The sequence below is a fragment of the Pleurodeles waltl genome, chromosome 9, assembly GCF_031143425.1.
Source record: "Pleurodeles waltl isolate 20211129_DDA chromosome 9, aPleWal1.hap1.20221129, whole genome shotgun sequence".
NCBI lineage: Eukaryota > Metazoa > Chordata > Amphibia > Caudata > Salamandridae > Pleurodeles > Pleurodeles waltl.
Genome location: NC_090448.1, coordinates 940,088,632 through 940,160,720, shown reverse-complemented (window position 1 = coordinate 940,160,720; position 72,089 = coordinate 940,088,632).

Below are 72,089 nucleotides of genomic sequence, written 5' to 3'. Positions count from 1 at the left end.
GTCTCAATCAAACCCAGGCAATTAAGGAGACGCAGTAAAGTTTTCAATAGGTTTTATTTAACAAAACTGCAATCTATGATAAGTTTCATGGGCTGCAATGATCAGGATAATGAATGGTAAAGACGAGTCATTGATACAAAGACCCCCACCATCTTGCAATGACATGAAGTGTCATGAGATATGAAATATGTCCTAATACCCTAATAATGTGAACCTAATCCCAAACCTAAAAGAGAGCTAGTTGTATTAAACCTAATCTGCCAATGCCATGTGCATAAGAAGAGCCCCCCGGCCCTCGTTACCCTGGAATGAGGTCTGTAGCTCAGACTCCGTAGGGACACGAAGACTGGGTCAGCGTCAAGGCAATGTGCAGCATCGATAGCAGCAATGGCATCTGGTCGGAATCCCTCTGACTATCTGTCTAAGTGAGGTGCATTTATACAGATCTGCTCAGACCCCTGATGTAGGTCTGTTCCCAAACAATAGATAACAAGACATGCTTGGGACGGCAATTTTTTGTAAACAATTCCCTCGAAGGCGTGAAGATGGAAAGTACATAATGTGAACACCTACAGTTTGTTTATCTTTGTTGCTTGATATTGACGCCCTAGCACAATGGCACTGATAATGTGAAACTAAAACATCGGCCTAACTAGAAACAAGGCAGCTATCGTAAAATATATAATTAAATAAATGCGCTAAAAGAGAGCAAGCTAACTAGGGTAAAAGTCTCTAGGTGACGGGCATGAGTCTGCAAGCCAAAGGCTAAGCCAACTCATGTTTCCCATTAAAACAAACTACGATTCACTAACAGTTCCATTAGTACCTTCAGCTGAGACATGCCCTGTAAACACCCATTTCCACAACAGTCCTTGAATTCAGTCCTCTAGCAGTGAAAATCCTGATTGGTGCACTCTTAAAAGGAGGCGTTTCCCACGTTTACTGTACATTGGTCGTTAATGCATCTGACACACTGACACACCTGCGGACTTGATAAGAAGAGTGGGACAACTGGAAGATGCTGATTGGTGAGACGCCATGATGGCCCCCGTAATATCATAGTCTTCTCTAAATTAAGACTGGTGCAGACATATTATCTATATACAGGGAGTGCAGAATTATTAGGCAAGTTGTATTTTTGAGGATTAATTTTATTATTGAACAACAACCATGTTCTCAATGAACCCAAAAAACTCATTAATATCAAAGCTGAATATTTTTGGAAGTAGTTTTTAGTTTGTTTTTAGTTTTAGCTATGTTAGGGGGATATCTGTGTGTGCAGGTGACTATTACTGTGCATAATTATTAGGCAACTTAACAAAAAAAAATATATACCCATTTCAATTATTAATTATTACCAGTGAAACCAATATAACATCTCAACATTCACAAATATACATTTCTGACATTCAAAAACAAAACAAAAACAAATCAGTGACCAATATAGCCACCTTTCTTTGCAAGGACACTCAAAAGCCTGCCATCCATGGATTCTGTCAGTGTTTTGATCTGTTCACCATCAACATTGCGTGCAGCAGCAACCACAGCCTCCCAGACACTGTTCAGAGAGGTGTACTGTTTTCCCTCCTTGTAAATCTCACATTTGATGATGGACCACAGGTTCTCAATGGGGTTCAGATCAGGTGAACAAGGAGGCCATGTCATTAGATTTCCTTCTTTTATACCCTTTCTTGCCAGCCACGCTGTGGAGTACTTGGACGCGTGTGATGGAGCATTGTCCTGCATGAAAATCATGTTTTTCTTGAAGGATGCAGACTTCTTCCTGTACCACTGCTTGAAGAAGGTGTCTTCTAGGAACTGGCAGTAGGACTGGGAGTTGAGCTTGACTCCATCCTCAACCCGAAAAGGCCCCACAAGCTCATCTTTGATGATACCAGCCCAAACCAGTACTCCACCTCCACCTTGCTGGCGTCTGAGTCTGACTGGAGCTCTCTGCCCTTTACCAATCCAGCCACGGGCCCATCCATCTGGCCCATCAAGACTCACTCTCATTTCATCAGTCCATAAAACCTTAGAAAAATCAGTCTTGAGATATTTCTTGGCCCAGTCTTGACGTTTCAGCTTGTGTGTCTTGTTCAGTGGTGGTCGTCTTTCAGCCTTTCTTACCTTGGCCATGTCTCTGAGTATTGCACACCTTGTGCTTTTGGGCACTCCAGTGATGTTGCAGCTCTGAAATATGGCCAAACTGGTGGCAAGTGGCATCGTGGCAGCTGCACGCTTGACTTTTCTCAGTTCATGGGCAGTTATTTTGCGCCTTGGTTTTTCCACACGCTTCTTGCGACCCTGTTGACTATTTTGAATGAAACGCTTGATTGTTCGATGATCACGCTTCAGAAGCTTTGCAATTTTAAGAGTGCTGCATCCCTCTGCAAGATATCTCACTATTTTTGACTTTTCTGAGCCTGTCAAGTCCTTCTTTTGACCCATTTTGCCAAAGGAAAGGAAGTTGCCTAATAATTATGCACACCTGATATAGGGTGTTGATGTCATTAGACCACACCCCTTCTCATTACAGAGATGCACATCACCTAATATGCTTAATTGGTAGTAGGCTTTCGAGCCTATACAGCTTGGAGTAAGACAACATGCATAAAGAGGATGATGTGGTCAAAATACTCATTTGCCTAATAATTCTGCACTCCCTGTAGTGCCTATCTCACTGGCATCCAACTCCACGAGGCACATCTTCTTCCATGCCCAACGTGTTTCAGATGCCCATATGCTCCTGCAGATTTCTATCATATGGTTTGGACTTGTCCAGCTATTGTGAACTACTGGACTGCAGTGCCTGAGGAGCTGTCAGAGGTGCTGGCATGGGAGGTGAACAATCACAGAAGATGCTCCTTTTGGGTATCTTTGAGGGGACGGAGGGCACAAGGGCTGATCAGGAATTGCTTGGGGTAGCCACCTTGGTGGACACACAAGACATAGGAAGTAGATGGGAGTCTCGTGGGGCACTCTTGATATCTCATTGGTGTTAGGGTGTGGACTGGTGTGCCCAGCAGGACAAAATGCTCTACAAGGCCAGGGGCTGCCCTCAAAAACATACCAGGATCTGGGGTAAATGGTGAAACAACTTTGGACTGGGCTCTTCATTATAAATGTAAGAGAGGTGTTTCCCCCCGACATTCACATTGTAGACTTGCTGCTAATATCTGTAGAAACAATGTTATGACTTTATTGATGACTAATGACAGCGGGAAATGGTGTGGATAACTTTGTTTTCAAAAACAGTAAAGCTGTTTATAAAAAACAAATTGGTGGGCGGTAATCCATCAGGGTGGTGGACATAATGTTATTTGATACCCTGACAGGCGGCAGCACCCTACCAAATTCTCAATTGGACACTAAGGGCCTGATTTAGACCTTGGTGGATGGTTTACTACATCACGGGGTGACAGATGACTCATTCGCTGAAATCTAAATCCTATTATATCCAATGGGATTTAAATTTCGGCGGACGGGACATGAGTCACCATTGTGACGGAGTAACCCGTCTGTCAAGTTCTAAATCAGGCCCTAAGTTTGTACCTGGTCGTGTGTACATTGTTTGGAAGCCACATAACTGCAAACATTTATGTTAGAAGGGTTGTTGCAGCTAAAACTTCAGAGAGTTCTTCTACCACCTCTTAACAGAAAGTCTCACTAGTCCTGAATAGTCTTGCACTTCCGCACAGTGATAAGGATTTTTTTTAATAAGAATAAATGCATCATATATTATAACCTGCATGAAGAATTATAGACCTACCAAAACTGCATTTTAAATGAAAATGTTCTATTCTGAGGCTGCACAACACTTCATAGGAAACATTAACGTTAGCAAATTCCTAGCTGCTATACTTTATTCAGATTGTTTATTTTGACCCCAGTGGTGGTCACTCTCATATCATTTTATGACACAAATACCCTATGCTAGCAAAAGAATAATATTGATGCCTTTTGTTTTTAACCGCTTCACCTGTAAAATAATTGCTGCCATTTCAGATTAATCTTAAATTTGTTTCTTTACGAATAGGCTTTTGCTGAAGAGATGTGTGAGAGCGGAGATGATCTAATATGTTTTAACCAACTATTTTCATGACTGTTGCTTCTCCCATAGATTTACAAGACTGGGAGAAAAGCTTAATTTGCACTGCTGTTAAAGATTTAGTTAAATGCATTGTGTATGTAGCATGTTCTTTGTTAAAACTTGCCATCTCAACAGAAGCTGTCCTGTCCACATGAAGATCCATTTTCATTGGATGGGAGAAGAATTTTATCTGTGTAAATGTTAACTTTTGTGTCAATGTTAAAAATGTATAAAAGTGTCCACAGGCAAAGAGACAGAGCAATGGAGCAGAGTTATTTGACAGCATTAGCTGCCAGATGGACTCTCAGACACATGTTCCCTTTTGCTATTACAGACGAAAACTTCTTGAGAGCTCTCTGACTTTGATACTTTGATATTCTATTTTGCCCAAGCTCACAGAATTGCTGTATTAGAAACTTTACTAGATTTTATGTTTTCACACCTAGACAAGAACTCTTTATGGGTTTTTTACTGAATATTATTTTTCTGAACTAGGACTAGGTTAGGGAATCAGATGTAGATGGGACATGCTATATGCTTTATTCTGTAAATTGCATTGACTTTGATCATAAAGAGACATATGAACTAAGGGCCTGATTTAGAACTCGGTGGGCAGGTTACTCCGTCACAATGGTGACAGATCTCCCGTCTCCCACAGGATAGAATGGGATTTGGATTTTGGCAGATGGGATATTCGTCGCCGTTGTGATGGAGTAACCCATCTGCTGTGTTCTAAATCAAGCCCTAAATGATTAATAAACTCTTAAACCGAGAATTAAGCATTCAGTATTGATACCCAAACAATAAATGCCTTTAAGAATTGTGACTATTTAAATGTTTAGATTTGCAGCATTGTGCCTTCTTACTTGTCTCTAAGGTTCATTGCCTCGAGGTCCAGTAATAAACGGAGCTTGTTAAATATATTTTTTTCTAGGTCTCTGCTCCCCAAACTTTTATGTCAGAAGAACTGTTGCACCCACAATTTCAAAGAGTTCTTCTACCACCTCTTTACAGAAAGCATCAATAGTCATGAATGGTCTTACACTTCTGCACAATGTGCATCAAAGTACCCTCACAATCCCCACACTCTGCACACATCAGACATTCAGCATTCTCCATGAATCCCATCTTGTACAACTTACTCCTATGCAGTGGTAATAGGCACCATGCAATATTTTTAATTGAATTAATCTCAAATCAGCCTGGTTTGCTGCCTTCCTAAAATACATCAGTGCAGCCGTCCAGTCAATTTCCTCAAAGGGCCTCACAAACCTCCCCCATGAGCTTGGACATTGTTGTCAGCAGTCAGGCATGTTACCAAGTATAGGATTATCAATAGCTGGGATAGCTCCATTAATGTGTTCTGATATCCAAAGAAGTAGCAGCAGCATATTGGACCAGTCTAGTGAGTAGGCTGCTATGACATGACGCAGTTGTTTGAATTGGTGAGAGGCAGCTAATTTACAATATGTTTATAATATGTTTATAATATGTTTGCATTTGAACAAACAAAAGTTTTAATTTTACCCTCCCCACTCATGTCTCCCTCTTTGGCGATTTCAATGAAGTCAGCAAAACATACTGTGTTTCTGTAAAGCAATTTTTTTATGTTGGGTTGCTTGGTACTGAAATAAAACTTCTTGATCTCCTTCAACGTTGCCACGCCCCTGATCAAGTAACCCACCCACAGAGGGGCGTCCTCCACAGTCTTATCTTTCCAGACCTGTAACCCTGTGGCCTTCTACCAAGCCTAAGGTGTCATCAACATCGCTACTGATAATGGGATTTTGCCCTTTCCTGTCCCTACTATCCCGTGCTGGGAGCAGCGTCTCTTTGATTACTACTGTTAATTGTATTTGGGTTAAACCATTATTTAGTCAACTTGTTGATCAATTATGCAACTTAAATTAACGTCAGACAAATATTCCGCTGAATATCAATGAGACTCATGGATTGATGTTGAAGATATCGATCTTTAGGAACCTTTCAACATTTCATTTTCATATCGTGGGCTGCGTGCCCTTCATCAGGGGAGATTGTTTCTATAAAAAACATAATAACCCAAATCAAATGCAGGATCAATACATCAATGTGTAAACAAAAGAGCTAACCATCCATCATCATAAACATAATACAAAATGAATTAAATTGCATGAGTCTCTTATATTCATGTCGTTATTCATCGGCAAAAATAAACACTTACACAAAGAAACGCCTCAACACCGTTAAGAAAGTTGAGTTCAATGTGTCATGAAGATATGAGTCATAGCGTGTAGGAAAGTACGTAGGTCATCAGCGACCAAACACTCCCTTTATCTTACTGAATAGAGCCCATCTGTTGAAGCGCCGGTCTGAACCCCTGAGTGAATCAAGCGCTTGCCTTGGGACTATTAAAGACCATTTGTGAGTCTGAGCCGCTAAGTAAAGTGTGTTGAGTGTCCTGGTGTCTGTAAGCCATGAGCCGTCGGAGTGCAATGGTGCATACTTTGAACAATCTGTCGGGGCTCCTTAAGTGGCATTTTGATCCCCTAGTGTTTCTTATTATGCGAATCATGAGGATTGTGATTCTAATACCCAAAAGTGAAATGTGCAACACCCTTACTCTAAAACCAAAAATTGCACACTGAAAATGCAAAGAAGATAAAAAAAAGAAAAATACTTGCTTTATAGGCCCCCCCATGTGGCTTCTCAGCTATACTCTCCTTTCACGGGGCAGGGTATATTGCTGGGAAAATCACAACGACCAGACTCACCAGAACAAAATGGGCTGTCATGCGTGGTTTCCCTCCACCAGCGTTAATAATAAGCACCATCTTGTTTCCCTTAAGTGCCCTTCCTGTGGAAGCCATTGAGAGTGGACTGTTGTTTAATTCAGTGTGGCTCAAACCCCTCCCATACAGGCTAGAGACCATCTACACCTTTTGGCCGCTCCTGGTTTGCCCCCATGCTCCCCCCTCCTGTCCCTCCAACAAAGCAAAGGGAGGCATTGCTGGGATTCAAACAGCTGCAGTTTATTATTTGTACATCATAAACAGAAACATCTCACACTGGGTTGTAAGATCAGTTCACACATAATGCTAATGCATTCTTGTGTCTTCTCAGTTTTCTATGTGGCTCCTTGTTATGTTGCTAGTCGCCAGTGTTCCAGCACAGCCTTTCCTATAGAGGGCCCTTAGTCAGTGCTTCTGCGGCTAGGCTTCCCTTGCTACCAATCGCAGTGGTTGGCCCCTTGGCTTTGCTGAGCCGCAAGTGCCATGTCTGCCCACTGCTAACCCTTGTAGGCCTCAATCTGCAGCCGTATGTCCCTGTCGTGAGGAATTCCCAAGGACACTACCTTAGCAGCTCTAGTTCCATGCCAAGCCAAAATCTTGAGGCTGCGACACCCACTCTGACGGTGTGGGTGGGTGGTTCGATGTCACCCGTCGCGATATTCCTGGGTGCTGTCCTGGAGCCCATTTATGTGCCGCAAAGCCTGTTGTCCGCATGCATGATTGGTCTGTTTAAAGCACGCCGGCCAATCAGGAAGCCTTGATTTCGTGAGCTTAGGCCTCCCATGTCAGTTGGTCACACCCTCAGGAGGAGTTTGTTGCAGTCCCCTATCTCGTCTGCTGCGTGGACCAGCCCCCAAACCAATCCTGAAATCTCCTATCAGTGAAAACCTAGAACAGGGCTGTAGCTTGGTCAGTAAAATTCGGGGTGATGTGAGCTTCAGATATGTCCGACCATCAGGCGGGCATATAATGTTAAAATACATTATACCACAAGCAGGGTGCATGAGAGGGGCTTAAAGGTCAGTGGAAAGGTAGAGGAATGTGGATTGGTAGGAAAGAAAACACAGAATTTTGCTTAATAACTAATATTTTGAGGACTTTCAAAACAGAGAGGAAGAGAGTATGGGGGTCATTCTGACCCTGGCGGCCGGTGGCCGCCAGGGCCACCGACCACGGGAGCACCGCCAACAGGCTGGCGGTGCTCCCACGAGCATTCTGACCGCGGCGGTTCAGCCGCGGTCAGAAGCCGCAAGTCGGCGGGCTCCCGCCGACTTACCGCTGCTCGGGGGAATCCTTCATGGCGGCGGAGGATTCTGACAGCCCCTACCGCCATCCTGTTCATGGCGGGAAACCCGCCATTAACAGGATGGCGGTAGGGGGTGCCGCGGGGCCCCTGGGGGCCCCTGCCGTGCCCATGCCAATGGCATGGGCACGGCAGGGGCCCCCGTAAGAGGGCCCCGCAAAGTATTTCAGTGTCTGCCATGCAGACACTGAAATACGCGACGGGTGCAAACTGCACCCGTCGCACCCCTGCAACTACGCCGGCTCAATTCTGAGCCGGCGTCCTCGTTGCAGGGGCATTTCCTCTGGGCCGGCGGGCGCTCTTTCGGAGAGCGCCCGCCGGCCCAGAGGAAATGTTAGAATGGCCGCCGCGGTGCGGTCATTTGGCGGCGGAACCTTGGCGGACGGCCTCCGCCGTCCGCCAAGGTTAAAATCAGGGCCTATGTGTCTGTTTTTGTTTGTGTTTATGTAAAAACAGACATCTCACCATACCTGACTGAAAGCATCTGTACCCAACTATTTATCAGTAAATCCATATATTGGGGGTGTAACACCGCAAACATCCACCCGAAGCTATGCCCCTGTACGAGAATCAAAATTACTCCATGACATGTTCCCAAACTGTGAACAACCCAAACAATGACATAAAAATGACGAAAAAAATTAAAAAGTACTGCAAAAAAATATTTCGGTCTGTCACGTGACAGAGTACCTATCTTCATTCATGATCATCGCCATATTGGCCTGGAATGTCTATAAAAAGAGGACTAAGCTTTACACTGCTGTAACAGCCATTAACATGGGTATGCCCATGAAAATCTATATTAGGAACTCAAAATAGATAGAGAAAAATGAAAAGTAAAAAACCCCACCCTCCTGTTGGTTAACATCTGAAAAACTATGAATGCGTAACCCCCCGACTGGGAACTTCGTAGTGTGTCTAAGAAAACCATTCCTCTGCCTGTTGTAAGTCTTAAATGCCAAAAATGTTAAGGAGTTCATGCCTTTTCTGATGTTGTTTAAAGTTGCAGTATGCCAGGTCATACATAACCCATCTGAGGTAATCCGGCTGTTAAAATGCAAAATTATTATAAATTTAAGCATGGGAGATACATTATCACAAACAGTCCTCCTTGTCAATTACAAAAAACAACTTTCTTCTTTTTTCTTTCCTCTATCTTCTTTGTTCTTCTTTTTTCTTTTTGCCCTTTTCCACAATAAAGATGATATAAATATGCCACTTCTCCCTATTTGCGGGTAGCCGTTCCATGCTTTAGGCATTTATCTTTAGGACAATAGATTTAGTCCAATGAATCCAGTAGCAGTAAATTTGTGAAAATGGGGGCTAATTCTGGGATCATCCATGCTTCCTATAAAAGGAAGTTGTCCTTGTATGGCAATATTCTACCCTTTGTTCCATTATCCAATCCAAAAACCCAAATGTTGGCTGCTGCACTCACACTGCATGCTAAGGGTTCAACTGACAATGCAAACAGGATTCAGGAAAGAGGGGTCCCTGCCTCGTCCACCTCCGAGCCTAACAGCTAAAAAGGCTGCTCCAATCACTATTACCATAGCAGTAGGTTCTGAATAAAGTACTCTGACCCATTCTGAAATTTGGGATTAAACTCAAGTTATGACATGCTATATTTAAAGACTATCTGCTTCATGCAAAGCAGTGTTTCTAAGGTCCCACTAAAGGTACATCCACCCTGATGAGATGTGATGATACTGTCTTGCAAAAAGTCTAGTAACTCTGGTAAGTAATGCGGATGCTGTCCTGCTACAAGTATAACAGCTCAGCTGAGAGGTTTGGTACAGCCCATTACTAGAACAGAGGCGTTAGGAGACGTTTTAATATGGGACATTAAAAGTATTGCCTGTAGGGAACTGGATTATTTGTTGCAGTATTCCCCCACTTTTTGCCTGGTATTTGATACAACTTTGACTGAAGTGCACTAGGACCCTGCCAACCAGGTCCTCAGTGCCAGTGTTCTTTCCCCAAAATGATCCAATTAGCAAATCCTTTAGCACCCTCTGTAAGTCCCTCATAAATGGTACCCCTGGTACCTAGGGTCTGAGATGCTAAAGATGGTCCCTAAGGGCTGCAGCATGAATTGTACCACCCTAGGGACCCCTCACCAAGCACATGACAGGCTGCGTGTCTTGGTGCAGACAAAAGGAAAAACAAGACTTGGCACACAGCCTGCGTGTCAGGTCCCCTGAGACGGCATGCAATATATGCAAGTCACCCGTCAAGCAGGTGTTACAGCCCTAAGGGAGGGTGCATTATATTACATGTGAGGGCATTTCTGCATGAGCCGATATGGCCCTGCTATGTCTTTGTTAATTCTCAGACATAGTAAGTGGCCATTTTAAATGCATGTGCTGGGCACTGGTCCATACGAGTTCTCCAGCTACATGATGGCTTCACTGAAGATAGGGAAGGTCTCAAACCATGGGAGAGGAGGCCACTCTCTTGTCCAGAACCCACCTGGCACCCGGACAGGGGGGAAAATTAGCTAGTCAAGGTAGGCGTGCAAACTCCAGGCTAGTACCACCCCTAAGGTGGGCTAAGCAGAGGTGAACATGACTTTTCAGAGGTAGCCATCTTTGAGATGGCCTACCTAGGAATTCTGGGAGAGGGTTATGCCCACTTCCCACAGGAACTGGTCATTTAAAGGGCATAGTGACCCCAAAGCTTACACACCCCTAATGTCCCTAAAGTCAGTATTTAGGGGAGCCCCTGGCACCAGAGAAGGAGATCCTAACAACCTAAGAAGACCAAGGACACAGGAGAGCCATGAAAGCAGAAGAGGAGAAAAGAAGCAGCTGACCTGGTACAAACCCCACCGGCCTGTCCGCATCCCTCAACAAAATCTGCACCAAAGTCGACACGTCCTGCAGCTGTGACTCCAGAAACCTGGGAGGACTACCTGCCTTTAATGAAGACTCAAGATCTACCGTGAACAGCTGACCTGTTCTCCAGCAAACTTTACAAGAAGGGACTCTGGAACCACCAAAACCTGACACGTGAAGTCAAAACTGCACCCGCTATCTCTGACACAAGTTGAAGTGGACCACCAGTGCCAACAAAGATCTCCAGCCCTCCAAAATCAGAGTCCATTGTGGTTTCACCCCTCTGGGACTCTCCGACGACGCCTGAAGCCGTCCTCTACCGCGACCAGTTCAGTAAAGAAAATCTTATACCTAAGGACATCTCTGCACCCATCACCCCTGAGCCGTGAAGAAGAGGTCCATAGGTACCTACCTGTGACCGAGCATGTGGAGGCCTGAGCGCTGCTGTTGGTTCAGCCTGACTAGCCTCTTAGCCAGAGCCTGTAGCCTCTTTCCGCAGTGACCGATCCCCTTTGAAAAGAATTGGCCACCCGATGTTGTTTTGCACTCTGCACCTGGCTGCCCCATGCAGCTTGTGGCGTACTACTGGTACTGCCTTGGACCTTGCCCAATATTCACCTTAACTCAGGGAGACTGGTCTTGTAAGTCACTGTGCTGTACCTGTTTGCAGAACTTGTTTTTCCTCCCATAGGATAACATTGTAGAACTCAGAAATTGCACTGTGTCCACTTTTTAAAGTGAAAAGAATTCCTATTTTAAAAACGGACTTACCAGAACGATTTTTCTCTGATGCCTAAAGATATATAAAGATACTTGCTATTTTCAAAAGTTGGCGTGGATCTCCTTTTTGAGTCGTATGTCTCATACTGACTATTGTGTGTATTTATAGATGTCTTACCCTCCTCTGTGTTAAGCCTAAGGCTGCTCGACCACACTACCCCTAAATAGAGCATTTTGGGATTGCATAGCAAGCACTGTCCACACACTGGGGAACCCCTGGACCCTTTACACGGTATTCACATACCAACTTCCGACATTGCCACAACATTGAAATGTGCCATTATTAACGCAGTGATGATGAAATCACTGGCTGCTATCAATAGATGTTAAACCTTTCCTGTGCTAATGTGATAGTGAGTACTCAGAATAGTTTTTCCCATTTACAGGACTGTAAAATTAAGGTCACTCCTTGTATAGTTCTATGCAGATAGGCATTAAAGAACTAGAAAGGAGTATTTCTTCCTTTCCAGTTTTATTCACCAATTATTATTATCTCATCATTCCATTAATGGGTATGCCTTGCATGTTTAGGTTATTTGCTGGTAGTGATTATTTTCTGTCCAGTTTGTCGAAAACTTTATAGGGAACTCCACAGAAGCTGGAGCCTTCAAATAAGATTGATAATAATGCTAGAAAAATAAATATACCCGTTGCACTAGGAACCTCATTGAAATGATGGTTGCCCTATACATATGACACAAATTAGTGAATATCCCACCTCTCTTACTTGTTACCCTCCTCCTTTAGAACGGTGGGAAATGTGGATTTTCATGTAGCAGATGTGCTTCTGGCTTGGGGAAATCTTTTATACTATAGATGGGAATGCATTCATAAATATATTTGTATTTCTATTCAAAGCCCGTCCGTGAGGGGTTCTATAAACATTCAAATCCTTCAAGTCTTAGATCCAATATCAGTAAGTTAAACAAACTACAATGTAAGGGTTCACCCTGAAATCTTTTCACAAATTGATTCTTTATTTTCATATCCTTTTCATTAAATTCCACAACTCAGCATCTGCCAACACATTTTGTTTCACTGCATCAGGAACCTCTTCAGGGCTGTTAGTCATTTATACATAATAACATCAATATAAAATGTAAAACCATGAATACATACAATCATCCTAAAATACAAAATGTAATCCAATTGAAAATGTAATTAATCATATGCATGCTCAGCTTTATTTTGCCTATGCTAATGAAACACCATACAAGCATATGACAACACCCCTCTGCTATTACGAGCGGCCCTGACGTACTGGAGGATAGCAACGAAATACATTGTACCGATGACACCATGGGCCAGATGTAGCAAAGGGTTTTACCCATTCTGTGCCTATGGGAAAATGTGTTCGTACATATGGCCCCATATGCTCAGTTGGTACACTAACACAACAATGCTTACATACTTGGTAGCAGGGTGGAGTCACCACAGTCGAAGCATTATTTAATGACGGCTACCTTTTGCAACGTGCCGACTTTACTAATGTGCAGGGCTTGCCTGATTCCCTATTCCTAACACATGCTAGTATCCAGAGATATTTATTAAAAAAATTAGGCCCAGAGGAGGAGGAGCCACAGACACACAAACTAGTACAGGCCATGCACACAAAGGGCCTTGGTAGACACCTGATCAAATGGTTATACTGGGGATTCCAGGCACACCTTTCGACCTAGCTGACCTTCAGAATGGATAGGGGGAGGACCTAGGCTGAGAGCTCGGGAACAAAGAATAGTCCCCACTTCCTGGATACCCCAGGAGAATTTCCCGTAATTCCATGTTCAAATGCATCACATTCTCTATATTACAAGCATACCTCATGCCACATAGGCTTCATACAATATTTCCTGCTATTTCATCTGCATGTCCCAGATGTTTCGACCCAGATGCTGACTTGCTCCACCTGCTCTAGTCTTGTCCTGTGTTATCCTTATATTGGGCACAGATCCTAGCTGCCCTCACGGAACTCACTGATTGGTATTGTTGGCAACTGTTTGAGAACTGTATATTGGGGCTGTACCCTCGTCCTAAGAGGGCCAAGGTGAAGGCGCAGTTTGCTGATCTGGCGATATTACTAGCTAAACGGCTCCTGACTAGGAGATGGAAATCCTCCATAGCACCTACTGTGGCCCAATGGAGGGAGGAGGTGGAGAAATGGGGCCTGGCAGAGAGTGATGCACTGCGCCATGAAGAGTGCAGGGGATTACGAAAGCGCTTGATAACACTAGAATGGGACGCACTTTTGGAGTCATTTAAAACCCAAGGTACAGAGGATAATTAAATATGCACCCCTAGCTTAGTCTTCTGACATGTTCACCCTAATGCTCCTGTTAGGGCGCCTCTGTCCAGCCTCCAAACACGACGAGAAGGCAACACTAGCCTGTTGCCCTCCAAATAAGTTATCATACACTATAACCACGACTACACAATAATGTACAAAATGCTATCTAGGCTGCAAGGGGATACATTTACTTAGGTTGATGTCTAGTTTAATAGGGGGTGGGGGGAACAGTTTTTGTGTGAAATTGGGTGTTTTCCATAGCAATTTTAGTGATCCAGATGTCGAAACCTAGTCCTAATTTTCATACTGCCAATATTGTATTTTATATATGTAAAACGAACAGTATGTGATATGATCAAGGATCCGACGACTACACTGAATATAAGAGCCTTCCCTTCGTGAGAGGGATAGACATCACCCATTCTTGTTCTATAGAAAAAAACTACATGCACATTACAAATCTCAGTATATACTCATTGTATCATATATTGTAAGTTGACACGCCACAAAGATATTGCTACACATGTTGCTTTAATGTATAATCAAGTATTTTATATTCTAACACTGCAGAGTATCCACCTACATTTTGTATGATAATATAGTTTAGAAAGGATATAGACATGACCTAAATAGTGAATAATTTCCCACATAGATATTCTAGTTCTTATCCTTAGGTCCACAGACTTCAGGGAGTCTGTAATGACTACTCATTGGGTCTGCAGCTGTTTAAAATTTTAAATAATATTAGCAGATTAGTAAAGTAGATAAATGTCTAAAAAATAAAAATTTGAAATGTTTGGTAAATTTAAAGAATTTTTTAATTGGAGGCTAAAAATTAAGTGGGTATCTTGAGCTTGATTTATACGGGCAGTACAAGCTGCTTTAGAAGCACTGGCATCCAACAACCAAAAGACAGCAATCATTATGCACAAAAAACAAAAACTGATCTGCTAGGGTTCAGCATAACACTTCGGGCCCACAGTCGACTTTTCAACTGGAAACTCACCCACCTCCACAATGGTCCACCCAGCGTATTCAAATGTTGGTGGTCCCATAGACAAAAGACTACATTCGAACAGCCATCTCTGCCAGAAACACCGCCTGTGACGATGGCGGGAAAGGGAAAAGCCGATGATGGTGGGACCGCTGCCAGCCTTCCTGCCCTGCAGATTTAGATGTGCCTTACCACCAAGGAAAAAGTGGCGGCCTGACCTCCACTTCTTAGTTGGTGGATTGGGGAGCCAAGGGGGTGAAAAGGCCCCTTTTTCCCACTTTCCCCTCACGTCTTTGACTGGTCATGACTGGACAACATCTGTTATCTATGCTGCCACTGACCCATGGAGAAAACACAACCCCAGCCCACCCCTTTCGACAGAGTCCAAGGTAGGGATGTCGCATTGCCAGTGTACGTTGGGTGGGCACTGCATGGGAGGTGGTGACCACAGGAGACATATACATGTCACAGTAATTTTTGTATTACTGTGACATGCATAACTTGGGGACACAAGTGGGACAGACCCATATGGGGACACACTGGTACACAACACATATTGCATTCATACACAACTTTCATTATGTTGCCAAAATTTATGGGAAAATGAATGCTGGCACCACAATGATGGTACATTCACAGATGCCAACTGTATCCATGTGTGCACATTGCCAAGGGACCTGTACCTGTCATGTTGTGATGCAAGTTGTGTGTGTGAGACAGTACGTGTATGTGTGTATGCAATGTGATTGGCTAGTTGAGGTGGGGGAGCGGATGTGTGTGAGTGTGTTTGTTTAGCTGAGTGTGTAGCTGTGTGGTTTGTTGTGGTTGTGTCGTATGTGGGTGTAGTGTCAATGGCATGTGTATGTTGTGTCATGGATGTATGCCAATGTGTGTTTTCAGCATGTACGGGTTGGGGTGTGTAGGAATGGCAAAGGGTAATTGTGAGGCTGTGTTGTGTGCAGTGTGTGGTGTGTGGGTACACGTAGGGCTAAGGGACAGTGTGTGTGTGTCACTTACCTCTCTTCCACAGCCCCTGCCATTGAACGAAGTCCATAGAGTCCCTCCCCCATCTCCCATCAGCGAACCCCTACCATTCAGACTGCCAACAGAACTGTAATATCTAAAAATATGGGGGGCGAAAGACCGTCACCGTAATGGTATTTTCTGGTCCGTGCCTGACGCAGCTTGGTGGTGCGACCGCCAATATCTTAATCAGGCCCTTTGTCTTTTAGAAACAAAACTACACTTTGAAAGGTGCCAACCTTCCAATTAAGATTATAATTTTTGTATTACTTTTGTTTGTGAAGTAAACAAAATATTTCATAATTTGTCCTGTTACTGTTTCTTGTGAATAGTTTTCTGAGTCAAATCACAGAAAGTGTGGGCCCCGACTTCCTCTAGTGGTTCAGTGGGGGTCCACAGAAGCTAAAAAGTTAAGAATCACTGTTCTAGATTAGAAAAAACTTGGGGAAGGTTAAATGTGAGAAAAAAGCACATATCAAATCTATAATTGCATCCAGTTGTTATGAGTGAGCAGTAGTTTTAGTTGATCATCATTCTGTGATCAGGGAGATCAAAGTCAGTTTGGTATTTAGTGTCAATCATAATGTACGGTTTTAGGTATTTAACAAATAAATTATTATAATTATCATCAACTTGAACTTCTATACATCCCTCAGAAATAAATAGCCTGCAGTCAAACTGGGATTTATTGTGGGCCACGCAGTCCCTGGGGTTCAGGTAAGCTGTACATAAAAATATATGTTTGTTGCATTTTTCAAATATCCATTGATAAAATTACATTAGGGAACAGTAAAACGTAACGCTTACTAACATATTCAATTGAAGATTCATACCTAGTATAACCTAAAAAAGATTGTAGTCTTGTTTACATTTTAAAAAAGTAAAGAAAAAGCGCTTGTACATTGATCAGCACACTCGAAGGTAAATGGCAATACATTTACGCTCGCAATTCTTTCTCTTTTGTTCCAACTATGCTTAGGTTAGAGATAAGTTAATTATAGATTTGCTCAAAGTTTGAAATTTGATTATCCAAATAATTGTGTCAGGTTTATGTATTACTAAAAACACGATTTTTGTGATAATTTTATGTTCGTGATTTTTTCCTATTTGCATAATTGCATTTTATTGGAATTGCCCATAATAATACATTTGCGTCACTGTTCATAGACGCCAGAGGTACACATACAAAGTGGCATTTCACTCCAGCGCCATTTTATCATTTCCTTTGAACTTATCGTTTCAGAACATATTAACATAACGCATCCACAAAATTTGTTTTGCTCAAAGGACCTATATCATAGAGCAGAAAGATTAATGCATCAGACTTGTTTAGATACCCCCGAAAGCTGTTTTGCATTGGAGTTAACTACTTATATGAATTTAAATAGGGTAATAATAAACAACATTAAAAATACCACTAAATAGTCAAATGTGTGTGTGCGTTTGTGCTTTAATAAAGAATAAGTTATACAATTCCTTGTAAATACATGAATGTTTTCTCGCTTTGAATTCCATTGCAACCCAACACAGCAAAAGATTCCTGGCTGATCGCCATGGCTATTCATTATTCATAGCACACAAACTCTTCACGATTTCCTGTTGTAGGAGGCCCAACCAGTTTCAGCTGTGACCTTGTGTGCCCCCTAAAATCATGTGTAGAGAGACGCCATTGAATTTAAAAGTTGTTTAATGGATTATCTGACAAATCGACTCTTGAAATACATTTCGCTTAATTAAGACAGGAAAAAATAGGACCTCAAAATCCAGGACAATCAGATGCTCATGTTTGTCTCTTTAGAGCAGAAAATGAGCCTTAACAAGACTAAACATACACATGAGCATTAAAAACAAGCCACACAGCACGGAGCACGAGGCATTTCCCACCGATTATCTGGAGACTAAAAAATCAATGTTTTTAATGAAATAAAGTCAATAGGAACAGTACTGAAGGCCACAGCAAAGAATGCAAGTCGGAAGGGGAGAGGGACAGCCAGTGAACGGGATATAGCTGTGTTTTAGAGTAGTCCAGTACGCTGCTTATATCTTATCCACGTTTGTACAATAATAAACGAGAGGAAACATACTATCTTGAAACTGCCAAGTGGTGCAGCAAGTAAAAAACTCCCAAAGCACTCATGCAATTACAGTGCAATTGTACACTATAAAAAAGAGGCATACTTGTGCTGTAACCATGCCAAATTAGACATGAATAATAAAAGGTCTTTCTCCCTAGTTCTTTGTAAAATAATTTTTTTTAGCACCACATAGCAGAAGTAACCAACGAAGGGCCTGATTACGAGTACGACGGTCCTGGGACCGCCATATCTGCGGTGGAGGTCCGGCCTCCACATCCTTGGAGGTCAGACCGCCATATTATGATGCTGGCAGTTGGACTGCCACAAGACCGCCACAACCACCAGGATCATGGATCCCGACTTGCCTTTACTCTGGCCTTTTCATGGCGGGGACACTGCCATGAAAAGGCCAAAAGAAAGGTGGATGAGGGGCCACATGGGGGCCCCTGCACCACCAATGCCCATGTCATGGGCAGTGCAGAAGCACCCTTGTCAGCACAGTCAAAAAGCGCACTGCCTACAATGGCAACAGCGTGCATTCCGACTCTGCAGACAGTGTAGCGGCATTGGCCTCGGCTCTCCCTTAGAGCTGAACCCAATGCCGCTGCACTGTCTCCACTGTCTGGCCTGGCAGGGACTTCGTAACACAGCGGTGGGGAGGCCACCAGCTTGGAAGCATCCTCCCCACTGCCGTGTTGGCGGTCCAGAGGTCGCACTGCCAAACTCGTAATCAGGCCCTAAGTCAAGGAAGGGCGACTCCATGACAGATATACTTGAAATGCACATAAGATAAATTTGCAAATAGTGATCCAGAACTTAACTTATTTTCATAGTCATTGGTTATTCTGAAAATCTGGCATGGATCCAACCCTTCTGGTTCTACACCAGGCGCCCCAGTTATAAATTCTGAAAACACCCAAAGTGGCATTTCCCTAATGCATCAATTGGCTGCTTAGCCATAGGAGAAGCCCACGGATCATACTAAATATGTATTTACTTCTGGAACTCTACAAAACGTACTAACACCTCCAATAGAAAACAGGAACAACCTAAACATATACAAAATAAAGAAAGAAGCAAACACCACCCACCCTATGGTTCTCTATATTACTGTCATCGTGTACTCTACAAATTCCAACCATAATTCTGTCCACAAAACACAGATGGGTCGGCAAAGTGGACAATCTCCGTTTGACCAAGGACAAATGACCATGGCCAGCTTTGGGACTTTTTCTCTCTACTTTTAACGATGTGTGGAAGGATATGAGCTTGCCCGCACTAACACAGAACCCAAGGTTGCAGCAACCTCCAGCACACACTGTCGGACCAGCCCATTATCAAAGACAGATTGGCAATGAGGCATCCTGGGCAGACAGCAAACAGCATGTGCCATATTCTCCTTGTAATCTCAAAGGAGGTTACGTTTGGACCATAAAAGGTGTCCTGCTTTTGTACCAAAGAGAAGGCGGCAGAAACTGACAGCAAGAAGGAGTTCAATGGACTTGGAGCTTGCAGAATGTTTGAGGACCCAGTAGCATGTGAGCTCCAGACCTATCAAGAGGACGAATCATCCACGCTGTTGCATTTTGACTAGGGGTGTTCTTCCCAACAGTGTGGGCGATGTGGGAGACAAAACCCATTGTAACGCCTCCCTCCTGCAAACCACTTATACAACATTTCTTTACAAGTTCAAAGCTGCCTCAGTTTGCAGACCTAGGACAAGTTTTTAGCTTTGTAATTCACTAATGGGGGGCACTTTTATTTTGGTGCCTATTTTCTTTCTCACAACGATCCCGACCCCTTTCATTCATCAGTTCACCCCTCTTTTCTGCTTAAAAGCACAGAAAATAACATATTCAAAGCTTGTGGTGTGTTTGATACAGTGTTAATTCCCACCACAAAACGATACGCCTTTTCATGTATAAATAATGAGTTTTATTATTATTATTATCCTACTCAGGGATAACTCTTTGGACATTGTTGAAAGGATGAAAGACTGCGTTGCCTCTGCCAGAGTACAAATCACTTAAAGCAATAAGTGAGTTTGTAGCCAGTTCAATGACTTGATTTACCATTGACAAACCACCATAAGTGCTACTCATGGTTTAGTCACTCACTCTAAACCAAAATGTCTGCCAGATGTAGAGGGTATTTGAACAGCATGCAAATTGACCCCTCACACTTGCCTCAGATTTAAAAGGGTTAAAGAAGATCTGAAAAAGAAGATCCAATGGCTCGAGCCTCAGCGTGGGGAACCAACCTGCTGCAGGCAGAAGGGAGAGGGCAGATTACCGAAGATAGCTGATCTTATAACCAACAGAAAGGGGGCAGAGAGAGTTCGGTCCCCAGCACCTGGGGATGAAGAGAAGATATTTTCATTTCATGAGGTGAAATTTCAGTCAAGGCCTCGGAATGAAAATGTCTATAGTATTGAGTGAAAAAGGGGTAAAACTAAAAGCCACATAGGGTTCGTAGGTACACAACAGTGTGGAAGGGTAAGAAGTACTTATATCCTTAATGTAAATGTATCCTTGTGTTTTCTTGTGATCTATGAAATTATTTCAGGATACTTTGATATATTTTTTATTGGTCCCTAACCAATTTGTGCTTACTCAACACCCAAACGTAGCCCTCTAATATTAACAAACAATGCTTCATGAAGGTTGCGCCCCTTCAACGTGGGTCATTTTTTACTCCCAATCTGAGTCTGCCATGAAGTACATCACCAGCACCCTAGACCACTGCCCATTCTAGCTGGGCAGAACATGGCTACTTCAAATTTCCACGCAGGGCATGAGTCAAGTGGTGCTAACCTTTGTGGTCAAAAGACCCTCTGTTGGTTCTTCTGATCTGAGTAATTTACTCACCATGTTTGATCTTTCATTGCCCCAATACAACAACCGCATCATCCCATCAACAATCTTAATAGCACAGAAACTATGGGAGACGGTAAGTTGGGAATTCACTGCGGCATTACGACCGGAAAAATTGGTCCCACTTGATAATTCTCCATTCCATATACTTTTAATCGTTATTGCACAGTACACTGAACAGTACGTGTTCAGATTTAACACGCAGTAATAGTAATGCTATTTTACCGTTACCCCAGTACTGTGCAACTTAATCAACCCCTTATATTTTAAGTGAGCATTTTATTTACATACACGGGTATGTTTGTAGGATAGCATCTAGTCAATTCAGACCTAAAATCATACACAATAAAGAAATGAAAATGCATTACGTACACTTGAATCTCTGTGCCCACGCTGAATAATCCCTCAATGAGGAGAAAGGGTTCTCAAGGGCGCTAATGTGTATTAAGGCTATTTTGGTCGCTGGTCAAGCAGAAATCCTAATACACTGAACTAAGCCTGTCAAGCCAGGCAATAAATAATTGAAAGTAAAAGCAAGGACAAGAAGCCACGTGTGCTCGACTAGTGAGTGATTGTGATTGTCACAGAAGTCACCTTTCACTCTCATTCTAAAACAGATCATAGCAGCACACTGCTCACAAACTATGTGGTGTATGGGCCAGGGCTGATGACCTTGGAGCTGGGGAACGAGATTCGAGACGCGGCATCGGCTTAACATCCTAAGATTATGTGCATATCACCTAATCTCCCCAGTGCCTACAAAAACACGAATGTATTCTTGTGTAATGTAACTAGTGCTTCTATAAAGCGCTCCGACACCTTCAGGTCGAGTTTGTGCTCTATGAAAAAAAGTGTACTGAAGTTCCAACAACAATGTCCTCAGCACTGCTTAATTTGTAAATAAAAAGGTGCCAGTGCGCAAAGCCCTCCATTTAAACACGCGGCTGCTGCAATTAAATGTGTGAACATGGAACACTGAGGCGGCGTAATTCTGAAGTCATCTCTGGCCTCTTCAATCCACATAAAGCCACTCCCTGCCCCTTCAGCTCACTCTTGCAGCTTTCTACTTTCTCCCTTTGTGATGCTTTTTCGTTTTTCCCTTCCTCCGTCTTTCCCATTTGTGTCTTTTGATCGTAGCAAATGCTGGAGGCAGAAGAATAAGCGCGGGCCCTCAAAAACAAGTGCCAGTGCTCAGCACCGGAAACAACAAGCACAAATTAAGCACTGGTCCTCAGAGGAACGCTACCATGAACATTTATGCTCTTTTATACCTTTAAGCAAATCCAGAGCATAGCATTACTGCCTTGCTGATATGCAAATTCATACTCACCTTCCTGAGTAGCGGAAAACTATATTCTGTATAGTAGCCTGGCAAACACTGGACTCCAGGGATCAGCTTTGAACCTCCTATGCTCTTTTCTTGACGATAGAGTACAATCAGTTGACATGGGAGAGTTCACTTCCAAACCTTTTACTCTTCCATGCAGAGTTCCTCAAGGGTCCTCCTTTAGGCCTGCTTTATTTAACATTTATATAACTCCTCTTTTGAAATTGATAAGGGATTTCAGCTTTACTTCAATCTCATGCACAGATGATACCCAAATCGTGGTCCCTATTTCTGACAACATCAACGACACAGCCCTACGTTTCAAAAACTGTATGTCAGCGATTGTGAACTGGATTAGCTCCCACTGCTTAAAGCTAAACTCGGATAAGACTGATGTTCTTCAGCTCGGTCTTAATGCCACACTACGGAACTCCAACTGGTGGCCTCATATTTTGGGACCACGGTCTATCCTAGTATATAAAGCCAGAAATGTTGATGAGGTTATGGACTCCAGACTTGTTTTCTTAGACCACATGAACCAGTTAACATCATCATGCTCCTTTAACCTGAAAGTAGTAAAAAATATTCTTCCCTTTTTACCACACGAGCTTCAGAAGTCTGTGGTCACATCACCAGTCCATGCCAAACTAGATTATTGCAAATGCCCTTTATGCTTGAGCCCAAATAGGGGTCCTAAATACATTTAAAAAAATTCAGAATGCAGCTGTACGTCTACTAAAAAACCTGAAAAAACACCATTCAGTCTCAAAGGCCAGAGAAGAACTTCACTGGCTCTCCACCAGCAAAAGAGTCGCCTTCAAATCACTCTGTATTGCTCATAAATCTCTTTATCAATTTCTGCCCCTCTAAAAAACAGAATTCCATGGCATATTCCTCCACGCCCCTCTAAAAAACAGAATTGCATGGCATATTTCTCCATGCAACTTCAGATCCTCCACTGCTAAGAAATTAACCACACCAATAATTTGTAAAGCATCCTGAGATGGCAGAAGCTTCTCACACTACACCTCCCAGCTCTGGAACTCGCTACCGGCTCACCTAAGAAACCAGCCCAACCTTCTATCTTTTAAAAAACGTCTTAAAACATGGCTGTTTAGTCATCCTTAGCTTTTTAAGCTCTTCGCAGCACTCAGATGCAGATTTGTACTAGCTTGACCAGTTTTTTGATTTCCCCACAGGATGCCACTCTTTTTCTGACTTTCTTTACACTCTTTTAAGTGACAGCATCTTTTAGATACTTGAGGCAGCGCTGAGACGCCCTTGGGCATTTGTTCACGCCTCATAAATTGATAAACTCAAACTATATGAGGAGAGGCATTTAGGGCCTCATTATCAGTTTGGCGGTCCCACCACGGTAACCGCCAAACTCACAGGTGAGGACACTACCACCATGGCAGTGACGATCCCCCCGAGCATATTACAGTGTTCCAGTTGGGCTGACCGCTGGGAACATTGTAATACGTGTTCCTGCCAAGCTTCCTGGTAGGTAGTGTTTGGCTATTGGCCTCAGCTCCTTTAAAGGGCCAGCTCCAGTATGGCGCAACTGGTGCCACTGCACTTGGCATGCCTAGAGTAAAGAATGTGTACCATGCAGATCACATAATTGCATCTTGTGTTGATAGCTCACTGGCTTCTGCTTTTGTCACAGATGCTTATGTTACCTGCATTTATACACAACATTTTTAATATAGCACAATGAGCTATGAATTGGCATGCAAACTGCAAAGTATAGGTTCTGTTTTTCCCCAGTCTTTCTTTATTCTCAGTTTGCTCAAAATTGTTTGTTTGGTCAGAAATACATTGTTATTAGTAAAGTTGATCCCAACCAACAGGGCTATTTCCAAATCCAGAATTTGTGCTTCTCCAGACCAAGGATTCTTAAAATATACAGGCTACCAGTATGAATGAAATGTGACTCCTACACCTTGTAGTCCCCTTTGTCTTATGTTACATCTTGTACACTGATACATGCACTTATGATTCTTTGTCTCTGTATAATGTGTGCGTGATGTAAAATGGTCTGACACGTACCGTATGAGTAGCACGGTAAAACAAATGAAATATAGGTGAGAGAGGCGCTTTGAAGAGATGAGGGGGACCGTTGGAAGACGCCAATGAGGAAATCCGTGAAGAAAGAGGTCAAGGGGGGGGGCACCATCACAGATTGTCGAGCCAGGTGCCAACAACCCTGGTACCAGCCTTGCATTTAACTACTCTTTCTCAGTCTTTTGGAAACAGTGGTGAATGAACAGGCGAGAAGTGGCAGAGCTGTCTTTAGCCAGCCCCGGGAGTATGAAATAAGGGCCTTATTTATTTTGACGGACAAAGTATTTCATCAAAATGTGGCGCGTGACCTGTGTGCCATGTTTAGAACGCCACTGACTATAATGCCTTGGTAATACAGTGGATAGGACATCCTCCTCTTTTTGATGGAGTATCCTGTATACAGAACTTTAATGCGGAAATTGAAATGTGATATTGGATTGCGGAGTAGATAGACACCGGGGGCGTGTGAAATTTGCCATTCTTTTTATGAAATACACCTAATTCTTACTAAAGTATAGTACATTGATAAAGCGGATTGAGGGTATGAGGATATTACTCGCACAAAACCGTCAGACGAGCTAATAAAAAGCAGACTGGTTGTTGGTGAAAATGTCTCGTTCATGGAGAGGACATCTCTCGACGTGATACTTTCTATCCAAATAAAACTCTTACAAGCATAAATATACCAAATTTTTCAATATGGAAAATGGTAAACATGTTGCTCATTTTGGGGAATGTGAAAATCTGGAATTATGCAAGAGTATACTGGCATGCGGAAAAATTTTGCACAGTCCTATTTACAATAGTTAGAACAAAATATTTAAAACAGAAGGTGAATATTTTCTTACAAAGTTGGCAAAGTCAAGCTGTCAAACATTAAGTAAACATACAATGGCCAAAGAGACTAAAGGTTGGGAATATTTTATGACATTCCCTTAAAATCAGAGGCCAACCTTTGTTTCAAAATAGAAAGAAAAATGTCCTAATCAATTTGAGGGAAACATGATTTTTTAATGACACTGGAAAGACCTAAGCTTCTTTATTTCTAGTTTCTCAAAACAACAGCAACAGAAAGCAAGCACTGACATAGCAAATACGTTTGTTTTTGTGTATAGTGCTTATTTGCACACGCAAAAATCACAATAAGTAAGCCCACTGACTGACACACCCGGAAATACCCATTTTCACACATTCTAACACGGACAAGAACCAGTGCACACAGATCAACGAACATGCAGGCACTACTGCACAAAGAGCAATCGTCAAATAACTGACAATAATATCTGACTATACCACACCACAATCCGATTAATGAGGACATCATTTGAAATGACACCACATAAAGGGCGTAAGTAATAGTTTGGCAGACGGGAAAGCTCATCTGCCAAACTCCCAACAGGATGGCAGCCGTCTTCGTGGCAACCATCCTGCCAGAGTTATTAAGAGTTTCCCGCTGGGTCGACAGGCGGAAACCTCAGTTTCTGCCCGCCGACCTAGCTGGAAAGAGGCTACAGCATTGTCTCCAGCTCGTAATCGAGCCGGCAGCAATGCTGTAGCCTGCAGGCAAAGCAGACAGTGAACATTGCGACGGTGCTGGGCAGGGGACCCCCTGCATCTGTTCTCCGCCAGCCTTTTCATGGCGGTGTTACCGCCATGAAAAGGCTGGCAGAGAACAAGGTCGTAATCCGCAGAGCAGCGCTGCATGCAGTGCTGCCTTGGCGGATTACGATCTCTGCCTCCTCCAGGATCATGGATTCTGGCAGTGCTGGCAGAACTCTGTCGGTCTAACCACCAGGGTTTTAATGTGGCAGTCGGACTGCGGTCCTGATTGCCACCGTCAGTGTGGCAGTCTGAAGACCGTCACATTCGCAATGAGGCCTTAAGTGTGGCCCGAAGATTACATCATAGGAAGTCACACTGCACTGGCCCATAATACAGGAAATGTCAGTGTGGCTTTAAACCTAGATGACATTCTGATAAATCAGTGACACCACGCGTACAGGTAGTTTTTGAACACTGAAGCCAGCCTTAAACGTACACACACGTCTTGTCCAGCAATATACGAATGCTTCACAGTGGTGTCAGTCAGACACTTCCGTATCTGCTACAAGGTGTGAATTTTAAGGTTCTATGCAGCGTACAGGGCATCGTTGGTAATTCTGTTTGTGCTCAGCAAGCTGGCTTTACCCCTTAGGGGTTGCAAGCTGCTGCTTCCCCCAAAACAGTAAAATGACTCAAATGCATATGTAGGTAGTGGTTCTGCCATAAATTCAGTACTTTAACATCAAATCAGTAGAGCTAGCCAGTGTGAGTCATCATACATACCCATGTGCAGAAGGGCACACAGGATAAAGTGCATTAGCGCAGTCCAGAATGATGTGCATCAAGGGGCACAAGAGGAAGATCAGCAGGGGATCATAGGGTGGTTTTCAAAAGTAAAACACAAAATAATTTACACCGAAGGAAAACCAGTGCAGTAAGTAACAGGAACATTGTGTGGCATGCATCGGGAAGACGAGGATGATGTACAATTTCATTATCAAAACACATTTCATTTACATTCAATAAACTTTAATGGCTAATAGCTCAACAATCTACTCTTTTCCGCAAATACAGAAATTTTAAAATCACTTTTAATTTTCATAATTCCATATTGCCCTTTTTCACTTGACCATGTTTCACAGATGAGTTTCACAACAAAAGAATTAAAAGCCAACAATGATTTTTGATGAGTCAACGATCTCCCACCTACCATATTACAATGTTACAGCAAGCCCAGTGGCAGTGTTCCTGATGGCAGTGGATCAGCGGGGGATGTGGTCAGCAATATAAGGTATATTTTAACATCTGTGTCGATGTAGGTATGTATATTTTGACCAAAATGTACACATATACATGACATGTGTAAAAATACTTTGTACATGTACCATTCCATTGCTGTAATCTGGGCCGTAAATGCCCAGTCCAGTCAATGGCAGAATAATGCAAGAGGTACTTACCTGTATTTCTTGGGGTGAAGTCACTGCTGTGAAGAGGGCATGGACGAAGGGTTCCACAGTAGAGAGTGAAGGGAAAAGAAGGAAATAGGGGAGCTAGCATCCCATTTCTTTCGATTCCGCCATCTCAAAGCTGGTGGTCTCCCAGCCACAGTCAGCTCAACAGAAAAGCACATTGTAATGTGGATGGCGGTACCCTTGTCTATACTGCCCTCTGACAGCTGCTTGTCCCAAGCTGGCATCAAGGTGGTAGGTCAATGGCTGGCAGTGTCAGCAGGACTGCGGCAGTCTCTAGTTCAGCAAACAACCAACATTTTAATATGGCTGGCGGGCTGCCTTGTGGGCAGTTGGGGTTTCCAACTACACCATGACAGCGGTGACAAGACCACCAAACGTATATTTAGGCCCTTAGACTTCCGCTTCTTAAGGACTGGCCAGGAAATCAAATTCAGATTAAGCAAACAACAATGACAGATAAAGAGAAAAAGATAAAGACGAATAATCCAGTTTAAAACAACTCATAAAACATCAATTTCACTAAACAGTCATCCAACAGCATATTTTCACAGAATAGCTACTCTAAGTGACATTAGTGGTGCCCAACCTGGGGCTGCCTTCTCTTATTCTCCTGAGATCATAGCGGCTGCTCCTTGCTCCTCCTACTAAGCAATGGTAATCATCTGTCTGAGGTTTTCCAGCTCCCATTTAATGCTGCTCTACTGCTAGTCTACTTCAGGTATTTGGTCTCTTATCTTTCCCTTTTTCATCATGACAGTGTCTTCCTTGGCTCATTACCTATTTTTTTAATCCGTTATGTTCCTTGTTATATTGTGATGTAATTTCCTTTTCCTGTTTCTATCCTAAATAAAGGCTTATGTGAGGTTGAAGGGTGCATTGCAACAAAGCTGTGTTCCTTCGCTTGCTCCCTTGCTCCCTCCACTTGCTAATCCTGACTCCTTGCTTTAAAAGAATTCCACTACTTTATTGCATATTCTTCGAGCCTTCCAGTAAAGAGTTTTTTTTTATGCCTCTGGCATTCTGTTCCTGAGAAAGGGACACCTTCTTGAGGGCAGTTGCCTATCATATTCTAAAATGTGGTGACACTGTGGCTTCTGGAGACAGTTGCCCAAACATCAGACAGCAGAAGACCCAGACTTGGATTATGCGTATGAGTCCAGAACAGGCTCCCACACACAATTTGTGAGCCTTCACAGGCCTCCAATCTGCTACCCAAGAGCCTCTGTGGGCCTCCCTGATGCTAAATATGAACCTCTGCAGGCCTCCCAGATGCTGCCTGTGAGCCTCAGTAGAAGGAGCCACAAAGGTGCCATAACATAACATAAGTCTGCCACTTGGAGACTTATCTAAGTCCCTAACATTGACTTGGAGAAGACTTCCCACAGAAGAATAAGGTTGCAAATGTTCAAGTTTTATCCTTTGCAATGTTTTTGACAAAACGTTGAAAGCTTTTTGAAGGTTAAATTGTGAAAGTCAACTGCTTAGGGAGCACTATCCAACTCAGAGCAGATGGAGGTGACAATGGATAATACCCCATTCATGCTGCCACCTGTCTAAACCATGGGACTAGTCGGGCAGCTTTATCAAAAGGCCTTTTCAACATGCATATATTAAGGGGAGAGGGTATTGTCATCAGTTCACACCATGGAGTGGGTATGTCAGTAGTCTAGTACAGCTCTGGGCTGAGGGTCCTACCAGTCACCTGCCATATTAGCTACAAGGTTGCATGAGATATCTATTTGGTGAATGCCACAAATATAGAAGAAACAATATTATGAGACACGAATGTTGTGTCAAAATATTGTGGAACAAAGTATCTATGGCAACAATATTGTTTTTTGGTATATAATATCATACTTAATAATATTGTTGTATTTCATCTTGTTTACTTTAATATAGATGTAATAAATATCGTTTGTCCTTAATTAAATATTTATCAGTTCATATATTAACTCTAGGTGTTAGTATTGCTAGTATAAGTGTTATTAACTTTTTTTTAACTATAGATAATAATTTTAAATGTGTAATTTTTTTTATGTAATTAGTAACTTACAAGGTATTAGCATGTTGCTGTCTCTGAAGGGGAATGGAGGTGTTTTAAATTGTAATTAATTAATTCTATTTTATTTTGTATTGTTCCCTGGATATCTATAAATCACTGCTTATATAGATTGTTTAATTGTCATTTTCTGTAGGTGCATTTTTAAAAGTTTTAATGTATATCAAGTTGCATTGCTTAGACGAATCATAAAATGGCTGCTCAGATAATTAAACTGTAATTTTCCATTGCACTGACCAAATATTAGTAGCTAAAATCCTTTCCCATGTAAACTGCTTGCCAGAATATGTTGTACTAGCTAAGGGTACTCTGTAATGTGTGTGTAAAGGCAATGTTCCCAGGAGCTAACAATGAATGCACTGTCTGGAGTATAAGCTGATACAAATTTGTTACCTGACTAGCCCAACAGCGGAAACAGGAGAAGAGGAGCCAATCATCGACATGTGAACAACTGTTTAGTAAATTCTTAGATGTGAGGTTCTACTTTTATTGAACTAAACGTAAACATACAATTCTTTGACCAACAGTAACGTGGGAAGTAGTTTTAGGGAATCTAACGTAGCCAGACTGCACCGAGAGGAGAGAGGTAATCTGCCCCATTCTTTCCTAACCGTCACAAGAGGAAATAGTAATTATTTTTTCCGAACTACATGGAGAGACATTCCTATCTTGAACTTTATTGCTGAATTCCGATGCTTTGCTGACCGAACAGATGTCCAATTGACAAAGACAGTTGCAGCTTGCTGAACCACTCTGAGGCAAGGTATAAGACGATGTTACTGATTGCTATGTCTATTTGCTTTTGTCCTTAGGTACCAACTGCTAATTTTGATAGAGCCATAGTTAGATGTTTTCTAAATTTGCGTTGACTAAATTGTGGTGCATGAAGCCAAAACATGCTATTCTAATCAGAAGGATAGTTAGGAAACTCACTAATTAATGCCTTCTAAAGATTAACAACAGTTGATGTAGTTTCTTTTCTGTATTCTAAATATTGTCATTTCTACTGCGCAGTTATTCTTGCTATTGATTTGCACTGTAACTTCAGAATGTATAGTGATCCAAGCTGTGATTAAATTGAGATTCTTTAGAAGATTCGGTCAACCAGTATTGTTTCTGTATGCTTATCATTTAATTTTTAGATTAAGTTACGTGATATTAGCATTGTTAACATAGGGAAATATACATTCTAATTTTTACATATTGGTGTGGTTATTCATGGCCAAGGGATCATGGTGAGTGGAAATGACTGACTCCCAAGATTATTGATGTTATTTAATGGCGTTGCTATTGATTGGTATCGGAATTTAATCTTATGGTGGGAACTTCTCTAAGCGCAGTCAAAAGGTTAACACGTCCCCTTATAACTAATGATGAATTACCAAATAAGGTCAGACCCGCTAACACTCCTATGTAAGGCTGGAGACTTACCTCGTGCTGCTCACCGGAAGCCCATAGTGTGCCTTGGAAGGGTAGGACGCCCTGGATTCCCAGGTAAAAAGCCCAGAGTCTTTCTGCTGCTGCACACTCCCCAACAACCCTGCACTATAAACAGATGACCATCCTGCCTCTCTGGGCTCGAATCTCAAAGCTGTTTGTGCACCTAACTCAAGCTTACACTAGTAAACAGCCTTAAGTACGTCTGCAAAATCACTTTTATAATTTAGAAAAGTTGATTTAACATTCGAACGTAGATTTAATCGCAAATGTTTTCATAAGAGGTGAACTGAAAAGCACGGGGTTTAGTATGTGGGAAGTTGATATATTACCGAGCCAGAGTGGCCTGGACCTTTGGGAATTCCCACAAACCTATCTCCGACTGTAAAAGCGTGGCGATTTTCGCCTGGCAGGGTCAAATGTAATTCCCTTTCCATAGTAAGAAGGGAACACTCCCAAACTGGTGGGATTTAGCTTGACAGAGGTTAATGGGTTCCGCCACACGAAAAGGGGCTATCAGGTACATTTGCACTGTTATTCCTTATATTCTCGGCAACTGTAGAAGTATACATTTTTGCATGAGAAACCGAAATTCACAAAAGGTTTCAAGATATACCCTCGAAAGCTTCTACTGCCACAACTTTCTTGGTCTAACCAGGACGATATCTGTGAATTTCAAACAATTTGAAACCTGCACCCATGCGAGGTCAGAAACCTGAAAGTGGCCTTATTTGTGAATTGCACCCTCTGTGTTTTATCTTTCTGAAGTGTCGGGTAGGGCCTAGAGGGCACTCCTATTCCCCCTTTTCTCGATGTGGACAGGTCAAAAGACTGCGACTTAATGAAAGCAAAGAGCAGAGTTTGGAATCATCCAGTTCAAACAACGAGACCTTCAGTAAATCGGGCCATCTACGAACATGTTTATTTATTTAGTTTCTTCTCTGGATGCCTATTTGGGTAAGTCGTTCCTCTAAATGAGCTGAACTAAAAGCCGAACTATTTCTGCTTCATTTTCCTAATTAGGTCACCATCTAGTTATCTCCAGCTTCCTGCTTTTGAATAATGAATACATGTACACTGGAATAGTAACCTGGATGTGATCATAAAGATAGGATTGCTGGATCAGTTTCTTAGTATTTGTAAAGAGGAACATCTATTCAATAATAATAATAACTTTTTATGTAACGCTTGTGCTGTTTTCTAAGTGCTGTAAATAACAGTGTTTTATGCCTCATTTGTGTTTTATTCTTCTCGTTGTTAGTGTTGTATGCCTCTCTCTTTTGATTTATGCCTTTCTTTCTTGGTGTTGCTTCTGTATGTTTCGTGTGTGTATGTGCACCCTAACACATTCTCTTCTTTAAAAAGTAGCCAATTGATATGTGCTTTTGATTGGTGGCTGGAAGAGACCTTTGAAAAAGGCAAAGCCTACAGACTAAGAATAACAGAGTTATTTTAAGGGGAACTTTATCCTGCTTTTATTAAGGATAACTCCTCACGAACCATGCTCCAAGGTTGAACAATGGTGGGGTGGAGTTCAGTCTTGTCCCTCCCTTAACGGAAAAGGGGGAGTGCCCTACTGACATAGCTCACAGGTCTGGAAACCAGATTTAATGAGGTCAAGCAAACATCCTTGGCTGTCTCTGATCTTTTATTGGAATCTAGGAGGTAAAAGCAGTTGTGGGAAGAAATATATCAATAATGCTATCCATTCCAACTTCAGGCCTTCCCCTACGGATCTGGGTTCCTGTCTACCAGAAGGCAATCTGATCGCATCTTCCCAAAGGCACCTGTGACTGGATGGCCCTAGCCCTCGAATTAGACATGAAGACATCATGGGAATTTCCCCCGGGGGAATAAAGAAATGTCCTCTCCAGTGTTGTTGATCCACACGATTTCAGAGACTAGAAGGAACATGCTCTGCTATAAGGCTCATTACCAGGGAGCCAGAGCCCTCGCCAGAACTAGGAGAGTAGGCTCCCCCTTGATTTCAAATACGAAAGAGGACTGTGGCGCTGTTAGTATATATCACGAACACTGTGGATCTCTCCACTGGTAGGACGGCCTGCAGTCCTAGAAATATGGTTTGTGGCTGCTACTTGTTTATGTTGAGGAACAATCTATCATTCCCACTAGGGAGTTACCCACAAGAAACCTGGGGTACTATGTGTGGGGGGAACAATAGGATGTGAATGTGGAAAAAGGTCTATCCCACCACAATGTGGGGAGCATGTGCCCAGTGCTTAATTTATAAAGTAAGTGCTAAGGCCCAAACGTTTGTTCAGAAGCTGCTGCTGGAGCTGCAGAAGTCACGGTGCCGAACACTAAGGGCCTCATTACGAGTTTGGCAGGGAGTTGACTGCCATGGCAGCGGTGGTGGTCCGACTGCCATCTGGATGGCGGTCAGACCACAGTATTACGAGTCATGCTGGTCTATGGAGCAAAGACTGCTGCGGTTCTGCCAGCACTCCCAGGCAGCACAGACCGCCGGGCTCACGAGCAGCACAAACAGGCCGGTGGAGAGTGTGTTGCCTCCAGACTCATTATGAGGTTGCACACCGCCAATGTGATTGTGGCGGTCCAACCACCATGTCTCAGATGGCGGAAACGGACAGTAAAAAGGGAGACACCTGCACACAGCCTCACACATCCGATGCCACCATGGAACCCATCACAAATGTCCTGCCACAGTTGTTGATCATCAAAGTAGCACAAAATCAACGTCGCCATGGGAGCAACTGACTGTAAGTACACACACCTACCTGTGTCATTTTCCGTAACAACATATCGTAGTGCCATCGTCCACATCATATGGGGGTCACGCAACAGGCACCAAGTACATGTCTCATTGTGTACACAGTCCAAAACATACATGAAGATGGATACAGTCACAATAAGCCCCCTTTGGGCAGCTTAATCACACAGCACAGCAACACAACACCAAAACACACATACACACATCTCAGGCACAGGGATAGTGAAGGCTACACAACATTGTCACACACATCACCAGCAACACACAAAGTCACATCTACAGATAGAACTCACACACTCACAGTCCACACAAGACAGGTACTGTCATCACATACAACACACATATGTATCGATGTGGCATGGAACACAAACAGTACTCCCAGTAAACAGACCTGCAATCAACACACACATCACAGCACAATGGAAGGACAATGGCATGCACAAGAGACAAATAGAGAAAGAGCACTATGCTAACAAGACCTGCACAGTAGGAATGGGGGCACCAGGAGCATTCAGGAAAGGAGGCTGCAGTGGGACACATATCTCTTTGCACAAACCCCTAAAACAACATGGGCACAGGAAATAGCCCCACATGTGACTCCGGGGCAAACAGTACTAGACCCAAATACATGTGACTATGGGGCAAACAGTACTAGACCCAAATGGCATGCCCATCTGCACAATGTGGTAGTGCAAGTCAACAAAGCACATACAGCTCTAACTGCATGGGGCATACTTCTACAGGAACTAGCTGAAAGGTACACACAGCTATATGGACACATGCACAGTCAAATACAAACAAAACTAGCACAACTCAACACACTCCATGTCTGCACAAACAACACTCAAACTGACACACATCGGGTGAATACATAATCCATATCAGGGGACAAGTCTAACACCATACAAGTTCACATTGGACAACAAAAGATGAAATACTTACCATAACAAACATTGTACAATGCCATGACACCCCCATTGCATTAACACCCACGTATCCATACACTCAACATATACCCTTCTCTCGGGGGACACAAGCACTGCCCACAAAGTCAGATACTGCAAACAACAGCAAATGGAGGAGCAAGCAGGCTCAAACACATACAACTGTACCCGCACAACACAAGTCACTCCGGAACAACACAAAGGAAGAAAAGGAATTGCAGGGAAAATATATACCCATGTTTGGGTTAAATAAATAATAATATTTGAAGTCCAACATCCATTGGCCACTCCAAGAGCAGTCCAATAATAAACTTGACTCCCAACTGCCATGGGACCTCCACAGGAAGGGGAATCAAGGATGCAGGCAGGCACCTCAGGGATTATCTGGGGGGGTTGTCAGATTTGGGATGGGTGGGTTTAGGCTTGATGGTCTTCTTTTTGGAAGGGGACAGCTCCTTCTTGGAGGGGAGGTATGGGTGGTTGTAGGGGGCAAGGGAGGCCTGGGAGATGGAAGGGAGGGTGGGGCCCTCTTGGATTTGGGACAGGGGTGGAGGGAACAGGGGGAATGGTCCAAGTAAAAAAAAAGTTTCTTAGAGACACAGGACTGGTCATCAGAACCGGGTTGGGATTTGGAGGTCGAGGGAGTGGTTGTATGCTGTGTTGGTGTGGATGTTGTGGGTGCGTGCTTCTGGGAGCTATGCTTGTGTATGGTGTAAGTCTGTTGGGTGGGTGAGTGAGTGCGTTTGTGTGTCTTAGGGGACTGGGAGGTGGATGTCCTGGGTGACTGTGGGTTTGTTGGATGTGATGGATGTCTGTGTGTCTGTAGTTGTGGTGTCTGCGGGTGTGGTGCCTGTGGTGGATGTCTGGGGATCTGCTGGCGTAGTGTCTGTGGGTATGATGGGTGTGTCAGGGACTGTTAGTGCTGTGCCTGTGGGTATGCTTGATGTCATGTGTGTGATCCTGTGAGTGGTGGGGATGTCTATGGAAGTTGTGACTTTTGTTGTCTCTATGGGTGGATGTTGTTTGCTTGCGTGCCGGTGTGTTTTGTGTGTGCTCCTCTTGTGTGTTGATGTGGATGCGTGCAGATCTGTCTGTGTGCTTTGGGGAGGTAGGGGAAGGGGATTGGGAAGAGTGAGGTGGAGGGGGGACGGAAGGTGAGGGGTCGCTAGCTGCTGTCAGTGTGGAAGCCAGAGCCTGAAAAGATCTATGTACGACAGTCATTGCACCATGAAGGCTTTCCAGGAATGTGTTGGTTTGTTGCAGTTGGGTGGCCAATCGCTGGATGGCATTCACAATGGCTGACTGATCCACAGAGATTGTTTTCAGGAGGTCAATAGCCTCCTCCCTGAGGGCAGCAGGGGTAGCAGGGGCTGGGGCAGAGGTGCCTGCAGCAAAGGAGACGCCCACCCCTCTTTGGAGAGCAGGCAAGGCCAGCTTTGTGGGGAGTAACAGGGAGAACGGTGATAGAAGGAGGGGTGGTGGACAAGGATGGTACAGGGGGATACCCTGATGGGTCCACCACAACTAGGGAGTGTCCACTGGAGAAGGAATCCAAAGATGTTGAGGATGATGTTACAGTCTCCACTATGGCACCCTCCTCACCCTCTGGGCCAGTGGGTCCCTCTCTGTCAGTGGTATCTTGACCTGAAGACATGTGGCCAGATGCTTCCCTACTCGGCTCTGCCCCATCTCCTTTGCTTGCTGATGCTGCAGATTCAAAGAGAAATAGGGTCATCACATGCCCATGATCACACGTCTGATTAGCAAACATTACTATGATGTCAAGTTGGCCCCAGTAACAACCTCCCACCTAAGTGGCCCATACATTTGCCATACCATATGCATGTATGCCATCTGAACTGTCAACGTTTGCCCACAGGAAAATTGGGCTGTCGCACAACTATGATTGCATGGCTGAAGTTGTGCAACCACAATGACCATTCAACCATCAGGCGACACCATCACCCTCAAAGTTTTGGCCCATGGAGAAGACCACAGTTACCTGTTGGCATACAATAGTAGGCCAAAACAAAATGCATTTCCACAGATCCCACACAAGGTCATGCACACATCTAATTGTCAAATACATGATGACTCAACAATGAGGACTGGTGATACAAAATCATGCCATGTTAACAGAAGTACAATACCCTGGAGAAGGTGACATACAAACACCCCTATCACATTGGAAACATATCAACAATGTACACTTCATCAAGTGATATTTGTCCCAACAGAGTCTAGGAGGTAGTATTAATGTTGCTCAGATAGGCCACACATGTGGCATGAAAGTGAACAATGTAGACATCATGAGCAAGATGACAGGGAGAGATGTCCCCAAAATATACAACACAATGGATCAGCAAGCCCCAGAGTAATCACCACTAATGTCTGACACCCCTTACAAAGACATATTCTGAGTGCTTCAGTAGAAGCCACTAGTTCTTTGTTGGAGAGACACAGAAATTTGCAAGGAGTTGTAGAAGGCCCTCAGCATGTTGCCCAATGGGAAGCAGCATCACTGTCCCCATTTTGCTCATGCAAACCCAGATGTCTGTCTGTGGATGAATGCCTGTACCCAAACACATGTGATTTAAACATAACTACAAGTCATCCCATGATGCATACTATCAGTCAGGTTACAAACTTTAAGCAATTACACGTATGCTGTGCACTTTTCCACCTGATGCCACACCAACGGCATGGATATTCACATTGTGGCTCTTAATTCGAGGCCTCCCTGTCTTGTCCCTCATTGCTACTGCAGTTCTACCTGCCAAATGACATGCTATGATGGATGAGGATATGTTTCAGCCAATAAGCAATGGTGACCCACTCCTGTCTTTGGTGCAACATGAAATGTACCCCCATTGTAACTGTACTTTTCACAAACATTATGCCATGCACATATATGTGAGGGAATACAGACATCATCCCATCAACATAGGTAGACCATGCATGAAAGTGCAGCTTACAAATGTCTTCTAAAGAGAAAGGGACACATGCTGACATGAAGGCACAATGAATGTTGGCAACAGTGATGGCACATAAATTATGTCAATGGACATTCCCCACTTACCAAGGGAAGTAGTGACCTATAACTGCATCCAAAGAGTAGTGTAAGCCCTGTCACATGTATGTTGGACACCTTCATATTACAAATTGCAGTGAATGCACCAGCACCCATCATACGCTGAAAAAAACTAGCTTCTGGGTGGCAAATGCCACCATCCACATTTACCCAGACACATGGCAGAGAACAGTGATCAATCACCTATATACCTTTGGCCTGGAACACTGAGGAGTAATGGTTTGTTGCATAGAAATTACACCCACTACAACAACAAACAGTACATGATTGATCAACGTACACAGCCATATTGGGGTCCCTGCAGAGCAAGTGGTTTGTAGATTCCACCCAGTTATGTCCCAGGTCCCTGGGCCAACAGGCAAGGCACTTCAGTATGCACCACATGACATGTCTACACAAACATAACTCATCTTCTCTGTGACACATGGCTCATCCTTAATTGTCAGGGAGAGCTGTCAGAAGCTCACTGAGTCACCATGGGACGAGCAGGAATATGCCATGTACTCAGTCCCTCGTGGCTGCTATGCTGCCCTCAAACACCCATCAAGCTCCGGAAAAGCCACCGCCAGGATGCGGGCCATTAGGGGAGTGATGGTCCGAGGGGCTCCCCATCCCCGCCCTAGGTGGGCCTCTGCGATCTTCCATACCCAACATCTCAGGTCCTCCCACCTTTTTCTGCAGTGGGTGCCCCACCGGCTGTGGACCCTCAGGGTCCGCACCTTCTTGGCAATGGCTTTCCATATCCACTTCTTTTGATGGGTGTGGGCTTTCATGGATGCAAACGACAAATCAAGAGATTATGATCACAAGTTTCATAACAAATGGTTGAGTCGCATACATGTCAGTAACATCAAGCTAGAACTTTCCTATTTGTCAATAGTCCCCAAGTGTAACACATACCATACATATAGGGCCATGACTACAGACGTACATTTCTCAGTCTGCAAACCAACCCACCACCATGCTCAGGCCCTACAATTACTAAGCAAGCTTACTGACATCATGTAGGACATTCTCTAGCAATCTGGCTGAGATGTGACCCACTATGAGACGCATCACACCTCTGTGGCTTCTGAACAGTAAACTCCTTAGGCATGAATAGAATAACACATTCACACTGTGAGAATGACTCTCTGCATACAGTCCCTACAGCCTACTGCCAGAGTACAAACTCAAACATCACACATGGGTAACAATTAAGGGACTGGCATGTTGGGTACAGAAAGTGTCTCCCCGTTCATGTGTGGACATGTGGATTAATAGTTGCAGACTCATGCCACTTCAGGGGGTGGGGTTCTGTGGTATGTACCTGTACCACATAACACTCCATATGTGTCCATCCTACAGAGGTGACATCCAACAAACAAAGACATGCACTGTTCAGTTTCTGTTATGTGACCAGACAACTGAGTCACATATCATGGCCTCCCAGGAATCAACACACTGTCTGCACTGTGGGACTCTCATTTATGTAATAAATCTGTGCCGAACATGACCTGTGGGAAGGTGACAACAGGGCTGTGGAAGTAAGGGACCTATCATGAGTCAAAGATACACATTGACAAAGATGCTAAGTGCACATATGGACTAGCTTAATGACCTACCTCTGTACCCATTCCTAGTCTTATCTAAGGAATGAGGCATTCGGGGTAGCAGTTTACACCAGAGCTTCATACTGCCCACAATACAGGATCTACTGGGGTACAGGGAGTGAGCACAGTGACTCCAACCCAGCCTAGAGTAGGACCCATACTGGGAGATACATTGGTCAGGCCCTGGTCTCTGCAGGCTGAGCAGATTGAACCTACATGTCACTCTATTCCCATCACTTCCATGCATGACAGTAAATCAGGTAGCCAACAACAATTTGGCATGTGGTGTGTGGTAACCTGAAGGGCAGAGTGATTCATGATATACCTTCCAAAGAACAGTTTAGAAATCTCTGTGGCACCATACACATTTCTCACATTACTCTCAACTGACTCATACAACATGCATACTCAGCTCATGATGCCATGCATATACATGTTGTCTCACAACAATCATGAGGAAAGAGATGTCAGTGGACGGCTGTAATGTCACCTCACCTAGTTATGTGCATCCAACACAAGTTGGATCTAGGAATATAAAAAACACACACACCACAATGTGACTGAACTCAACATATGGCACAGATGACATTTTACAGTGGGGTACAGTCCACCCCACCAAAGGTCATTTCTGCGGTCGGGATATCCAGTCACATTTTGAGTGGCATTTGTGATCCACATCGTTGAGTAAGGTTCAGATACATGATCTGTACACGTGTGGCAAACCATGGGGGTCATATGTAACCAATGTGTCATTAGCAGCTGTAATGTGTACTGTTTGCCATGTCCATCCCTTCTAAAATGTCTTGCCACATTTTATCATTGGCATGCATCATGTATGTAGCAGGGGGCACAATGAATAATGTTGGAACTCAATTCTTGTTATATATAGTTAGCCAGGGAGAGGGAGAATGTGCCAACCACCTGTATAGCGTCCACTGCCAGTCCTACGGACCATGGAAGAACACCATGTCATACTCCTATATCGTCTGCATCGTCAAACAATAGTGGACTTTATGTCATCAGTTGGAGCCAGATCTGATGTCAGCTATTAGTTATCCAATCAGCATACCACCCATTGTACAAGTCATGTCAGTATTGCACTTCCTAGCCACAGGGTACTCCCAACATACAGTGGCCCTATCAGGTGTTATGTTCCAACCTATGTTCAGTCTGGTGTTGAAGGATGTCCTATCAGCAATGTTGAAACACATTGACAGCTACATCCAGTTACCCCGATGTGAGGATTTAGCCCCTGTGAAGGCTGACGTTTATGGTTTTGCACACCTCCCACATGTGGTCGGGCTATTGATGGCACACATGTTGGCTCAGTCCCTCGGCATGCCAATGAACAAGTATACTGCAACGGAAAGAACTTCCGTTCCATCAGCATCCAAGATGTATGTCTGACGGATCTATACATTTTACAGGTCTGTGCCTGTTTTCCTGGTTCAGTCCATGATTCCTACATAATGCAGAACAGCACTATCCCCAATCTGATATAATGACTGTACACACAGAGGACCTGGCTGGTTTGTAAGTCACATCTGTCCTGTCTGTGTGTGTGCAGTGTCTGGTGCCACAATTCTGATAAGAGGGACTCATTATTGCACATATGTTCCATTCTTTAACAGGAACTCTGCATATCCAAATCATCCTTGGTTGTTAATGCCACTAAGGAATCCAGGTATGCCAGGGGAAGTCTGCTTTAGTGAGGCCCATGGAAGAACAAGGCAGGTAGGGGAGAGGGCTTTTTGGCTCCAGAAGGCCAGTTTTAGGTGTCTGGACCACCATGGTGGAGCCCTCCTCTACTCACCCGGAAAAGTGTGTCAGATCACTGTGGCATGCTGCATGCTCCTCATCATTGCCCTGCAGAGGAATATCCCATACATTCCAGAGAACGCGGTGCCTGCAGTGCCACCAGGTGAGCCTCCTAAAATGTCAAGCGAGGATGACAGTGGTGAAGAGGAAGGAGCTGACTTGCAGGAAGATCTCATCAATAGCTGCTTCTCATGAGTGTAAGTATGTCATGTTATGTAATGACTGTGACTGTATGAAGAACTCTAGTTGTCAGAATGTGTTGAGTAGAGTGTTTTGGCAAAAACTGGAGAGCGAATGCTCTGCAATATTCAGCCAAAGGGACCTTACAGGATTAGCATTTGATATATCCCCACCTTGAGGTAGCTACATTGTTTGTGTCAGTCTAATTGCAATGTACTTTCCTTTCCAGGTGCTTGACATATGAAATGTGTAATAGGATTTTTTCCAAGCCTATACTCCTTGTTTCATCTTTGTCCAGTGCCTTCACCATGACATCCTCATGTGGACATTTCAGAGATAGGACAGTGGCAGGTATGTGATGCTGTTCTGATATAGGAAGTGGACATGGATTGTTCCAGGTAATGTAGGTCACAGATTTGGGGTGTATGAAACCTGTGCCAAGGCAGCTTTAACAATGTTTGTGTAGAAGACCTGAAATGCACATTGTACTTGTTTATTGTGCTTTGTTGGGCAGATTGCATCATGTGTGTGATCATGTGGCCATAAAATATGTTGTCATCAAGTGCAAGCAAGGCATTCACCCTTCACATAGGCTAAACATTCTTCCTGTATGATCTGTACGTAGCTGTAGATGTGTTTCATTTTTGCAGGCCACAGTGCCTGTGCCAAAACACTGACATAGGTTTATGTCATACCACCAGCTGCATGGTCATTGTCTTTTGATGGATCTGTGATCAGGGACTGTTGTACTGCCCTCTGTCTGTACCTTGGTTTATGTGATGTTGCATTACTTGAGTTTGGTATGTGATAAGGCTCAAGCTGGTGACACCATATACTTTTCTGTTTGCCTATTCTACAGGACAATGTCTGACAAGGCCCTTCCTTCTGTGGTCCAGGGGGCTGTACCTTGGTATGTATACCTATTCACAATATGAGTCAGCCATTCTTGGCTCAAACAGTCCAGACATATGGACAGCCTATATGCTGTACAGTGAAATAAAATATTTGGTGTGACCAGACACTTGTAGCAATGTGTTTGTGTGTGTCGGTAGTAATCCTTAGCAGGAGACTGCACTTATTACATATCCATCATTGCATTACTACTTGTGTCTTCCTCGTTTACTTCACATGGTCTTACATCTCCACATAGCAAAATGTGGAATAAAAGCAAGCAGACAATGACTTTGTGATACGTGGATTTCTTGAAAAATTGTGCTTTAAAAATGAATTGGTACATGGTTGAAAAGAACAGTGAAGGGTTCAGTCATGGTGGATGAAATCACTGAAGTAGATGCTCCACAATTGTCAGTCAAAGTCCAGTGTACTCCTCCCAGAGGAAATGGAAGGTGGATGAAGAGCAGTCAACAGAGTGAATATGTGGCACACAAAGGAGTTCTTTGAGGAGAAGGTCCCTTGCTGTCAGTGGTGAGTGTCTTGAGATCTGTACTTCCTGGAGTCTTTGCTGGACGTTCCTGCTTGTGTGAGGGGTGATCTGCTGCTACAGAGGCAGGACTGTCTGTGGCGGGTTCTTCCCCTGACAGGGCCTCCCTTCCAGGGGCTGGCACCGATGAAGGGCCAGGTGTTGCTGGGCCAAAGGAAGGTATAGATATTTGTTGACGATCCCTGATCAGGGTACTATTAATGTCCCTAAATACGACTGCGTGGGATGCCACATTGATATTGTGGGCTTCCCACTATTAAAGCATATCTCTATGGAGGTCTCTCTGCAGCTGCTTGACCTCCTGGAGTTCTGCAAGTACCATGCCTATCATGCCTTGGCACTCTTGATAGACCACCAAATCGTGGCTGATGGTGTCCTGGCCAGGAGCATCCCCAGTGGCCTCACCATGCTAGACCACAACATCCCTCCCACACACCTTACCCCCAAGAGCCTGTGCCCTTGCCACAGGGTGCCCCCTACTACTAATTCCAGGACCATCATTGTCCAAGGTGAGGTGCTGCAACTCAGGATCCTGGACTGGGGGCACAAAATGGTTGCCACTGTCCTAGGGACACAGGTTGGGGAGGGCGAATGGCTGCCTGTGATGATGAGGCAACCGGGCTGGGAGGTGTTGATGTTGCCACAGTGAGACTCACAGTTTTGGTTTTACCACGTTGTATAGATGGGCCTGAACCATCCTCCACGTCCAGGCATCCATGAGTGTCTTTTTCACTGAGGGCTTCAGCCATCGGCGTAGTGGCAGTCTCTTCTGTGGGCTCTGTGTGCCCAGTAGCAGCTCGACCTATTGATTTGAAAGATACAATGTTTCTGGTTGTATTGTGACATCTAACTCCAAAGGTTAACTGTGACATTTTGCAAAAAACATGTACATAGTTGATTTGCAGGTTGTCCTATTGTGACAGGTTCCCGTGCTATTGGTTGTATTGACCTGACATTTGTGAAGCATGCCAATTCCATTTAAGTCTAACAGTTGCAGAGATTTGCAGGTCATTAGCACTTGGGAGGATGGGTAAAAAAACGACATCTTGCCACCAGTGCAGGCAAAACAGTGGCTGGGCAGGATGTGGCTTTGACCACTTTGAGGCCTAGTTGATTGTTATACAGGCAGACCCGTGACTTTGTTGTATATCCGATTGGAGTCATCATATGGTCAGTGCATTGTGAATGTGTCTGGTGCCAATATAATTCTGGTGATGCAACTTTAGTCCTTTGGGATCATCTGTGTTGCACACTGGGTGAGCTGTCCTTCCTGCCCTCAATAATTTGATCTTGGCTTAGCAGTTCAAGGTGGAGCAAGGCGCCAGACTAATCTCTGAGTTTAGCATGATCTGTATCATTGTCCCTCCCAGGTGAGTAAACTCAATTGAGAGTTATCAGGCAAGGGGTTTTGGACAAGTGGCACCTGTTCTGCTATCTGGAGTCACTTGAACAGTGCCTCTTGGGAGTTGCATTCAGGTCACTCCCTCTACTTCCCAACACTTGATCATAGGTAACCTCCCAGGTGAGTAAACGTAATTGGAGAGTTCTCTAACAGTTGCACTGGGGCAACCGGACACTGGGCTGGTGATTAGAGTTAGCAAAACAGGGCCTATTGGGCTTTGCAGTTCTGTCTCTCCCTCCACTTCCCAACAGTCTACAAATGGTATACTCCCAGGTGAGTAAACATTAGTTAAGAATTCACTAACAGATACATTGGGGCAAGTGGGCACTGGGCTGGTGATTGGAGTTATCAAAACAAGGCCCACTAAGCTCTGCAGTCATGTCACTCCAGCTACTTCCCAACAGTTGATAATTGGTATACTCCTAGATGGGTAAACTTCATTTGAGAGATCACTAACAGAGGCATTGGGGCAAGTGGGCACTGGGCTGGTGATTGGAATCAGCAAAACAGGGAGAGAGGAGGAGAGAACACTGGTCTGTTAATTGGAGTTACAGGACCAGTGCATCCTGGGAGTTGCAGTCATGTCACACACTTTAGTACACACACTATACAAATGGTATCCTCTCAGGTGAGTACACTTCAATTTGGGAGTTAACAAACAAGGGTATTTGGAGAAGGAAACACTGTGCTGGTGGTTTGATTAACAGTAACCGTGCCTGCTGGGAGTTGTAGTCATGTCAGTTCCTGTACTACATATACTATACAAATGGTATCCTCCCAGGTGGGTACACTTCAATAGGTAGTTCCTAAACAAGGGTATATGGAGAAGAGAACACTGGGCTGGCTGAGCGGAGAAACAGTAACAGTGCCTTCTGGTCTTAGCCATCACGCTAGTCTCTGTACTACAGACACTTGACAAATGTTACCCTCCCAAGGGAGTTACTTCAATTGGGAGCCCGCAAACATGGGTATTTGGAGAAGTGGACACTGGGCTGGCTGAGTGGAGTAGCAGTAACAGTGTCTCCAGGCCTTAGCAGTCATGTCAACACCTGTACTACACACACTATTCATATGTCCCAGGTGAGTACACTACAACTCTGAGTAAACATACAAGGGTATTTGGAGATGGAAACCCTGTGCTGCTGGTTTGGTTAACAGTTAACAGTGCCTGCTGGGAGTTGTAGTCATGTCATTCTCTGCAATACACACACTATACACAGATATTGTTCCCTCAGGTGAGTCTGCTTCAATTATGAGATGCCAGACAGGGGGCTTTGGACAGGTGGACACTGGGCTGGTGAGTGGAGTGACAGTGAAGGTGGCAAAAGGTGAGCAGTGAGCATGCATAATAGGGCATTGTGTGACATATTTTTGTGTTGTGACTTACCAGACTCCACTCCCCCAAGTATTCCTGGCAAGCCCTCAGGATGCAAGATGCCAAGACCTTCTCCTCCCAGGGATAGAGCTGTAAGGGAAGAGTGGCAGTGCCACTGCCAGTCTTCTTGGCCCGCAGCTGGTGCCTGGAGACCAGGGAATGGACCTTGCCCCTGAGGTCATTCCACCTCTTCTTAATGCCCTCACTTGTGCACAGGGTGGTGCCTACAGCATTCACACAGTTGACCATCCTGTCCTACATTCCCTTTTTCCTACTGAGAGGAGTGTGCTGGACTTGGGCTCCAAACAATTGTGGCTCTACTCTTATGATTTCCTGCACCATGACTCTTAACTCTTCATCTGTGAAAAGAAGATTTTTTAAACGTGACATGGTGGAGAAAATAAAATGATGACAGTGACTTACTAAAGGGGGGTAGTGCAAAAGGGTGACTGGACAAAAGTGTGTGCTGGGTGTGAAAAGAATTGGAGAGAAAAAAAGTAGTGCCTAGCATCTGTGCTGTATGGTAAAGAATTTGCTCTGGCTACAGTGTTTGGCGTTGTAAATGCAGAGGATTGTGGTGTGTGAAGGAGTGTGTTTTATAGTGTCCTTTGCAGGTGTGTCCAGTGTGGCAATGTGTGTCAGATGTGTTGTTTTCAAATCCATCCGATGTGCAGTTGTGTATTACTTTGGTGACTGCGGACTGCCGTGGTTTGGACTGCCATTGGCTGACTGCCATGGGTGCCCACCACTGCGTCTTTGGGCTTGTACTATGGTCAGTTGTTGGTCGCAGTGCTGTCGGTGCTGGAGGTGGGACCATCTATTTCTGGGCCTCTGCGCCACTGCCGGTCTGCTTTTTTGTTTGGCGGTGGGTGGTTCTGCCTGTATAACTCGTAATACGATGATCTGCAAGACTACCAACATGGCGGTCTTTTTGGGACCATCAACATGGCCATCTGGGGGTCCGACTGCCAAACTTGTAACGAGGCCCCAAGGCTGGGTATTATTGATCCCACCTCATGCGTCACCAGACCGTCCCTATACCCTGACTCACTCCTGCACATTTATTTTCGCCCATGCTTTCTTACTTTGTTACTGTTTTTCCAACTTGCTCTTCCTCCTTTTTTTCCCCTTTATGTTTTTCTCTCTCTTGCTCTGGCTTGAAGTCTGATGATGAAAAATAAGTGCCACTGCCCACAAATGAGTGCTGCTGGGCCCCACTTGCAACCACCAGCTCAAAATATGCACTGCGTTTGCCCACTGTGAATGCTGAATTGATTACTAATGAATTTTATGTATTTTGGATTAAGAATTTGCATAGAATTTGATTAATATAGAAAATAATGTGCAACTTGGAAAACGTACCTCCTTGAGTGGCCGCCATGAAATACGTAATGCTTTTATTAAATAAATAATAATATTAATTGAAGTATATGTATTAAGAAAATTGTAGTAGTGGGTTTTATTAATGATTTCATGTTATGTATTTGCCTTATTAATTATAGGCCTTAGGTTAGTGAGATTTCTGCCTAGTCTGCACTGCCTCATTTTAAGCTGCACTGTTTAATAAATTGTGGGAATGTATGTCCAGAGAAATCAATTCATGTATTGTTCACACTGCGTTGACCAAACGTTAGCAGATGCCTTTAACTTTCTCATGAGAACTGCTTGCTAGAATGTCATGTGTTAGTAGTTGTTACATTGCACAGTTTGATGCATAAGACAGCTATGTTCACAGGAGCTAACAATGGATGCACTGACTGGAGTACGGAAAGATACAAAAAGGGTTAGCTGACGATTCTGACGATGGGAACAGTAGAGGAGGAGCCAATCATCGGCATTTGAAAGACAGTTTAGTTATATCTCAGATTTGGGTTTTATTTCTATTGGACTAATTGTAAATGTATGATTTTCTGACAAATGGCAATTGTATTGTGTTGAGAATTTATGGTGGAATAACTGTAAGCATAGTCAAAAGGTCTATCGAACCTCTAATGCCTCCCCTTATAAATCAACAATAATAGACAAAATAAGGACAGACACGCTCACAGAAATGGTAGCAGAGTAAGATGGTTAGTCTCCTTAAGAGGCCACCATAAAGCTTCCCCTTTAGAAATAGGTGAAAGAGTTGCATGGTTTGCCTCCTTAAGAGGTCACCATAAAGACCTTGTTCCCTTATATTGTGCTAGAGGAGTCAGGTAGGCAGCCTCTTTAAGAGATCAATAAAGTTCACAGATTTGCTAGAGAAGTTGGTAAAGGTTGAGATTTCCAGATTAGAAAGCACAAAGTGAAAAGATTATGGCCCTCATTATGAGTCTGGCAGTCTTGAGACTGCCAGACTCACGGTGGTGGTCAGACCGCCGCAGTCATGGCGGTCCGACCGCCACATTATGACTGCGGCAGAGCCACCACGGTAGTCTGGCAGTCCCGGTGGTTGTAATCCGCCAGGGCTCCGGATTACGAGTCCCCATACTGCCAGTCTTTTCATGGTGGTTCCACTGCCATGGAAAGGCTGGCGGAATGGGGGAGTCGGAGCCCCCTGGGGGCCCATGCACTGCCCATGCACTTGACATGGGCAGTGCAGAGGGCCCTCATGTGCAGCCCAGTCACGCATTCCACTGCCCGAATTACGGGCAGTGGAATGCGCAACAGATGCTGCTGCATCTGCCGCTCCACCACATTGCCTTTGGCTCAATTACGAGCCAGCTGCAATGTTAAGGCCCTGTTCACCGCAGGGCTGGCAGGCGGAAACACTGTTTCCGCCCGCCTGCCCTGCAGTGAACTCCAAATAGGCCTGGCGGTGTTTGGACCGCTCAGGCGGTCTCTCGGTGGTTTGAGTTTGGTGGGCGGCCTCCGCCACCCACCAAACTCATGATGAGGGCCTATGTCTCCCCAAGAACCTACCATGACTTTCCCAAAACCTTGGAGCTTGTCAATGCTTGTTTGAGGATGTTCTCGGTGTTCTAGTGACAGTGTGAATGAAATAGGTTTTGCACGTGCACAGCTTAAGCAAATTGTAGGTGAATTGTGATGTTTGAGAGTGTTTAGGGAGTTTGCGTACTCCAGATGAAGTTGTTTAGGGAGTTTGCGTACTCCAAAGTGTGAGAGTAGGAAAGTCGTCAAACTTCACATGTGTGTGGCGCTTTGTGCTCAAATTTGTCCACGTGGTTGTTGGTATACGGACCCTGCGTGGTCTAAGACTCCGAAGTATTGAATAAGTGTATGAGACACTTGGTTTATATTGTAATTTGTCTGTTTAATAGGTCAATCGGGTGTGGTTGACAAACCTAAGAGTGCGTGTTAAAGTGAGTGAAAGGTGAATTTTATGTGCACAAGGATAGACCCAGTGATCAGTTGAAAGTGAAATTTGCTGGTCGAATTTTGCTTGCGAGCAAGGGAAGCTGAGACAGAAGGAGTATCTGTCAGAGCGAAATGCCACAGTGAAAAATCAGGAAGGTTTCTGAAGCGATTGTGTTACCTGCCTGCAGTAAACAGACAAATTAGGTTTTGATTTTATTTAGTGCTCGCATTATTTGCATTTAGCTTGCGTGAATTTGAGTGAGGAAGTCAAGCCAAAAGAATTTGTCAGCCGCTGTACGTGTGAGTGTGATGTCATTGGAGCCGCACTGGGATAGGTTGGTTAGTGAGAAAAGCTGCAAATGGATTGGTGGACAACCGTGAAGCGTAATTGATTGAGAAGGAAGGCAAAAGGATTTTGGTATTAAAAGTTACTTCCTGATTTGATCAAAAGTAGCGTAGACTATAGAAAAACATTTTTTCAAAGCCTTAAAGAGTGACCTAAGGGGAGATATGTTCATCCCAACTAGAATAGGAGAAATTACTCCAGAAGGCACACCCGCCTATGTTGTATTCGAAGAACAAGGTGCTGTGCCATGTCTTTGGCAGAAACAATGGTGCAAAGAAACAGAGAGGGATTGGAGTTTAGTGTTTCCGGCCCATGGAACCTTTAATTTGAGGATTTTAGAAAATTTGAGGAGAGTACTGTATGTTTTGAAACCGCCTCCGAGACCTACACAATTTTAAGAATTATTGATTGGGGACCTAGTACTTAAACAGCAACAGCAACTAAAATTTGAGAAAAGAATGAGGAAAGCAGAGAAGACTCTAGCAGAGGCCAGATGGGATAGTGAGCAAAGATTTTTGAGAGCTGAGACTTTACAGGGAATTAAGTTGTTTTCTGCAATTACCCAAGAGAACGGGAATGAGGCTAAAACGAGTACAAAGAAGAGGGATTCCTACCCATCAGATGACAGAGAGCAGTAATCCATAGAGTCTAGGAAGTCTTTAACGCACAATGAAGAATCAGATGATGATGAGTTTATTTTGCAGTTACTGAGAAATCGTTGCCATCATATGCAGCACATGAGAGAAGTTCGAGGACCAGTGTAGACCCTACAGCTCCGATACCAACTGAATCTATAGAGAGCCAGATTCAGGTTAGTCATAATAGTCCATCTACTTCAGTGATTCAAAGGCCTATGCCACAGATGGAGATACCCACAATTTATCCAGATGTACCCGTTATAGATACTGCAACAAACTTAGTAGTGCCAACAGGACAAGTTTACCAGAAGCCGACTTTGACCCAGATAGAGTCCACCCCGAATGTAATGTCCCCGATACAGACGATACCAAGATATTCTCCCATAACAGGATCACGGTCTGCATTGATAAGTCAGAATACGGGAGCTATGCACCCGAGAGACCCAAATGCCCAATCAAGTGCATATGCTGTGTCAGTACCAGTTACCATAGGTCCAGTAATACTGTTTTTTGCCCAGGGAAACAATAAGAGCAGTAAGCAGAAAATCCTGAACCCAAGCGTAGGGAGGGAGAGGTTTGAAGAAAGTGCAAGAATGATGACCCCCATGGAACCGAATTTGATGGATCAGGTCCGTTAATCGATTTGGGTTCTTTTAGGACTCTTCCAAATAGTCAAAGAAGATTTGAGGCATGTTTCAATTCAAGAATGGTGACACCAGAAACTCGGAGCCTAACGTTACAACAAGTGGCCAGTGTAAGCAATAACATTTCATTAGAAGGTTTGACAGCTCAGCAGTTAACTGAATGGTTAGAGAAACTGGGTAAAGCCCAAGGAGATTCCAGTAGAGGAAGTGCACTGAATTTGACTAGGCGAAAGCTAGAAGCAGAAGTGCTAATTGAGGGAACAATAGGGTTGGACAGAATTGACTCTTTCCGAGAAGACGAGTTATGTTACTTGTGCCAGCTGATTACTGACAAAGCAGGAATAGTACATCAGAAATTGGCAGACTTAGCAGAAAAACTTGTTGTAGAAATTGAAAAGACAAAACATTTAAAGAGGAGTTACAGGTTAGAATTTGACTCAAAGGACTTTGAGAACATGAGAGTCCCAGGTGTGAAAATTCACATCAGAGAACTAATTCAGAGCATCCAAACATGGGGAGCATTAGATAAGTGGGAAGGCACATTGGTAAAGAAAAGAGACAAGAGGAAAAGGGATTCTGCAAATCTTACTAAAAACGTGCAGCAGGTTGAGGATCCAGTGAAAATCTTACCAATGAGAGAGATTTCTTGAGGGAATTTTGTCCAACTCCCTTGGAGCAGAAGTGATATTTTGTCATTTACAAATGACTATCCCAGGTTGAGAGAGAAGCCAGTAGAGTGGTACCCGCAAACAGATAGGTTCGTGAAACTCGCAAAATGCATGTGTGAGGATTTCAACACCCTGTTAGAAATAGTGGTTCTAGCAGACTTATGGGTTGAGTACAAGAGAAGCGTAGACTGGCAGGCAAGAGAACCTCAGAGAAATCCAGCAACAGGTGCACCATCCCCTGATGTAATGAAATATTTGTAGGAAAGGGCCACTGTTGGCATGGTTACCCCCCACACTTTTTGCCTAGTGGTGATGCCAACTTTGATTGAAAGTGGGCTGGGACCCTGCTAACCAGGCCCCAGCCCCAGTGTTCTTTCCCTAAAACTGTACCTTTGTTTCCGCAATTGGCACAACCCTGGCACACAGTTAAGTCTCTTTTGCAAGGTACCCATGGTACAAACGGCCCTGTGGCCAGGGAAGGTCTCTATGGGCTGTAGCATGCATTATTCCACCCTAGGGGACCCCTTACGAAGCACATACACACTGCCTTGCAGCTTGTGTGCTAGTGAGGAGAAAAAGACAAAGTTGACATGGTACCCCTCTCAGGGTGCCACGCCCATAAATCACTGCCTGTGACATAGGTAAGTCACCCCTCCAGCAGGCCTTTCAGCCCTAAGGCAGGGTGTACTATACCACAGGTGAGGGCATAGCTGCATGAGCAATATGCCCCTACAGTGTCTAGGTCCATTCTTAGACATTGTAAGTGCAGTGTAGCCATATTGAGTATATGGTCTGGGAGTTTGTCATTACAAACTCCACAGCTCCATAACGGCTTCACTGAACACTGGGAAGTTTGGTATCAAACTTCTCAGTACAATAAACCCACACTGATGGCAGTGTGGGATTTATTGAAAAATGCATAGAGGCCATCCTAGAGATACCCCCTGTATGTTAGCCAAACTGCTAGTGTGCCAGCCTGCCACTTTCAGACAAGTTTCTGACCACATGAGGTGAGTGCCTTTACGCACTCTGTGGTCAGAAACAAAGCCTGTCCTGGTTGGAGGTCCTTGACACCTTCCCCCTACAGGAACTGTAACACCTGGTGGTGAGCCTCAAAGGCTCAAGCCTCAGATTACAGTGCCCCCGGGCACTCCAGCTAGTGGAGATGCCCGCCCCAGGACAAGCCCCACTTCTGGCGGCAAGTCCGGTAGGAAAATTAGGGAAAACAGGGAGGAGTGACCACCCCAGCCAGGACCACCCCTAAAGTGTCCAGAGCTGAGGTGACCCCCTACCTGCAGAATCCTCCATCTTGGTTTGGGGGACAGGGACCAATAGGTTAAGGTTTGTGCCCCCTCCCCAAAGGGAGTGGGCACAAGGAGGGTGTAGCCACCCTCAGGGACAGTAGCCATTGGCTACTGCCCTCTGACCCCTAAAACGACTCTAAATCTAGGATTTAAGGGTCTCCCTGAGCCCAGCTCACCTCACCAGATTCCTGGTGACCTACAAGAAGAAGAAAGACTGCTAGCTGAAACGCCCAGCAGAGAAGAAGGAAGACGACAACTGCTTTGGCCCGAGCCCTACCGGCCTGTCTCCTGCTTCAAAGAACCTGCAAAAGACCAGCGACGCATCCAGCAGGACCAGTGACCTCTGCCCAACTCCAGAGGACTGCCCTGCGCCCAAAAGGACCAAGAACTCCAGAGGAGAGTAGCTCTGTCTAAGAAAACCTACAACCAAGGACTCCCACCTCACTCCGGATGTGTGAGTCTTGACCCCTGTGCACCCTACGCCCACGGCTTGTGTCCAGGTGGTCCACCCAGCAAGAGAGGATCCCCAGGGGATTGCGAGCAAGTGCCCACCCTGGGTTGACCTCTCAACGACGCCTGGAGAGGGAATCCCAAGAACCCCTCAGGCCTTGGAGAAACCGACACCGGGTGCAGCTACGTTCAGCAGGTGGCCCTCCTCCCTGTCTGACCAGTGGTGTGCCCGAGACACCCCCCTGGGCCTCGTCTGCAGCCTCTGACTGACCCCTGGGGTCTCCTCATAGACCAGCATTGGAAACCTGACATCCTGTTTGCACCCTGCACCTGGCCGCCCCTGTGCCGCTGAGGGTGTGTGTTTGGTGCCAACTTGTGGCACCTCCAGTGCTCTTTCAAACCCCCCTGGTCTGCCCTCCGAGCCGCGGGTACTTACCTGCAGGCAGGCCTGATTCCGAGTACCACCTGTCCCCATAAGAGCCCACGTTAAATTTGCACAACTTTGACATCTGCACTCAGCTGGCCCACGTGTTGCTGGTGGTGGATGTTTGGGGTTAACTTGAACCCCAACCGGTGGACTTCCTAAAACCCGGACACTGAAACTGTAAGTGTTGTACTTACCTGCAAAACAATCTAACATTTCTTGTCCCCCGGGAACTTTCTGAAAATTGCACTGTGTCCATTTTTAAAACAGATTATTGACAATAATTCAAAAACTGTATTACTTACCTATTTCAAACAAAGTACGGTTGATACCTGTGTGAAACACAAAACTTTTAAGGTATTTACCGGCAACTTGAATCTTGCGGTTCTAAAAATAAATTAAGAAAATATATTTTTGCTATATAAATACCTGTCTGTGTGTGTACAACAAATGCTTTGCACTACCTTCTGATAAGCCTAACTGCTTGACCACACTACCACAAAAGAGAGCTTTAGTATTATCTACTTTATCCTCTGTTAAGTCTCTGGGGAACCTCTGAAGTCTGTGCACACTATAACTCATTTTGATATAGGGGGACATTCCAACCCTGGCGGTCGGTGTTAAAGCGGCGGCTAACCCGCCAACAGGCTGGCGGTTAAAAAAATTGAATTCCGACCCTGGCAGAAACCGCCAACAGAGACCGCCACTTCAACACTCCGACCACCATGGCGGGACAAACAAACAGCGCGGCGGTCACCGCCAACAGACAGGCGGGAGACAATGTACCGCCCACCCTATCACAACCCACCAATCCGCCACCTTTTCCGGGGCGGTAGCCCGCCGATAAAAACACGGCGGAACCAGCCATTTCGAACGGAAAACGCTCACCTCCATACACCCCACGAGGAATCTGAACAGCATGGAACCCGAACTCCACATCCTCCCAGCTATTGTCTTCCTGCTCCTCTACCAGGAGCACGAACGCCGGCGCAGAAGACTACGGTGAGTACTGCACCTACGACACAGGGGAGGGGGGAGGAAAAAAAATACGGGGACACACATACGCGACACACCCACCCCCACCCTCACCCACTACAACACACACATCAATGCATAGCAATACATCACAGTTACACCCCCCAAACCCCCCGGAAGAATGCAAAGACAAAAGGAAATGATCATAAACAGTCGAATATATTGTATCACTGGCTTATAAATATATCACACATCTAAAACTATTATATACATAAATATTAAAAGTCCGATAATTTCTGCAGGCATTGTCCGTAGACCACTGGGCCCAAATCACATGGGCAAAGCCCACACAGGATACCTGACTCCAACAGAGAGAACACTGCAGGTGCATCAGATAGCAAAACTATCTGTTACATCCTGGGGAGTGCAAAGCCACAGTCTCACAAGTCTCTACAGTGGGTGGTTTGCCCACTGTTCTATCCTGGGGAGTGCAAAGCCACAGTCTCTCAAGACCCTACAGTGGGTGGTTTGCCCATTGCCATATCCTGGGGAGTGCAAAGCCACAGTCTCACAAGTCTCTACAGTGGGTGGGTTGCCCACACAGGATACCTGACTCCAACAGAGAGAACACTGCAGGTGCATCAGATAGCAAAACTACAGGCACCTCAGGGGGAAGGGAAGGGGGGGCACCTCAGCCAGATGAGTCCACGACGCCAGATCCATGAGGGGCCTCCATGGCCACTGTTCCTTCCTGGGGAGTGCAAAGCCACAGTCTCTCAAGTCTCTACAGTGGGTGGGTTGCCCACTGTTACATCCTGGGGAGTGCAAAGCCACAGTCTCACAAGTCTCTTCAGTGGGTGGTTTGCCCACTGTTCCATCCTGGGGAGTGCAAAGCCACAGTCTCTCAAGTCTCTACAGCGGGTGGCTTGCCCACTGTTACATCCTGGGGAGTGCAAAGCCACAGTCTCACAAGTCTCTACAGTGGGTGGTTTGCCCACTGTTACATCCTGGGGAGTGCAAAGCCACAGTCTCTCAAGTCCCTACAGTGGGTGGTTTGCCCACTGCCATATCCTGGGGAGTGCTAAGCCACAGTCTCACAAGTCTCTACAGTGGGTGGGTTGCCCACTGTTCCATCCTGGGGAGTGCCAAGCCACAGTCTCTCAAGTCTCTACAGTGGTGGCTTGCCCACTGTTACATCCTGGGGAGTGCAAAGCCGCAGTCTCACAAGTGGATGACAGTCTCCACTGGTTCTGGAGGGGGCTTGGTGCCCAGAGTGCTTCGTGCAGCCCTGCCCGACACAGATGCGGGCCTGCCCCTTCTGCCAATGGGCCAGCGGTGCTTGAGATGGAGGGCCATGTTCAGCGGTGCTTGAGACGGCGGTGCCCAGTTCAGCGGTGCTTGAGATGAAGGGCCCAGTTCAGCGGTGCTTGAGACGGCGGTGCCCAGTTCAGCGGTGCTTGAGACGGCGGTGCCCAGTTCAGCGGTGCTTGAGACGGCGGTGCCCTGTTCAGCGGTACTTGAGATGAAGGGCCCAGTTCAGCGGTGCTTGAGATGAAGGGCCCTGTTCAGCGGTGCTTGAGATGAAGGGCTCAATTCAGCGGTGCTTGAGACGGCGGTGCCCTGTTCAGCAGTGCTTGAGACGGCGGTGCCCAGTTCAGGGGTGCTTGAGACGGCGGTGCCCAGTTCAGCGGTGCTTGAGACGGCGGTGCCCAGTTCAGCGGTGCTTGAGATGAAGGGCCCAGTTCAGCGGTGCTTGAGATGAAGGGCCCAGTTCAGTGGTGCTTGAGATGAAGGGCCCAGTTCAGCGGTGCTTGAGACGGCGGTGCCCTGTTCAGCGGTGCTTGAGATGAAGGGCCCAGTTCAGCGGTGCTTGAGATGAAGGGCCCAGTTCAGCGGTGCTTGAGATGAAGGGCCCAGTTCAGCGGTGCTTGAGACGGCGGTGCCCTGTTCAGCGGTGCTTGAGACGGCGGTGCCCTGTTCAGCGGTGCTTGAGACGGCGGTGCCCTGTTCAGCGGTGCTTGAGATGAAGGGCCCAGTTCAGCGGTGCTTGAGACCGCGGTGCCCAGTTCAGCGGTGCTTGAGACGGCGGTGCCCTGTTCAGCGGTGCTTGAGATAAAGGGCCCAGTTCAGCGGTGCTTGAGACGGCGGTGCCCTGTACAGCAGTGCTTGAGATGAAGGGCCCAGTTCAGCGGTGCTTGAGATGAGTGTCCAGGTCTGCGGATCCGGCCATAGCATGGAGGTCATTCGCCACCTGACATGTGGCTGGCGGGGCCTTCCTGCCCATCTGTCGGATGGCTTGCGGGGCCCTCCTGGGCTGCAGTACCAGGCCTGTGGGTGTCCTCCTGCCCACCTGGGATGTGGCTTGCGGGGCCCTCCTGGGCTGCAGTACCGGGCCTGTGGGTGTCCTCCTGCACACCTGGGATGGGGCTGGTGGGGCCCTCCTGGCCAGCTGGCCTGCTGCCGGACTTGTCGGGCGTGCTGCCCTTCCCACCCTTCCCTGTTCGCCTGTGGCCCTTTCCACCTTTGGCGGTGTGCCAGGTGGCACCCCACTTCCTGCCGGAGCCAAGGTAGGGATTTTGGTCCCTGGTGTCTTTGGCCTCTCGCGCCGGGCACTGGCAATTTTCGGGTGCTTTACCGGGGGTGGGCTGGCCGTGCCTTGGCTCCTAGCTGAACTGGCTGCCCTTGAGGGTGGGGGACTCCACAGCCCATGGCAAACAGTCTTTACAGGTCCCGGTTTTGTGGTGGCTGAGGTGCAGACTGGAGTCCTATGAGATGGACGGGGTGGGGGAGTTGTTGGAAAGAGGTCAAGTTTGGAAAGGAAAAGCAATTTAGAAAGAGAGGGACGGGTAGGTGTAGTGGGTATGGGAGTGGAGGAAGAGGATGTGGTTGTAGGAGTGTGAAGTCTGGTGTCCTTGGGTGCAGGTGCTTGGGCTGGAGGCTGTCATGAGGTGGATGGCTGTTGGGTGGGTGGCTGCCTGCGTTTGTGTAGCTTGGAAGAGGGGGTGACAGACACACTGGGAGAGGACACAGGGGACGTGTAAATGGTAGTGGGGGTGGTGACTGCACGTGTGCGGAGTGTTCTGGTGGGTGTGCTGGTGATGGACGTAGTGGCTGAAGATGTTGTGCATGCAGGTGTGATTGGAGATGTCACAGGGAGGGAGGAGGGAGACGAGGAGGAGGGGGACACAGTGGAGGCAGTGAGTGTTGGTATGTCTGCATGTGGATGTTGCTTGTGTGATGTGTGGTGCTTATGTCTGGATGAGCTTCCCTTGGGTGTTGAGGTGTGTGCAGGCTGGTCTGATGGTGTGTCTGGGATAGGCAGAGGTACAGGAGATAGGGTGTGGGTGGAGGAAGTTGGAGGGGGGAGGCTAGAGACAGGGACAATGGCTGCCGTCAGTGCTGAGGCCAGAGCGTTGAACAATCGCTGATGGGCAGCCTGACCAGAATGAATGCCCTCCAGGTATGCATTACTCTGGTGCACCTCCCTTTCTACACCCTGGATGGCATTCAAAAGGGTAGACTGCCCAACAATGATGGTCCTCAGGAGGTCAATGACCTCCTCACTGAGGGCAGCAGGGGTGACTGGGGCAGGGCCTGAGGTGCCTGGGGCGAAGGAGATGCCCACCTTCCTGGGTGAGCGGGCACGGGGCAAACGCTGAGGGGCTGCTGGGAGGGCGGTGCTGGTGCGCTGGGTGGCGGCTGTACCTGTTGTTGCGGGGGGCACGGATGTTCCCGCCACCACAAGGGAGCTCCCTTCAGAGGACGAGTCGCTGTCACTAATGTCTGCACGAGTCCCCGCTGTGGAGCTCCCCTCGCCCTCCGTCCAACTGGTGTATTCGGACTCCGTTGCATGGCCCTCCAGGGCCATGTGGGATGCAGCTCCCTCGTGCTCCGATGCCACTTCTCCTCTGCTTGATGATGCTAATGCACACATGAACAGGAAGACCACAAAAAAGGGGTGCATGCATTGGCAACACCGTTGGCGGAGAGGACAGACACAGATGCCCCCTGCACTACGCCGCGCACTTGGGGTCCACTACGCAATCTGTGGGACATGACCTACAAGCCTATGGACGACTACTGCACACATAGATGACACAGGGCCATGGATACCTGTACTTGGCACCCTACAGAGGTGGGGGGCGGGGGCACAGGGCCATGCCTTACGGAGGGGCCTAGCCTACAGAAATCGCCCTGGCCTAGGGATACCCACAGCCCTCCTCCCCCACCCAGACACCTCCACTGCGTGCAAAGTCAGCTGAATGATAGTGTACTCACCCCCTTGTGTCTGCTGTGATGTCCTCATGCGCCCATCCAAATCGGGGTAGGCCACCGCCAGGATCCGGGACATCAGGGGGGTCAAAGTACGACTGGCACCCTTCCCACGTTGGGAGGCCATCCCCAGCTGAGCCTCCGCCGTCTTCCTGCTCCAGCGTCGGATGTCCTCCCATCTCTTCCGGCAGTGGGTGCCCCGTCTGTTGTGGACCCCCAGGGTCCGGACGTCCTTGGCGATGGCACGCCAAATAGCGACTTTCTGGTGGGCCCTGACCTATGTGACATGTACAGGGGAAGAAAAATAGTCAACAACTACTGCATGCTCGATGTGAGTGGCCCCCCATCCCCACCCTTGCCATGTGGCACATGCTCTCATCTGTCGTTTGATGCATGCCTCAATCGGTCCCCTCCCCCCCTATTTCATCCACCCCACTCAACACAGGCATTGCCCACTAAGCATGGTCCCAGTGTACTTACCTGTTGGTCTGGAGGACCGTAGAGTAGCGCATACTGGGGGAGGACCCCATCCACAAGTTTTTCCAACTCCTCCGCAGTGAAGGCAGGGACCCTTTCCCCAGTCGCATGAGCCATTGTCTCTTCCAGACCGAGGTCACAGCAGCACTTGCAGTGTAGGTCCTCTCCTGTGGAAGATCAGGTATCGAGTGATTAAGCAGATTGAAAATGTCGGTCAAGCCCGCGGCGGTGCGTACCGCGGCGGTGCGTACCACGACCGCCGGCGCACATCGTCATTGGCTCCAGAAACCCATAGGGTTCAATGTTAACCAATGCGGCTTTGCGCTGCGGTCTTCGACCGCCTACCGCCACGGTGTGCCACACCAGCGCATTGACCTCACATCCCACTGTCACACTTCACAGGTCAGGCAGCCGCCATTTCAAGGGCACACATGGCTTAATTTCTACGGCGTCACACATACCTAGGCCTTGCATCAACACTCATACAAACCTTTCAATGCATTGGGAATCGTGTTATGTGCAAGCTGTAGTTACGTACCTGTGGGTTGATTGACTCTGTGCTCGCTGTTGTTCTTCATAGGCACCGTCCGCTGGGACATGCGAGGAGATGGAGAAATCTTTCTGTGTACAGACCGCTGGTGGACCTGTCGACAATGGAGGAACGACATGTCATACTGACATACAGGCTTGACCGAGCCACTATACAGGAACTGTGTGCCCAGCTGGAGGCAGACCTGATGTCAACCATCCGCCAACCCACAGGGATCCCCCCTCTAGTGCAGGTGCTGTCAGTACTCCATTTCTTAGCAAGTGGGTAATTTCAAACAACAGTGGCCATTTCATCAGGGATGTCTCAGCCTATGTTTTCAAAGGTGATGTCCAGAGTGTTGTCTGCCCTGCTGAAATACATGCGGAGCTACATAGTTTTCCCTGAGGTGGGGGAATTGCCTACCGTGAAGGGTGATTTCTATGCCCTTGGACATATCCCCAACATCATAGGTGCAATTGATGGGACACATGTTGCTTTGGTCCCCCCCAGCAGGAGTGAACAGGTGTACAGGAACAGGAAAAGTTATCATTCTATGAATGTCCAGATGGTCTGTTTGGCTGACCAGTACATCTCCCATGTTAATGCTAAGTTCCCTGGGTCAGTGCATGACGCGTACATCATGCGGAATAGCAGCATCCCTTACGTGATGGGTCAACTCCAGAGGCACTGTGTGTGGCTAATTGGTGACTCTGGTTACCCCAACCTGTCATGGCTACTGACCCCAGTGAGGAATCCCAGGACAAGGGCAGAGGAACGCTACAATGAGGCCCATGGGTGTACTAGGAGGGTGATCGAGCGGACCTTCGGCCTCCTGAAGGACAGGTTTAGGTGACTCCATATGACAGGTGGATCCCTGATGTACTCACCAAAGAAGGTGTGCCAGATCATCGTGGCCTGCTGTATGCTTCACAACCTGGCTTTGCGATGCCAGGTGCCTTTTCTGCAGGAGGATGGTCCAGATGGTGGTGTTGTAGCAGCTGTGGAGCCTGTGGAGAGTGAAGAGGAGGAAGGCGGAGAGGACGACATAGACAACAGGAACACAGTAATACAGCAGTATTTTCAATGACACGCAGGTAAGAATCCACCCCGGTATATTACATTTACTTAAAGACTACTACCTCTCTACTGTCTGACCTTTTCCCCCAGTGTATGGTAACTGAGTTGTGACTTTCCCTTCCGATTTCAGAGATGTGGGCCCCATTGCGTGACATCTGCTTTGTTTCCCCATGGACTACAGCTGTGTGACAGTGGTATGTTGTCATCACAATGTAAATGAACATTTTGCCACGGTTATGTCTAATATATTTGTTCAAAATTACAGCCTGACTCCAGATTGTTTTGTGCAATAAGTGTGTTTATTAAAGTGCTTTAAATTGGTAAGTGTTTGCCATTCGGTGAGGGGTGATGATGGAGGAATGTCCATGGCAGAGTCCAGATTATCAGTCTCACAGGTGCATTGTCCAAATGCCTGTGGAAAGTGGAGCAGGGGCAGTTTAAGGTTGGACAGGGTGACAATGTGGGACAGTGGGATGACAATCAGGGTGGTATCCATTCCTGGCGGGGGTCTTGACATCTTACTCTATCTTCTTCCTGGATCTCAGGGCCCGCTTGCGGGGTGGTTCTGCTTCTGCAGGGGGTGAGGTTCTGGTGGCCTGTTGGTCTTGTGTCTGGGCCTCCTGTCCACTAGCGCCGGCGGAGGTGGTAGGCATTTCTTGGTCCATGCTAGTGACAGGGGCCCTTTGTGGTGCCACAGTGTCCCGCAATGTGGTGACTACCTGATTCAGAGCCACTACGATGGTGCCCATTGCGGAACTGATGTTTCTTAGTTCCTCCCTGAACCCCATATACTGTTCCTCCTGCAGAAGCTGGATCTCCTGAAACCTGGCCAGGACCGTCGCCATCGTCTCCTGGGAGTGGTGGTATGCTCCCATGATGGAGGATAGGGCCTCGTGGAGAGTGGGTTCCCTGGGCCTGTCCCCCCCCTGTCGCACAGCAGCCCTCCCAGTTCCCCTGTTTCCCTGGGCCTCTGTCCCCTGGACCGTGTGCCCACTACCACTGCCCCCAGGTCCCTGTTGTTGTTGGGGTGGTGGGTTAACCTGGGTGCCCTGTAGTGGTGGACACACCGCTGCTTGACGTGTCCTGGGGACAGAGGTATGGGCCCGCTGGGTGGGTGCTGTGCTGGTGTTCCCAGAGGGGGGTAGGTCTGCTGTGGCCTGTGGCTGTCTGAGGGGAACCGACTGTCCCGAGGTCCCCGATGGGCCGGGCTGGTCATCCAGATCCAGGGAGACAGAGCTGCTGTCATCACTGTGGGCCTCTTCTGGGGGTGGAGTGGACATTTGTGGACCCTCCTGCGCGGTGACGTGGCGTTCGGGTCCTGCAGGGGTATAAGAGTATGGTTATTGCTTCTGTGTGTGCCATAGCGTGCAATGGGTGGGTGCCCGTGTACCCCAGTGCTGGCATTCCCTTGTGGGGGCTGTTGTGACAGTGGTTTGGGGGGGATGGGTATGTGCAGTGGCCATGCTTAGGTGATGGGTGTCCATGGTTTGTGGTCGCATGCAGGGCTTGGTGTTGGGATGGGTGGGTTGTGATGGTGAGACATTTGCAAGGAGGAGGTGTGATGGGGTGGGGGGGAGGGTGGGGGTATGAGTTGGCATGCTGGTGGGTGGGGGGGATGAAGTAGTTGAGATTTGACTTACCAGAGTCCATTCCTCCGCCCACTCCTGCGAGGCCCTCAGAATGCAGGATCGCCAAGACCTGCTCCTCCCATGTTGTAAATTCTGGGGGTTGAGGTGGGGGTCCGCCGCCAGTCCACTGCACTGCGATGTTGTGCCTGGATACCATGGAACGCACCTTCCCCCGTAGGTCGTTCCACCGCTTCCTGATGTCATCCCGATTTCTTGGGTGCTGTCCCACAGCGTTGACCCTGTCCACTATTCTGCTCCATAGCTCCATCTTCCTGGCAATGGTGGTGTGCTGCACCTGTGTCCTGAAGAGCTGTGGCTCTACCCGTACTATTTCCTCCACCATGACCCTGAGTTCAGCGTCAGAAAACCTGGGGTTTCTTTGCGGTGCCATGGGGTGGTGTGGATGAGGTGTGCGGTGGTGTTTGTGGTGATGAGTGTGGTGAGTGTGGTGGTGTGTGGTGTTTTGTGCGTGGATGTTGTGTGGGTGATGGTGTTATGTGGCTGTGAATGCTGTTGTACTTGCTGGTGGTGTCTCTCTCTAGCCTTCTGTCGGAATTTTTGGTCGTAGGGGTTTGTGTGTGATGTGGGTGTGTGTTTTATATTGTATTGAGTGTGTGGGAGTGGTGTGTGTATGTGTATCAGGTGTGTGTATTTCAAATTGTCCAATGTGGCTGTGTTTTGGAGGTGTGTGTGTATTTTGAGCGCGGCGGTGTGTACCGCCAATGGAATACCGCGGTTGAAAGACCGCCGCGTGGATTCGTGGGTCGTAATGGTATGGGCGTATTTCTGTTGGCGTGACGGTGGAGGTTTGGTCATCGCCAGTTTCTCTCTGCCCTTTGGTGTGGCGGACTTTTGTGGATGTCGGTATTTTGGCGGTTTGCCTGTTGTGGGTCAGAATGACCGTGGCGGTTTACCGCGGCCGCGGCGGTGTTATGGCGGTCTTCTGACCGGCAGTAAGCGCCTTTTACCGCCGAGGTTTGGATGACCCCCATAGTATATACAGAGCCAGCTTCCTACAATATTATTATAAGGTGATCGAATTTTTGAAAACGAGAATTTCACCCAGGACATTGACTGGCAGAGAATAGACAGGATGGCTCAGGAAGGAAAAGAGTCAATACATGCATATTATGAGAGACTATGACAAGCGTTCAAACATTACAGTGGCACAGAAACAATTGAACTGAAATACATGATTCATTTTGTGTTCCGATTTGTTGAAGGACTGACACCCGAAATTAGCCAGATGATTAAGAGTCATCTGATTTGTTGGAAAGCTAAGCCGATTGATGAAGTATTGCAGTATGCCAAGTACTGCAGTGACAAGATTGAGTTGAAGCAGAGAAAGTTAAAGGAGAAGGCAATGGTGATGCAGATTAAAGCGGCACAGACAGGAATGAAGGGAAGTTTTCCACAACAGCGGCAGCAGGGAAACATGTGGTTGCAGAACCAGGCAAAAGGTAATGTAAACCATAGACCTGATTTGAATACTGTGGTAGTTCAGAACGATGTGCAAGGAATAAAAGGAATGTTAGCATGTCACGCTTGCGGAGGCCTCGGACATTGGAAACTGGAGTGTCCGATGCTAGTCAGGAAGGTGTTATTCAGCAAACAAACGAAATCAATTCTTTCCCAAATATGAGAGGACCGAGAAGGAGAGGTCAAAATCCAAATTTCCAAAGTAATGTGAATCAGGAACAAGGTTTCCAGCCCATGCAACAGATGCAAATGCCGCTTTTGCAGATGCCCCAGTCGCACCATATGCAACCACAAGTTCAAATGTTGTGAAAGCCAAATCTGTTCAGGACAATTCAGGGCACAAAGACAAGCCTGCTCTGTAGTTAGAAATAAGTAGTTTAATACGTGTACACGTACACTGAGCAGCCTGTGTCAAGCTCGGGCAGTCTGAATAACGAAGTAATACATAGGGGGTTATTACAACTTTGGAGGAGGTGTTAATCCGTCCCAAAAGTGACGGTAAAGTGACGGATATACCACCAGCCGTATTACGAGTTCCATAGGATATAATACAAGCCAAAGGTTTAATCAGAGTAATAACACAGTACACCAATTCCCTTTACACAGTGAGGATGAAGTGAATGATGACTGGGTGAGCGAGAGTTCGGATGAAGAGAAATGCATGTTAGCTGCTTCATTAGAAGTAGATCAGAAAAGTCCATACGTGAAGGGAACAGTGATGGGTCACAAAGTCTCATTTTTAGTTGATATGGGAGCTACACGCTCTGCGGTGAGAACTGAAGACGTTCCAAACCAGCCCCTTTCTGGGAAAACAGTGCAGATTGTAGGAGTTGCAGACCACTATTTGACAAACCCGATTACAGAGCCTGTTTAGGTTAAAATTGGACATATCAAAGGATTACACAAATTCGTATTTTGTGATTCAAGTCCATTATCCTTACTAGGAAGGGACTTGCTATGCAAAACAAGATGTTCAATTACTTGCTCAAATGATGGAATTGCCTTTCAGACAAACAGTGATTATGAAGATGACTTTCCCATAGGCACAGACTGTGACACAGTGAATGAGGAGTACCCTTGATCAGTTTCTTTCCAGTCTTTACAGTGCATGATCATCCTTCTGACTTACAGGGAAAAGGTAACATGAAAGTGTGGGATTTTACAGGAAAAGACGTTGGTCTAATTAAAGGAGTTGAGCCAGTTAAGGTCCCAATCAAGCCAAATGCAATTTTCCCCCAGATTCCTCAGTAGCACATGACACAAGATACGATTGAAGGGATTGCACCCATAGTTGCAGAATTTGTAAACCAAGGTGTTTTAAAATAAGTGTGGAGCAGCCCATGTAATTCACAGATAATGGGACTTTGAAAGCCAGGTGGGAAATTCTGAATTGTTCAAGATTTGAGGAAAGTAAATGATATTGTAATTAAATGGTGTCCCATGGTGCCAAATCTAGCTCTGATATTGTTTCAGATCCCATGCAATGCGGAATGGTTCACCGTAGTAGATCTGTCACAAGTATTCTTTTCTATACTTCCTCATGAGGATAGTCAATTTCTCTTCTGTTTTACATTTTTGGATCGAGTCTACTATTGGTGTAGCATTCCACAAGGGTTTTCAGAGTCACTGTCCTTTTTCACCCAGATACTGAAAAATAACCTGGAGTCATTGGAGATGCCTTTCCAATCGACGTTGATACAGTACATTGATGATTTGTTAGTTGATTCGAAGACAAGAGAGACATGCAAGTATGACCCTATTGCCTTACTGAATCACTTAGGGAAGAATGAGCATAAAGAGTCCCCAGCAAAGTTACAGTACTGTCAGAAAGAAGTGAAATATTTGGGACACCTAATTGAAAAGGGAATTAGGAAAATATCGAGAGAGAGGGTCGCAGCCATATTTCAGATAAACCCGCCAGCGACACAGAGAGATGTGAGGATGTTTTTGGGAAGGGTGAGCTATTGTTGTCAGTGGATTCCCAACTTTTCAGTCATTTCAAAGCCATTGCAGACACTGACTCATAAAGACGTTACTGATCCCTTAGTGTTAGACCAAGCCTGTATGAAAGCCTTTACTGAGTTGAGAGAGAGTCTGTGGAAAGCCCCGGCTTTGGTATGCCTGACTACATAAAACCCTTCATGTTGTTTTGTCATGAGCGTGATGCATGTTCTTTGTCTGTTCTGATGCAACTCCATGGTGGTGTAAACCGCCCAGTAGCATATTTTTCAGCTACTTTGGACCCAGTTGCAGCAGCTTTACCAGGCTGTCTGCGTACTGTTGCTGCGGTTGGATTGAGCCACACTCAGAGTTAGAGCAGTGTGATGGGACATCCTTTAACTGTTATGGTTCCCTACTCCATTGAAGCCTTACTTACCAGAACCAAGACGCAACACTTGACAAATACCAGGTTGACCTGGAATGAAACTGTCAGCCTAGGGCCACCAAATGTATCCTTGAAATGGTGTACAGTGCTTAACCCAGCAACTTTACTTCCAAAAGAGAACATCGAGGTTGACAAATTGAAAGAAGTTGAACATGACTGTCTGGAGGTTACTGATTTGTGCACAAATCCGAGACCTGATATCCGAGATACCCGATTGGAAGAAAATGACCAAATTATTTTTGTTGATGGTTCCTGTTTAAGAGATAATATGGGAACAATGAGAGGAGGATATGCTGTGTGCACAATTTCTGCTATACTCGAAGCGTCCTGGCTCCAAAGAGTGTGTTCTGCACAAGTGGCAGAGTTGGTAGCCCTTACTAGGGCATGCCATATTTCTGCACAGCTTAAAGTTACCATCTATACAGACAGCCAGTACGGATTTGGAATAGTTCATGACTTTGGCCAGCTACAGTCACAGAGAGGTTTCCTGACCTCTTTGGGTTCAACGGTTAAAAATGGTGAAAGAAACCACGACTTGTTACAAGCTATTCAAATGCCTGAAAAGATTGCTGTGGTGAAATGCAGTGCACACATGAAAGCACAAGATTTTGTTTCAATGGGAAATGGAAATGCAGATCAAGTCGCAAGGTTTTGCGCACTGAACTGTGTAACGTTCAAAGGTAAATGGGAACTGTTGCCTGAAGAAGAGGTGATGTGCCCAATATATGCACTACATGTCATAGATACTTGGGAAGAATTGAAAGCACTTCAGGATAATGTTGGCAGAGATGAAAAGAAAAACTGGCTAAAGTTAAAATATGTCTGACGTGAGGATGACGTATGGGTATCTGGTGAGGGACAAGTGGTTCCGCCAGGCAGTTTGTTGACTCAAAAGGCTAGGTATTGTCATGGCCAAGCACATGTAACGGATTCGATGATTCAAACTTTTAAACAATTTTGGTTCAACCCGAAGTTTAGACAGGTTGCCGAAGCAGTTTGCTATCGATGCATTATCTGTCAGCAGATGAACTTGGGTAAAGGGACTGTGGTCAACATGAGCCACATTGGAAGAGCGGGAGGTCCATTTAGCATAATGCAGATGGATGTTTTGGAGATGTCTGTGTGTGGAGGATTGAGATATGTGCTGGTGATTATTTTTATCTTTAGCCACTGGATTGAAGCTTACCTTACATGAAGAAATGACAGCCTTACAGTAGCAAAATTACTGCTTAGATACCTGATACCGCGTTTTGGGTTTCCGGTCTCTTTAGAATCATATAGAGGAAGTTACTTCAACAAAGAAGTAATTAAAATACTATGTTCAGCTTTAAACATTGAGCAGAAGTTGCATTGTAGCTACTGCTTTGAAGCCTCAGGACTTGCTGAGCAAATGAAAGGTACCTTAAAGTCAAGAATTGCAAAGATGTGTGCATCCACGAATCTGAAAAGGCCCAACACACTGCCATTAGTTCTGCTGAATATGAGAAACACACCTGACAGAAAAAGTGGACTGTCGCCCCATGAAATCCTCATGGGCAGAGCAATGAGATTGCCAGTGGTTACTGCAAATGTTCTTGTGAACATGACAGATGATATGGTGTTGGATTACTGGAAATGTCTGGCTGATGTGGTTCACTCTTTCTCTTATCAGGTGGAAGCCACCACACTGCAACCGTATCAAGATCAAAGCCACAACCTGAGAGCGGGAGATTGGGTTGTGATCAGAAAACACATGAGGAAGACTTGTTTGGAGCCTGGTGGAAAGGCCCTTACCAAGTAGTACTGGTTACTAGTACAGCTGGGAAGTACACTGGAGTTCCGAACTGGGTTCATGCCAGCCATACTCAGAAGTACCCTGTTCATTGGACAATGAAGAAGAGTTGTTGAGAGTACCAACAACTTCCAGACGAAACCCAGGCTCAGAGAAAGAAACAGGAGAATCAGAGACTGAATCTGAGCAAACTGAAAACAGTGCAAACACTCCTGTGAGAGACGAAGTGGAAGACGTACAGGAGAGTGACAGTGAACCAACCTCAACTGAGGTAGCAGGAGAGTCTAGTCAGAGGAGGGCTCTCCCAGAAGCAGACGATCATGAGAGACAAACAAAGCAAACAGAAGAAGTTGAGGCGGATCAAAGCCAAAGCGATCTGACTCCTCTTGAACCACTTGCAGTACGTCAAGAGAAAATGCTGCAGAACAAATAAAAGTTACAAATCCAACACTGAAAAGAGCATTGACAAAAGGTCCACTCAAAGGAGATAAGTGGCCGAAATCACAAGCAAAAAAGAAAGGAGCAATTGCAGTGACAACAATTGAAGAAGAAATAAACACAACAAGAAGAGAAGATTTGAGTGATGGAGAGTTAAATGGAGATCGAAAATTGAGAAGAAAGAGTATTGCAAATCGAAGGTACCGGTTCCTGAATGGGCATAAGCAACAACAAGTGAATGGCAGAGTGAATTTTTGCCTTTTTGTTTTGACTGAGAAATTTCAGGTCAATATTTTGGCATGTGAAGAAGATCAATGAACTGAACTTTGTGAAATTGTGATTCTGAGAGGAGACTTTAAATAACCTGAATTGACAAGCTGCTAAACTGATTTTGACAGATTTCTGATTTTGACAAGACAAAAGGTCTTGGAAGAAAAATTGAAAGCTGTAAATAACTGCTACAGAAGAATTAAGATTTTGGTTTTGTTTTGCTGCGTAGTTATAATTTTTCTCTCTTCTACTTTCTGATTCTTTACAGATCATGAGTAATCATAGCCAACAGGTTAGGAAGAATAGGTGCTGTAAATACATAGGTATCGGTTTGGCGAATGTATGTGTGATATTATGTCTGGTGTTGATTGTGAGCATGACTCTTTTTGAGAAGATTGTAGCCAACCATACCTTGGCTTTAGAGACAACTACTGCACTCACAGAACTAGATAGGTTTAGGATGAGAAATATTTGCACGTAGACAGTACCCAAGTAGGACTTTCTTCTAATATTTTCTATCGCTTTTTGCGTAAGTATGTTGAGACGATGGATGCGAGAGATTGTTATGTTCCTTCATCAGTGGAGGAAGGATTTACTTACCGTAGTTTCCCCTTACTTATGGGATAAGTTGTAGTCTTTTACTAACACGATTTTATAACCAGGAGTACATTCAGTACTTCTACTCGAACCACGATGTGGTATTTTCGTTTGTTCACATAATTAAATACCTGAGTAGAGTAGCTAAGGAAACACTATAGAATTAGTGAGAGGATTCTTTGAACCTGCATTGACATTTGTCATGGCTTACGCTCACAGGAATAATCTCACATACTTGTTTGCACCTGTAGAAAAGAGTTTCTTGGATCAAACAGATGATAAGAGAAAGGCATTAAAGGAGAAATTAGAGAAGGACTTAGAGAAAAGGGCATTTAGGGATGATTATGTATTTAGTGACATAAAGACACAAGAGAAATTAGCTTTAGATGCACAACACATAGGACAGCAATGTGTATGTAAGCCTAAATCTATAACTGACATGTTGTTTGCGGGAAAGAGTGAATGTAGACATGTGTTTTTGTTTCAGAGTAAATGGACGTTCATGTTAAATGGACAAGACCCTTCAATTCCAGGAGTTTATTACATCTGTGGACCAAATGTGCTTTACCATTTTCCAAGAGGATGGTATGGAACATGTTACTCGGGATAGTTTTCCCAAAGATTTATCAACTTGAGAACTTGAATAAAATACCCACAATGACTGAATTACATCATGTTAGACAAAAGCGAGAATCTTTTTCTGGCATAGTTGGAGACATACTTGGGGCAATAATTTACTCAGTGGGAGTTATTCTGAATTCCCTGAAAATTCGAAAGTTGGCTATTATTGTGGATAACACGCTGACAAATTTTTCAGGAGCCATAATCCTAACAGATACAGAGATCCATGCGGTAAGATCTATGACTCTTCAGAACCGCCTTGCGTTAGACATTCTTTTACTAAAGGAGGGCAGCGTTTGTAAACTGCTGAACTCACAACATTGTGCTCATATGTATGTAACAATAGTAAACAAATTAGAGGCCTTATTAACAATCTGACTAATGATAGCGCAGATTTGAAACCTGGAGTATGAAAAATATTATATAGAAAAAGTGCACTGCTCCAAAAAGACAAAAAAAACTATTAACTATATAGGAAAATAGGGGCGAAGATATATGATTGATTTCAGGAGAGCCCTCACCACCCAATAGGGTGACATGTTTCATCATTGGGCTATCTCCTCGTCAGACTGGAGCTGCAATGTCTGGCGGACCACCCGGAGGTAGGGGTGGTACTTAACCGGAGGTCAATCGCCAAATGGAGGTCTGAAACAAAAACTGACTGAAAAAGAGAGAAGGGTGAGTGAGTGAAGGAGAGTGAGAGTAAAATAAAATTAGCTCTGAACCTAAAAAATCACTTTAATGAATCAGAAACAAGGTTCAGGCCAAGATAAAAAATGTATATAGGGAGTATTAGAGGGAATAATGTCCCGCTATACTCTATGAAGAAGGAAGGGTAGTATGCCTAATCCTGTCTTATTTATGGTCAACATGTTTCGCGTCTTTCCTTGGTCAATAAATGATCCTGTGACGCTTCGTCAGGACCCAGAAAACTACTTCTCCTATTCAAAAAGATTGTTAAGTGCTGGAATGTCACTTACAAATTGAAGACAAAATTTGTCAAAGTCAGTTGGTCAATCAGTCGCCCTGCATAAAAGTGAGAGACAGGTAAAAATTAGTACCAGCTTGTAAATAGGCATAAAACAAGATGCAATCACAGTGAAAAACACCCCCAACGTGTCACATGTAAGAATAAATAAAGGCTTACCATCCCATATTTGAGACTGAGCTTCCTAGGACCGCGCTAGCCTCAACCAAGGAGGTATTACTAAGCATGAAAATAATATAATAACAAACAGTTGCACGTCAAAATGTACAAAAGCAGGTCATGGGGGAAGCGCCTAAAACATCAAGTAGAGATGGTCACATAATTCAAGAAATTAAATGAATAATGTCTGACAATCAATCTTAACCATAATGAACTGTATCTTGGGAAAAGTCTAATTCCTAAATGGATACAGTCGCAACATCAAAAACAGGTATTAAGTTCCAGGGAAATGCTCAGGTCTCTGTGTCTAGAAGAGTATTTACTCCAGACAGAAGAGATGGATGTTAATAGTAAAAATGCACATAAAGTAAACCCATAAGTTGCCTAAAGTACGTGTATCCCTGGCCAGTGGTCGAAGTTTAGGGAAGAATACTGCCGTGTAACTATTAATAAAAAAGGGGGCGGAAGCGAAGCTCCCGCAACCCCGTGCCTACTTGTTTGCTCCTCAGTCTGCGGGAACACCTACCCCGCGCTGCGCGCCTGTAGACACTCAGACGGTGTCCACGGGCGGTTTAAATACATTCTAGGAGACGATTCAACTTGCGTCTTAATCCGGAAGCAACCGGCCGATTGCTCTGGGTCACAAAAATAAAGAAAGGACCCTGCTTCAGGTCCGTCGGCCATCTTTGAATAGACAGATACGACCATGTCTGTCTATTCAAGAGGCACTTAAGCCAGGTCATGGAAACAAAGAAAGAGAGGGACCCGATTCAGGCCCGGCGACCATATTGGAATTCGTAAATTCGTCCACAAAAAAATACTAAAACCACTAATTCGTGCCTCAAACCAAGAGGAACATAATCGATCAGGAAAAAATTATATGTAGAGGTAGAGAATGGGCACCAAAAGTACTGTAGTGGTGGCCATCTTGCTAGTAGTGGTTGTATCCAGAATCAAAAGTGTCTGCAATACTAGGTTCAAATAGAAAGCAAGTGTCAGCCATCCAATAATAATCACTCAACCTACAATAATATGGCTCACTTCTACAATCAAAAAATGAAGAAATACAGATAGTGAGCTCACTGCCATGATAGGTAAGAGTACTCCAACAACTATGGGAAC